Source organism: Pongo abelii, chromosome 3 (genome assembly GCF_028885655.2).
Source record: "Pongo abelii isolate AG06213 chromosome 3, NHGRI_mPonAbe1-v2.0_pri, whole genome shotgun sequence".
Lineage (NCBI taxonomy): Eukaryota > Metazoa > Chordata > Mammalia > Primates > Hominidae > Pongo > Pongo abelii.
Window position 1 is genome coordinate 150,111,282 of NC_071988.2, and position 72,089 is coordinate 150,183,370.

At 41.6% G+C, this 72,089-nt stretch overlaps 1 long non-coding RNA gene across 1 annotated transcript; it reads right to left on the reverse strand.

Annotated features, from left to right (window-relative positions):
* Positions 1–52,351: 52,351 nt before the first annotated feature.
* Positions 52,352–57,855, reverse strand: LOC103890501 (uncharacterized). The gene is made up of 3 exons (XR_002914781.2): positions 57,749–57,855; positions 55,871–55,979; positions 52,352–52,495 (listed from the first exon to the last, which is right to left on the reverse strand). It is a non-coding gene; the product is annotated as an uncharacterized LOC103890501 (long non-coding RNA).
* Positions 57,856–72,089: the final 14,234 nt, after the last annotated feature.

Below are 72,089 nucleotides of genomic sequence, written 5' to 3' on the forward strand. Positions count from 1 at the left end.
TTTGTGAAAACAAATTCACCATTTCCATGTTGGTTCTGCTTCAGCACACACTACCCCGTGCCACTTTCACCTCATGTGATGATAGATGGCTTGCTCTTGAGCTGGAAACTGTGTGTAAGTGACAAGGTTTCTAGAAAAAGAAACTGGAGAAAAAGAAGTGAGAGGTGAACATCTCTGTGGCATCCCCTGTAAGGAGGGAGGGCCGTGAGCTATGAAAAAGCGGGTGCAGTAAGCCGGGGAACTGGGAACGGGAGACTCAGAGAATATGAAATGTCTGGTTACAAAATATGAGTTTCGAAGCAGCAGAGTGAATCTCCTCAGGTGATGGATCATTATGCTGAAATCAATCTTCACAATGGAAGACAATGTTAGCAAAAATGAAATATTCCCTCTGAACCAGGGGTTTAAAGTATAGTAGGCTACTCCATGGTAGTGACAATCAATATCAACTCAGTTTAAGACCATGCAATCTTCTCTTAGCCTGACCTCATTAAACCTGATACTAATGAGGGACTAAAGTCCAACGGCCATGCATGGGAGTTTAATATTGCTACAATCACAGCGATTCAAAAGTCCTTTATCAGCAAAGGCATGGGGAAAAATATGTTGGCTTCTCAGCAATGCAACCAGCTGTAAAGTATCTCTCAACGAATCCACCAAGGTGTGAACATCAAAAGCCCAGCAGGAGCTATTTGTATTCGAAGATTATTAGGCATTAGCTGCACAGAGGAATTGCCTCAGAAAATGCTGCGCCTGTCTAGATACTTCCATGGTAAAACCCAGAAAACACTGAGCTCTCCAGAATAATTTTCATTCTTACAGGAACGTGCACCTCTGCTTGGAGTGTCATCTCTCCTGCCATGTGTGCCTGGACAGGCTGGGGAGGGAAAGTGGACTCCAAGGACATGGGGGAGTTGAATATCAGTTAGTTTTGTACACATCAGCAGACCTCCTGCTACTTCCACAACAAGGACTTTTAAAACCTGAGGTAAGGCTGGTATATACAGTTCATGTGTGCTTATGAAGACATGCACAAGCATGGCCTGGAGAAGCGTGGCCCCAGGAAAAGCTAGGCATCTGCTCTGGCATCCTGGCCCTGCTGGAATAATAGCCCCAAGTTTTGGCTGGGGCGAGTCTCTTTGCCAAAAGAGAGGTTTTAAGGCCTAGAGCAGTGTTTCTGAAACAGACCTTGACTGTGTCTAAGGAGATAAAAGGATTACATGGGCAATGTCTGTGAGATACTGAGCTAAATAAGTTAAATTAAACATTAAAATGAATGCATGTAATATTAATGCATACAAAAAATTTACACACACACACACACACACACTATAAAGAACAATAAAAACCCAGCTTAACAAATACACTGCCAATCCCAGAGTCCCCTGGTTGCCCCTTTCTGATTGTAGCCTCCTCCTTTCCCCAGAGTAATCAGTATTCTGAATTTTGTGTTTGAGTTTTGTTTTTCATAATGGTTCTACTATAGGTATATAAATATATATCCTTAAATAATATATTTTAAATTTGTTTATGCTTTTGGGCTGGGCATGGTGCCTCACACGTGTAATCTCAGCAAGGTGGGATGATTGCTTGAGGCCAGGAGTTCAAGACCAGCCTGAGCAACTTAGTGAGACCATATCTCTATAAAAAATTTTTGAAAAAATATTAGCCAGGCATGGTGGCACATGCCTGTAGTCCCAGGCTACTCAGGAGGCTGAGAAAGGAGGATCACTTGAGCCCAAGAGGTCAAGCCTGCAGTGAGCCTAGATGGTGTCACTGTACTCTAGCCTGGGTGACAGAGCAAACCCTGTCTCAAAAAAATTTTTTTTGAAAAGCTTTTGAATTAGCTTTATAAAAAAGCATGCAGTGGATATTCTTCTAAGGCTTGTCCTTTATTCCATTCTGTGTTTCTGGACTTCATCTGTGTTGATAAACATAGCTGTAGTTAATTTTCATTGTCATTATTCATTTTGTTTATGAACAATTCATTTGCCATTTAATGGCTGATTAATATTATTTTGGCTTTGGTGTTTTGCCATCACAAACAATGGTGCTAGGAACTTTCTGGTAAATGTTTTTTAGAGCACATGTGCAAGAATTTCTCTAGGGTATGTATCAGTGGCTGTGAGGGTAGGTACATTTTCACCTTTGTAGGATAAACCAAATTGTGATCCAAAGGGACAGTTCTAATTTTCATTCAGTCTAACAGGCTTTAAATGTCATTGCTCCATATCCCCATCAACACTTGGTATTGTCAGACTTGAATTTTTTGCCCATCTCATTGTGATTTTGGTTCTCATCTCCTTTATTGCTAGTGAATTTGAGCATCTTTTCATATATTTATTGGTTGTTTGAGTTTCCTCTTCTGTAAATGCTATTATCCACGTTCTTGCCCAATTTCTAACTGGGTTGTCTTTTCCTTATTGACTTTTAGGAGTTCTTTATGCTTTCTTCATTGTAATTCTTAAGTTACATATTTGAAAAATTTCTTCTCTCAATTTGTGATTCATGTTTTCACTTTCTTAATGATGTTCTCTCATGAAGAGAAGTTTTACATTTTAATAGAGATGAATGTATCAATCTTTTATGTTATGGTTGTGCTTTTGGGGTCCAATTTAAGAAAGTTTCCCTACAAGAGATTAAAGATATTGTCCTAAATGTTTTATAATCTTGCTTTTCCCACTAAGTCTCTAATCTCTGTTTTTGTGAATAGATTTCTTTACAAACTCAGGACTTCCCTCGGTTGCCAGTATGCATTGTGGACCCCCGCCCCCTGAAGGAAGACAGAATACAGCATTTTTCTGTTGTATTTGGCTTTGGATTTCTTTTTCAGAGGCATCTCTAGGGATATCTTAGAACATACTCTGGGAACCACTGTTCTGTAGAGTAGAAAAAAATTAAAATTCACTTTCTACCTACATTCTTGACTAATTCTGGGATCCTGAATCAACTGCTGGGTCAATTCTTTGTGATTTGTTTTACTTATTTTGAAAATAAAGACCTTATTACCTAAACTAAAAAATAAAAGACAATATAATTATTAATATGCATAGAGAACAACAGCTAGAGTGAAAATATTAATGTGCAAAAAGTATTAAAATTATGTGCGTGTGTGCGTGTTTTGTTTTTTTTTTCAGACAGGTCTCACTCTGTTGCCCAGGCTGGAGTGCAATGGGACGATCTCAGCTCACTGCAACCTCTGCCTCCTGGGCTTAATCGATTCTCGTGCCTCAGCCTCCCGAGTAGCTGGGATTACAGGCATGTGCTACTACGCCTGGCAAATTTTTGTATTTTGGGTAGAGATGGGGTTTCACCATGTTGGCCAGGCTGGTCTCAAACCCTTGACCTCAGGTGATCTGCCTGCTCAGCCTCCCAAAGTGAAAAATATGAATGTATGAATATTCTCCGTCTCTTCATTCTATACCACTTGCTTGGGGATAGGAGTGTTGCATGGAAGATTTTTGCCTGCTGGATTCCCCCTAGGCTTTTCTGGTGGAGAATCTGGGGCATAGCTGTATGGAAGAAAGGCAGAAAGCCAAAATGATATATGCAATAAAGAGCTTGAGGAGAAGAGGTGGTACACAGGGGATGGGGGAGAAGACAGATATAGACAAGCTTTAAGTCCTGAGTGTTGGAGAGGGGTTGGGTGGAGAGTTGAGAGGGAGGAGTTGATAAAGAAAGAGGCTCCAAAACAACCACATGTGAGAATGTGAGAGTGTGAGAGAACTTGAGAGGTACAGTAAGAGGGGACTATCAGAAACGTGCTATGAATTGGCCAAGCGTGTGGCTCATGCCTGTAATCCCAGCACTTTGGGAGGCTGCGGCAGGCAGATCACCTGAGATCAGGAGTTCAAGACCAGCCTGGCCAACATGGTGAAGCCCCGTCTCTAGTAAAAATACAAAAATTAGCTGGGCATGGTGGTGGGCACCTATAATCCCAGCTACTCGGGAGGCTGAGGCTGGAGAATTGCTTGAACCCAGGAGGTGGAGGTTGCAGTGAGCAGAGATCACGCCATTGCACTTCAGCCTGGGCGACAAGAGTGAAACTCAGTCTCAAAAAATAAATAAATAAATAAAAAGGAAAAAAAAGTGCTGTGAATTATAAATTAGATCTCTTTTAATACTCTTTAAAGATACAAATAAATTTCAGAATAACTTTAACTTCCAGTTGCTGGGTTTCTTTTTGTTGTGTCTCTTTTAGTGCAACAACACAGGACGACTAACCAGTTAGGGTCCCAGATTTTATAATATTCTTTTATACACATGACTTTAGCTCATCATAATGATACTTCAGTGAGGTACGTAGGGGAAATGTTATTTACCTCTATTTAATATCTGAAAATACTGACTTAGAAAAGTAAAGTTACTGACTAAAGACAGTCTGAGGGTGGTTAGGATTCAAATCCAGACTAAGAAATGCAGTGTCTCTTTTCTTTCCACTGCACTGTGCAGGCTGCAGGGAAGACTCACGTATGATGCTCTTTGCAAAAACATTCACACAAAAATCAACCAACTCTAAATGAAATGGCAACTTTAAATTATTTGGACCTAATAATCACAATTTCTTAAGAAATGCTATTCAAAGATTCCTAGGGAAAAAAAAACCCTATCATATATAATTTAGTGAGAGAATTTTGTTTAACTCAGCACTTCTCGGTTTAGCTTACATAATGCTGACCATACTTTTTAAGTGTAGGGGACATTTCCATAGATAAGAAGAGTAATTTATTCACAGATTCATAGGCATATAGTTCAACCTTTTCTCTGTATTCCTAAGAAATTGATGACATGATGGCCTTGGAAGAGACAACTCAAAATTTGTATTCAAAAAAAAAAATAAAAAGTTAACCATTCCTAACAGGTCAATGAAATCGGACCAGAAGTCTTCATTTTTTGAGGAATGTACTTATTATTGTGGCTGACAGTGGGTCTCATTTTTCCATTTCACAAAATATGTATGTACGCTAATGTGAACTCCCATTTCCATCTTAAAACTGGAAATGAACGTAACTTTATTTCTTGATATCACAGGGCACTGACAAAATATTTCAAGAGCAGGAAATATTTGAAGTGATGATTATTATTTTAGTAGCATAAGGTCTCTTCTACTAACAATTAATTTTCATCACTTCCAGCTGAAGTTAAAGCTTTGCCCCCATCCCCTCTTTTTTTTTTTTGATTGCTGCAGGTTTTTTTTTTCTTCAATAATGTGCTGGGGAGTCCATTTCTTGTAGTAGCACCATCTTGGCTGCAGTGTGTGTCATTCTGCAAGCCCAGAGGGGTTCTTAAACTGAAACTTCCTTCTTGATAGCATTGCTATCATGAGTTCTGTCATTTCCTCTAATGAAGGGAGTAAACCTGTGAGCATACACACCAATGAAAAATATATAAGGTCAGATCTGTGGTCCCAATATAATAGCAAAAAAGATGATTAATCGTTTGTTTTAATGAGGTAACTGGTATTTAATAAGTTATTGACTTTTCTTAGCATCTTACTAAAATGCTTTGGAATGTGAACAAATCCTCAACTCATATAAGGCAGTATATTGATTAGGTATGAATTCATACATTGGGATTCTAGATGCTCTATTATCTCAGGGCCAGTGCATATTACCTGATTAGTATTGATTTCACTGTGGCCATCAGTGAATTCTCAAGGCATCGTTTTTAGTCAAGGAAGAATGTTTGGTGTGACCCTGAAATCACTTTGCAGCAGATCCAGAGAAAGTTAAGTTGTTGATGATTCAGTGCAAGTGGCCATGGCTTTAACTCATTGAACTGGATTTAATTTGTACTCATGGTTTCAATATTATTGTTATGCTCAGGAGATGTTCTCTGTTGATATTCTTTTACTTTGTTTTTCTTATACACTTTTCTCTGCCTAGTATAATTTTTCTCCTATTTTCTGCTTTGCAAACTCCTACTCACACTCCAGGACCCAACTCAAAATTCATTACCTCTGTGCCCTTGTTCCTGATTCCCTTGGAAGATTTTGTCTCCTGGGTCTTCTCATCATCCTCAGTTGTAATAACACTTCATATAGAGTGATAAATGCCAGTAATTCAGTAATTATGTCTTTATATCTTGTCCCTATTAAACCATGAGCTTCTTTTGGACAGGGCTGTAGATCATCTCTTACCATTGCTTATTCCTGTTGGATCCCGCTATCCAAGAAGAAGGTTCACAGCTAGCCATGTGTAAATGCTTGCTGCTGTTACACATTTGGTGGATATTTCTTTTCAACACTCAGATTCTGAAACTTCTGGCCCCATGGGATGTAAATGGGCTCTCAAATCCTACATGACCAGAAGTTTCAGAATCTGAGAAGTACAGGCACCAAGCACTTTGTGACTTCACCACCACCACGATTTCTGTGGCTTGTGTGGGTCATACTCTGCTAAACACTTGAAATACAAAATCTCATTAATTTCTCACTATGGAGCAAGATCATTGTTATGTTCTCCATTTTACAGATAAACAAAGTGAGACAATAAATAATTTTTTTCAAGGTGACATCACTAGTAAATGGTGGGTCAGGGAGTCAAACCCTGATCTGTCTGACTCCAAAGCTGTATCTACACAGTGTACATGAGACACTCTGGAAAAGGCCCACCCCAACCAGGAGCCTGAAATTTCACCTGTAGAGATTAACTTTGAGGGGTCTTGAAGGCTTTACAGAAGCAGCAGGGACAAGAGGGTAGAAGTCATTAATGAAACACACCCAAATGAAATACAGTATTCTAATACACCAGAAATAGTTGATGAACCGTCATACTTTAAGTTCTTTCCAACTAATTTCTTAACACAGAGCTGACAATTAGAAAAAATCTTTCCTTTAGGAATCATTCATATGGGAAAGAGACACAGAGCAGAGAGCTAACAAGGTGCCACAAGAGAGAGTGTCGTAAAGGAAAATTAAAAAATTTAAAAAATAAAACAAACAAAAACAAAATCCAAAAAGGAAAGTAGAAGACACTAAAGACCAATGGTGGAGGTTAATGGTGGGTGTGGGCAGTGGGAGCAGATCATGCTGGAACAGGCAATAAGAGGTGCACTGCCTATGAGAATTTAAAAACAACAAAACCCACTAAAAATCTGCTGTGGTGACCCTTAACAACGTCAGTGATAAAACACTCCTTCCCAAAAGGGTGGACCACTCCTGCCAAGCCCCACCTTGGTACACGCTGGTCCAACTCAAGGTTATGGGTCTCGGGATTACACCTGCTCTCCCTACCAGAGAGAACTGCAGAAGCATCTGAATTCTGTTGTTTTTGCTTATAAAAGCAAAAGCAAAAAGTCTTTATAAAAAGACTCTGACCAGCATTGAGGTAATGGACTACTTTGAGTAGATCAAAATGAGGTGGGGAAATGTAATCCCCAGCTAGAACACTGTAGTGATTTCCTCTTGGTACTGTAATAAATCATCACAAACTTAGTGGCTTAAAACAACGCAATGTATTCTCTTACAGTTCTAGAAATCAGAAGTCTGAAAGGGTCTCATGAGGCTGAAATCAAGGCATTGGCAGGATTGCATTTTTATGGAGGCTGTAAGACCGATTTCCTTACCTTTTCCTGCATTTAGAGGCTGCCTGCATTCCTTGGCTTGTGGACCCTTCCTTCATCTTCAAAGCTAGTGGTATAGCATCTTCCAGTATCTCTCTGACTCTGACCCTCACTCTCCTGCTCCCTCTCATACATATCAGGCCCCTTGTGATTCCGTTGGGCCACCTGGTAATCTCCCTATCTCAAAACACTTAATCATATCTGCAAAGTCGCTTTTGCCATGTAAGGTGCTGTATGTACAGGTTCTGGGGATTAAGAAGTAGGCATCTTTGGGATGCATTTTTCTACCTACAATAAGTGTGTTAGAGTAGAAATTAGAGATAAGGAGACTGAGTTCCAATCTCCACGCTGCCATTGAGGAGGAACGTGCCTTGAGGGAAATCTCAACTCCCAGGCCATTGTTTCCTCCTGGTCCCTATGTAGACCCCGTTAGGATATTCTCTTTGAGAAGTAATGCCTTTTCCTAAACACAGGGAGAGATGGCTCCTGCTAATTAAAAGGCAGACCTGTTTTACACACTTACAAACGACACCCTAGCATTTGTTTAAGGCCACTTCTGAACCATGCCATTAGTCCTTCTAATGGCATTTCTGCAGGTTCTCAGCTGATTTCTGCTTACCATCCTACATTTACTTACACCTTGCCTACAGAGTGTGTAAGTTTTCAATTTCTCATTTTAAATAGAGGACTCCAATTCTATAGCATGGCTGATGCATTAAATATCCACAGCCAAATTGCTTAACGCCCAGGTTTTTTATCCCCTTCAAATTAAAGCTTTTAAAACACCCAGACTCCATGCTGGCTGAATGACATACACAGACTTTCTGCCGGCTCTGGGGGGCAGGCGATACTGGTTCCTGTCAAGTTCTAAATCTGGATGCTTTTTTATAGTGGAACAACTAAAAGGAATTGCTGCCTTATGATATATAACTACTACTTATTATAGATTGATCCATTTTGCAGCAGGGAGGTGGAAGGCAGGGAGCTGTAGGAAGAACAAGAACCAATCTTAGACTTGAGAGAAAGTAACCTTCTAATTGCCTTTTCCATGACAGCATCATAAGCTTCTTTCTGGCAGCTTTATTTCACAGTGACCTGCCACACTGCTGTAATTTTCCTGGTGTCACTCATACAGGTTTAAAAAATGATTGGTTTTATGGCTTTTATTTGGGAATTTGTCAAGGTTTCACATTTGTAGAAGCCTTGAAGCAGTGGCCTAATAGTCCATAATTTGGTGTTTAAAGGGATATTGGTGGGTAACCTGCTTGGGCCCACAGGTGCCTACAGTGATCACATCCTTATGCCTGGCAGGGAAATCTCCATAATTTCTGTTACGCTCCTGTAATCCTTTGCTGTCAGAAAACTCCATTCCAGGTTCCAGAGGACTCCAGTCATCCTGAGATGGGAGAAAACCTTTCAAGCTTTGTGATCAGGTTGATATTTAAAGCTAATTCTCATGAAATGTACTTCAGGTGTTCATAAACCCAGACTTGGGTCAGCGTATTCTGGCGATAAGGATTTACGTACTCCTTTTATGACTCACAGTCTGGAAATGAAAGTGCTGGACTCTGAGCTCTCTCTCTCTCTCTCTCTCTTCTAGGATCTCAACGCTCCCAACAGATGTTTTTAAAAGCCTCAGTTTCGAGGACTGTTTTGGCCTCCTGCCCCTGTGTGTACTCTTAGGTTTAATGAAAATTGGTGCCTCCAGAGCTCTCCTCCCAGTGGGGAGAGCAGCTCCTCTCGCGGTGCGGTTGCTTGTTCTCGCAGCCAGAACACACTGGGCCAGGGCTGTTGTGTGTAAACACACACATGCACACACACCTGCTTCATCCCGGCTCTCTTCTCTCCGAGTTGCCTGGGTTGGCCTCCGTTTGGAGCCTACCTGCTGGTGTTTATCACAGTCGGTGTTTTTCGCCTTCCATGTGCCTCAGCAGAGCCGGTGCTTATTTGAGCAGCGGGCGATTTTTCTGAAGTGACCTCCGCCGAGCGGGAGATTTATGGTGGCGTTTGCTTTCATTATGTGTGGAGGCTGCCTCGTGAGCTCGCTGCGTGGCTGTCGGAGGAAGAGCAGAACGCTTCCCAGAATAAGCCTCCGGTATTATCTTTGAACATATGTTCTTGATTAAATGAGAAGAGGAAAGTCTCTTCGTTTTTTCCCATTTGGAGGTTAAAGTGGAGGGTTTGTCTAAAAACAGATTGCAGTAAATTGTGGGTTTATTTGAGCAGTATGTCAACATTATTTACTCATGGAAAAAAAATCTCAAATTGATAGGTTTCTTTTAATTACCTCATCCTGAAAGCTGCTCTCAACAAACAGCAAATATTTCAGAAGCCATTTGGATAAGTCTGGAAATGTTGAATTATTGGAAACCTGCCGAGAATAATACCTTTGAAAATGTTTCCATAGTTCTGAGTATAAGAAAACTTGATTAGCAAACAGCTTGTCTCTGAGCAAACTGGATATTGCCTTCTGTGATCTTGCTGGCCTCGTAAAAGATGGCTTGCAAGATTCTTGTGTAATACTCATCACACCACCCTGAAAAACAGGTACCTTTCTGGGGCTCGTTATTATTGTCTGTCACTCAGACTAGAGTGACCTTGTTTAACCCCACTACAATAATATCTTCCTCTTGAGTTCTGTCCAGGAAACACAAAAGCTAAATGAAAGAAGATTCAGTAATTGAGTGAGTTCTCAGCAAGTCCAAAGAGCTCTTCTAGCAAATCCAGGCCAAAGCATATTTGACCAAAGAATGTTCTTTGACTTCATTGCTCGGTCTCAACTAGATGGAAAGATGGGCTGCTGGGCAGAACCATTCCTAGAGCCCAAACCTGTTTGAGGATGGGGTAATTTTCCCGGTGTCACTCATGCAGGTTTAAAAAATCTCAAAGCTCCTAACAGATGTTTAGGTGAGGGAGGTAGCAGAGAGAAAGACAGAGACTCATATGTAAGCCAAGGACCCTTATACACATACACCCTTAGGCTCATGTTCTTCTGTAATTTTCTTTTCAGAATTGCTTGTGATGTTTGCCTTGTGTATGCATGCGTGTGTGTGTGTGTGTTGAAGGGATGGATGAGTTGGCAGGGGTGGGGGTATGGGGCCTATAAATGAGAGATTGGGGTGGGTGGATTGGGGGCCTACACACTATGATTCACTGTGTGCCCCAGGTTCCCAGGGCACATCCCATACTTTGGGTAACATTTCTTGCACCAGCATATAAAACTGAGTTTACTCCTTGGGATACTTCTAAACTGAGTATCTCATTAAGAGTATTTCATCTGAAATGGGCATATGCAGGTTTCATTTCAGGACTACTGTATAAGCTAGTAAAAATGTACTAGTTGTTAATTATTGAAATATCTATTAGTTGGTAAATCACTGCATGAGACCCACTGAATACTCTACACCACCCCAAATGTACCCTGGCCTTCACTTCTAGGACCTCCTCCCTGGCTTCCTCTAAATCCAGGAACTAAAGACTTAATGGCTAGCACTTTGGGGACCTCCAGGGCCTGATTTGGCACTACAGCTGGCCCTTGAACCTCATCGGCAGACAAGAATTCTGAATGTAGGCCCCGGGTGTATGTGCAATTGTCAGGAGCCTGAGCCTCAGAGCAATTCTCCTGGTGCCTGCCCAGATGTGGACCCTCAAGGCAGCCAGAGCTCCTAGCTCCCTTGGCCATGGCTTGGGTTTATATAGAAGAGGTCAGACAACAGAGACTTGCCAGGGCAGTGTTCCCAGTCATGCCAACAAAAATCACTTTTTAAAAGAAGTTCTGAGCCATTGGGAGATCAAAGCTTCTTTCTTTCTACCCTTGCAAGTCATTTCCTCCACATACCAGTGTGGAATCCAGCAGCCTTCACCGTGGAGACCAGTGCAGAAACAGAAGATGTAATTCTAGTCCCAGCTCCAGCACTTAATACCTCCATGACCTTGGGCAAGGGACTTAACCTCCTCACACTGCAGTTTTCTCATCTGTAGAGTATTGATGTTTGACTCGATTCCTTCCAGCTGTAATAACAAATAATTTTGAGTCCTTAAATTTATGTTTACTAGCCCATTCACCCACCCTGTCAATGGATATGCCAGTAATGCTTCTGAAAGAAAGGTATCATCTGCTAACAAATAATGTTTTGAACACAAGTTAAGGTTAGAATGATGCCAACTGTCCAGTGCAGTCTGAACAAGGGCACTGACATGCACAAGATGAGGCTGGCTTGCCCCCCTCCTGTTACCACATCAGTAAACACATGTGAGCTCTCCAGCTGCACTCGGTTGATGGAGCATCACACTAATGGGGCCATGACCATTGATTCAATTCCTGCTCACTTAAAGATAATTTTAACCACCTTTAAAAAACATATTGTGGCTTATAAAGGGCCCCTAAAAAGTAGGTTATTTTCACTATTAATAATAACAGGTCAATGCAAATCCATTATTATTAGGGGAAATAATCTCAACATATAAGGATCAATTACATAAACTTCAAAATTAAGGTGACATTACATTATTAATGGTATGTATTTGGAATGTTTTTCATTTCTTGACTCATTTTGAGTATTGGTAGCTATAATTTATACATTATAACATTTCTTTAAGATTTTCTTTGGTTTCTCAAATTGTAAATTTTTTATATCTTCAGGGTAGAGGAGGGGAAGGAAAGATTCCATCTCTTACTTTAGAATAAATATCAGTTATAACTTAGGAGCTAGTATACAGAAATGCATTTTGTAGATTTTTATTATCAAGCTCTTCACTACATGGAGATTATACTTCTTGATGTTACACTATAGGCATCAATGAAGATGATTAGGATTAAAATATGGTGATACTGTTGTTTGCAATTGGGAGGATTATTGTTTTAGACTTGTTAAGGACAAAAGAATCAGTGCTTTTCAGAGAAGTTTGAGTTCTGGCCTGGCCTATGTGTCTGCATGATTCAATGACGCAGTCTTGATAGACAAAACAGTTGTGATGGCTTGGGAGTCACTCTTGCTGGTTTTTAAGAAAGTGAATTCTGAATGTGGATTCTCTTCTCATTCACCTCTTTCATTTTGGCTTCCCTTCTTGTCCCCGTAAACAAAAATCCTACTGGACTCAAACTCCCAGCTCAGTTTTAGGAATTGTGGCCACTTTTTTTTTCACAAGCAACACTGCAGACACTTATTTAATAAAATAATTTAAGCTGTGGAATGTAATACTCTTGATTTAGGAAATTGAGGATTTGTCCCTATTAAACATCCTATTTAAGCACTAAAAAAATGATAAATGGTATATCCAGATGATGTACTACTTCAAGATCTACAAATAATTGCCAAAGTGCAAGATGAATAAATTACTATTCCTTTAGCAATTTAACCTCTATCAGGGTCTCATGAGAGTTTGTTAATTGTTGTGATAACATTTTAGGTTTGGTTCAAACTTTCTTATGATGCCAAATTTACTGACTCATACCCTATTCTTCCTTACATGTGTGTAAAGGAGCTTTCAAGACCCGCTGGTAAAATTGAAGACTAATCCATTAAGGCTTAGCAACGAAGAAAGAATCTGCACCTTGGGAGGAACAGCTAAGTATCATGGCCAACACTTGTTCCTGGGGTTCCTTTTTCCCTTGAGGGTTTCTTGCTTATGGTCCTGTTGTCCCCACACTAATCTCTGCAGAACACTCCTCCAATAATGTTTAGCCCAAAGGTAAACTCAACTGTCTCCGTAATTTTCCAAAACACACAGCATGGCTGTGACCAAACTGGAACTATTTTTTTTTTTTTTTTTTTTTTTGAGGCAGGGTCTCGCTCTGTTCCCCAGGCTGGAGTACAATGGCACTATTATAACTCACTACAGCTTTGAACTCCTAGACTCAAGTAATCCTCCCACCCCAGCCTCCCAAGTGGCTGGAACTACAGGCATGTGCCACCACACTCAGCTAATTTTTTCTGGAGAAGGGTTCTCACTCAGTTGCCCAGGCTGGCCTCGAACTTCAGGCCTGAAGCAATCCCCCCAACTTGGCCTCCCAAAGCCTGGGATTCCAGGCATGAGCCACTGTGCCTTGCAAACTAGAACTTTTAAACAAAATTTTTAGGCACCAAAAAGTTTGAGATAACAAAAGAAAACTACATACTAAGGAGAACATAAAAACAGACTATCTAGTTTGCAAGACTCAGCTCTTAACCGTGTTTCTGCCTCCATTGGAGGAAATTGTCAACCTCTACCACTTGGCCATAGGCCAGGTCCCAGAGAGTGATGAGTCTTCCATTTCTATCTATCTCAGGCTCCCTTTTTCCATCCAGCGACACCTTTTCCCTGGGTAAGAGATAGGGGGAATGTCTGCCCCTTCAGCAGACATTCAAACCCTCCTTGGCAGAGCCTTATGCTATGACCTCTGCAAGCTCAGGAGGCACCTGGATTGCTCAGCAGCCCCAGGAGACACACCAGAGGATAAGGGGTGTTGATGTTTGGGACACTGTAGGAAAGTCAGGACCAAACCCAAAATGGTTTCTTATAATGATGCTTCTTACCCTTATTTGTGTTTATAACATATTTGCAAATGTTAGGACTCTTATCAGTATATTTGAAGAAATTAAAAATGAACAAGTCAACAACAGTTATAAAACAATCGTTTTGGTTGGGCACCAGGGCTCAGGCCTGTAATCCCAGCACTTTGGGAGGCTGAGGTGGGCGGATCACTTGAGGCCAGGAGTTTAAGACCAGCTTGGGCAACATGGCACAATCCCATCTCTACTAAAAATACAAAAATTAGCCAGGTGTGGTGATGCACAACTGTAGTCCCAGCTACTTGGGAGGCTGAGGCACGAGAATTGATTGAGCCCGGGAGGCGGAGGTTGCAGTGAGCCGAGATCGCGCCACTGCACTCTAGACTGGGTGATAGAGCAAGACTCTGTCTAAAAAAAACAAATTTAAAATAAAACAATCATTTCTATAATATAAAAGCTTTATCACTTTTATCAATAAATTTTATCAATTTTAAAGTGATAAGCCAAGTGATAAGCTTTGCTACTGTTGAATAGAACAATGTATTGATCTGACTTATTTTCTCCAGGCCTCTAAAGGCAACATTCCCCCTTGTTCCAGTAAACACCTTTTTGTTCAGGTTTGATGTGGTCACCACCTATGTCCTATTCCCAGAAGTTGCTCCTTTGTTCTACATCATGTTGCCTCTGCTCATTGAGCTCTGTGGTCCATCTGATGGACATCATAAAAACAGGCTTCCTACTCAGATGTCACCAAAATAAATGTTGCATGTTGTTCAAAATTTGTTAGCACACTTACAGAGCTTTCTCAGACATACCAAAGTGCCCATGGCCTTAGTTGACAATCACAATACTACATTCTTAGGGTAACTTGAACAAGGTCAGAATTTTTATATTACATAATTGTGACTAATCTTGTTATATACACTTGCTTTTTGTACACATATATAGGTATATGAAAAAATATTTGCATTTAAATTTCCTCCATGTGTGAATTTAGATGTATGAGTTTAGAGGTGTGTGTGTGTTTTATATAAACAATATGGCAAGGAATGCCGGCTAAAATACAAAGATCTACAGATGACTCTCTCAGGATGGGCCATTGGGTGTTGTGATGTGGTGACTACTTCAAAACAAAGGGAAATGTTTTGCTATGAATTTCCTGTCCATGGAAAACTATATGGTTAAAAAAAAAATCTTCTTTCCTCTTGAGAACTATCCATGTGCCAAAGTAAGAAGCTCCTGAAAGGATTACTCAAGCTTCCCCTCCCCCGCATCTTCTCCTCATCCCCAAAGCCTAATAATTCTGAAAAAGACAAAATGGAAGGGCACTTGTCACTAAACTTCTTAGCACTTTAAAATAGCCAGACGCATTGCCTGAGACTATGGCAAGTTTGGACTCACACCAGCCGTGAAAATACTCTGTCTTTTTTTAGGAAGTAAATTGCATACACATCACAAAGAGTATTCTGAAAGTGGTTTTCTTTCTGCTTTGTCTGAACGACTCGCACGTCAGCCTTAACCATGCTCTGAGCTCATAAACATGTTCTTCAGCTTGCCAAACTCCCCAACCTCTGCTCGGTTGCCAGAGTGGCGGCATTGTATTACTCCGTTGCTAGGAGGGCAAGACAGCTGAACCCTAGGCCTAGAAAAGATGTTGAGATGGTATACGTAATGTCCTTGTTTTATAAATGAGGCGCTTAAAGCTCAGAGAGACTGCATGGCTTGCTGGAGGCCACAAGCTTGTCTGTAATAGTCTCGGAGCCTGTTGATTCTGCCTCCTCAGTTGATTCAAGGCTGTAACTCCTGCACCATTACTGAAGCCCTTTGAACACTGCCAGATACTATGTAAATGTAAGGTATCTGTGGAAGGCTGAAGCTGCCAGAAGTTTGTCTGTCGTAATGAAGGTTTCAGGGTAAGAGGAACTCTTTCCTTCAGCCAGCTCCCTCTGTCTCTTCTAAAATGACTGAGAATATACAAGAACCTTTTAGCCTCATTATGTGAAGCCTTAAGAATATAAAGTTTGTGAGCTGGACACAGTGGCTCATGACTGTAATCCAATCTGAGCTACTCTGGAGGCCGAGGAAGGAGGATCGCTTAAGCCCCCGTTCAAGACCAGCCTGAGCAACATAGCAAGACCCTATCTCTAAAAAATTAAAAAATAAATTAGCCATATCTGGCAGCACATGCTTATAGTTCCAGCCACTTGGGAGGCTGAGGCAGGAGGATTGCTTGAGCCCAGGAGCTCTAGACTGCAGTGAGCCATGATCATGCCACTGCACTCCAGCCTGGGCAACAGAGTGAGACCCCATCTCTTTTTAAAAAAAATGTAAAGTTTGTGGTAATTTAGATATGAGGACATATTCTTACAGAATAACTTCAAACTAAGCATTTATTTTCATAATGGTAAGTACTTATAAGAGGAGTTGTGTCTAAAATCAGTAGTTCAGAAATGATTTTATGAAAATAACTTCATCTTCTAGGTTTAGCATCTAATTCTACAAAGAAAAGAAAATATTATACTTATGACATATTACTATGTAACATCCTGAGGCCCACTGACTTGTGATTGGTTTTATTCATTTCATTCACATTAATCTTAGTTTTTATCCTTCCTTTAAATGTGGGCTGGATTGTTTGACATTGTGATTCACACAGAAGTAACAACATACATGATTCGCTCCCCTAATTCTATAACTAGCTCTCACACAATTGCACTGTTCCATTAAACCCATCACTTGCCCTTCACCCCTTCTTTCAGTGCTTCCAAATTTTTGAGGTTCAAATATGCATTATCTTATCAATAAAGACAAAAGTCTACCAGAAATGGAGGAAATATAGCAGAGCCATTTTCTTTATGACAAAAAAAAAAAAAAAGGAATCATTTTTTGCTTTAAATGGGTTACATCAGGCAACTTTTAAAGCATGTTTCCTGTGGGTCTGATTTGGGTTGTGATATCTACAAGTATATGTAAACACAGACCGTGAGATTTGCTTTCTTTGTTTGGAGAAAAGATTTCCTGAGTTCCTTGTCCCAGGCTCATTTTTAGGGCATCTTCATGGAATCTCATCAAAGTTTACACACGATCATGTGAAACAATTATATCTGAAGTAACTTATTTACTGATTGGCCAGAACTCAGTGAAGTTTATTCTCCTGTCATTGCCTGCAATCATGCTCTTGGATTTCTCTTTCTCAGTCATGGCTTTGCAGTTGCTTTTAAGTGTAGTATTAAGGTCTGCTGGAGTCAAATCTCCCTGCTCCCATATCAGGCCTCACCCTGATATGGGAGCTTCAGTAATCTCGGTAGGGAAGGGCAGTGTAGTCTTTCCTTTCTTGTTTTTGTGTTTTCTTTCCTTGTTCCTCATTTGTTGCCCCTGGTTCTCTCTTCCTTCTCTATGTGGCACCAGGGAGGAGGGATTAGGAAATGCCTCTTATCTGTCAGTGTTGTTCTAATCTCCATCTCTGTATCCTTGGAGTTCTCCCAGGGCCCTAGGCTGTGGCTATTTACTGTGACCCTTGGTAGTACACCTACAGCCTGGGCTCCTTTTACCCTGCTGTATCTTGGAATCTAATCTACTCTCCAGCCCCAAATCAATGCCTGGACCATCTTTCGCTTCAGAGACATTCTATCTTTCACCTGTGCACATTCACTTGCTGTGGTTTCAAATCGAGAGATTTATTTTAGTTAGGCATCGTTTTTCACCCTGGGTGCTTTCTCCTATTTCATTTGAGTCTAGCCATGTAATTTAAATTTTATTTTATTCAGGATCTAAATGTTTCATAGTAGTAGGGTCCCCTGGAGTACCAAGTCTGTTCTGGAAAGTAGAGGTTAGACCCATGAGTTTGGGAAGCTTTGCAAAAACCCAGATAAGGAGTAAGACGACCAGCTCTTTTTATTGCATGCTTGCCTGTCCCTATGAATGTGTCTCTTGAGATAAAGTATCAGACTTCTCTATACCTACATAGTTTCTTCAAATAATCTTATTTTTAAATTTCTAATCTTATATAGTCTAGACAGAATGATAATGGTTGGACTGCTATTGCCATGTGTTTTTAAGTCTTTTAGATTTTGTGTGAGTCCTTAGTACTTATTGTCCCCAGCTTTGGGGCTTTTAGTCAAAATTCTAAGATAGTAGGGAACATCCCATCTTGTTCTGTGCATGTTTGAGACCTTGCGTTTTTAGATCATAGTTCTTAGCCTCGCTGAGGAATCTAAACATCACTTAAGCCAGTCAATCCCAGCCCTACTGAGGACCTGAATTCTACCGTTATAGGGTTGTCTGGTGAGAATTGTAGTTGGGTAAAACTGGTTATATGTTTGACTTGAGATTTCCGGTGCCCTCTTTACAAGATCTAAGGATTTAGAATATACCACTATGGTATGTTTGGGATCTTCATTAAAATTTTGGAAAAGGAAAATCAGAGCAATACATCTTACAGTGTCTTCACCTTGGGCTTGGACTTCCTCCTAGGCAAGCTGTGTGTCACATGGACTTGGTAGTAAACTATTAAAGAAGGTGGCGTGAATGAGACAAGCTCCCGGGAAGTCGGGATAATGGCCACCATAGCCATTAAGGGCAAAGCCGCTGGTCTCTAGAGGTTTCACAAAATTCCCCATCCAGAGGTTTCCCAAAAGTGTTAGGGAAGCCTTGGGGAGGCTTCAGCAGCTCAAAGTACATTGAGCTATGTTGTAACTACCTGATTACCACTCAAGCATTATTAAACTCTAGAAGTGTTTGAGTTCTAGTAAGATGTCTAAACACAGATATCTAAGGGGTAACAGTTTGGAGTGTCTGTCATCTTATTCTAATTTTCTGAGTGCTCACCACTACTCCACAGCCATATTTTTGAGCGAAGCAGTTCTCTGTTTTCTTTCTTTTTTTTTTTTTTTTTTTTTGTGACGGAGTCTTGCTCTGTTGCCCAGGCTAGAGTGCAGTGGCGTGATCTCAGCTCACTGCAACCTCCACCTCTAGGGTTCAAGCGATTGTCCTGCCTCAGCCTCCCAAGTAGCTGGGATTACAGGCGCCTGCCACTGTGTCCAGCTAATTTTTGTATTTTTAGTAGCGATGGGGTTTCACCGTGTTAGCCAAGGTGGTCTCAAACTCCTGACCTCATGATCCGCCCGCCTTGGCCTCCCAAAGTACTGGGATACAGACGTGAGCCACCACGCCCAGCTGTGCGATGCAGTTCTCTAGCCATAATTGATTAGCTTGGAGTGGACAACTTGACTTCTAGACTCGATCTTTATTTCAAGAATTTGGAATTGGCACTGAGAATAATTTGCCCTTGTGGTTGAAACTTGATACAAACTTGGAACTTTGCATGGAGGAAAAAAAAAAGAGAGAGAAGAAAAGACAGATGCTTTCTTGTCCCCTGAGGGTTTTCCAGTCTCCAGAGCACTACATAGCTCTTGGCATCTTTCTAATGAATTTCCCTTTTAGGTAAATATAGCTCAAGTTGATGTCTCTTATTTAAGACCAAGATAGCTTTGACTAAGATAAATAACCCTCCAGTTTTTTTTTTTTTTTGAGACAGAGTCTCACTCTCGCCAGGCTGGAGTGCAGTGACACGATCTTGGCTCGCTGCAACCTCTGCCTCCTGGGTTCAAGTGATCCTCCTGCCTCAGCCTCCCGAGTAGCTGGGACTACAGGCGCATGCCAACACACCCAGCTAATTTTTGTATTTTTAGTATTTTGTATTTTTAGTAGAGACGGGGTTTCACCATTTTGGCCAGGATGGTCTTGATCTCTTGACCTTGTGATCCGCCCACCTCAACCTCCCAAAGTGCTAGGATTATAGGCGTGAGCCACTGCTCCCGGCTCGGTTTTTTTTTTTTTTTTTAATTATTATTTCCATGCTTACACTTTTGTTTATGTCGTGAGAGGAGGGGGAACAGGGATAATGGAGAGGGAGTTGCTGCTTTGGTCAGACTTCGGAGTTGTAGACAGCAGGCTCCACTAGAGTCAGTCTAAACAGAAAAGGGTATGTTAAAGAGTATTAGATAGTTCATAGAATCTCTGAACAGAAACATTCTTAGAAGCTCCATGACCAAGAACAGAGCAGCCAAGTACAACATACCCAGAAGACTGCCCGACTAAACCATGGGATTGTTCTTAGTGGCCCGTGTGATGTTAGGGACTGGATGGCAGACATGTTTCCACAGCTACCCCAGGAAAACCCAAATCCTTCTTTCACTACTGTTATTGGAAAAGCCTGTCTCACTGAGAATTCAGCCATTTCCTCAAGTTACTCACTTCCACCTCCAAGTGTCTCATTGGAGTGGGCTGGGAGTGGGTGTAGAGCTTAGGTCACATGCAGATTCCTAACCACAAGAAAGTATGGAAAATACAATTCTTTTACCTTCCAGCCCGTAGTAGATAGAAAGGCAAATTAGGAGAGGGTTGGAATGAATGTTGAGTGAACAAATGTACAGTATCTTCCTCAATGTCCATCACTGTGCTGTGGAGAAAGAAAAGTGAATTCTTCAAATGTCTTTCAAACTATCAGAAAAATATGCATCATCATAGCTTTGCAGGGAGAATGGGGAGGGAAGGCACAGAGTGTGGGCTTAGGAAGCGCCTATAGATTTGCCAAGGGAATAAAGTAGTTTTGAAATATATTAATATATGTTTCTTTTTTGAACTTCCTTTTGTGTGACCATCCTCATCCAGTTAGAGGTGTTTATTGTGTCAGGAATGATCAATATTGTTGAAATATAAAGGAAAACAAAGTGTCAGGTTTAGTTTTTGTCTTCCCAAGTAGCATTTAATCCAAAGAAAGATAGTAATATTGTCTCAGCTAGCGTTTGCTGAGAGAAAAAAGGAGTTCTTTTTTATTCTCAGACCTCTCTTTCACATACCAAAACCCAACTTGGATTAGAGTTTTACTATGAGCACAGCATAGAGAGGATAGAAGATACAAGAAAGGAAGAATCAGTAGAAAGGCTTCCTCTGTGAGAGAAAGCAGAGAGATTGGAGGGAATTCACTCAGAGTAGGGATGCTGTTAGGTCCCTGGAAAGGCCCTTCCAACTCTCCAGACTTAAATCAAAGGGTGAAGAAGAGGAGGGTGATAGAAACCAGATAGTGCGGGTGTGAGAGAGTCTGAGAATGTCCAGGCTGATGGATGTTCAGATAGATTGGCCTGAGATGCTGTCTGGTAATAAAGATTTTCTGTTTGACCAAACTTTGGTCAGGCTCTTCTGAGTCCTTTTCTTGACTAGACCTTGACCTTGGTCTCATCCTGACTTTGGGCTGCATAGCCCAGTCTTAACGAAGGATCTTGCTAAATCATTCCCCACCCTAGATATCTGATCAAGTTCCTCATCCCTCACTTTGATGTGTAAGTCCTTATCCTGTGTTTAGCAAGAATGCTGTAAGGCCAGTTTAGCAAGAGTCCCCCCTACTCTTAATATCTCTTCTTAGTAGTTTTTCATCCACCGACTCCTTCACTCTGCTCATTGACTATAAATCCTCAGCTATCTCTACTGTATTCAGAGTTGAACCCAATGTCTTTCTCCTATTGCAATAGATATCATCTTTACTACAGCAGTCTTGAATAAAGTCTTCCTTACCATTTTTACAAGTGTCTGGATAATTTTTCTTTAATGCTGGTCCCCAGCATCTCCAAATGGTATGTTGGAGAACCTAGGGTTCCACATGAACCTGGAAGGGGTTCACAGAAGTTTTGATAAAACAGTGATTGTGCAGAGGCCTAGGGACAAGACAAGGTGATCACAAAGGGTAGAGGCTTCACATCTTGAGGCAACGGCAGGGACCCCAGAGTCCAGCAGTGGGCCAGGCACGACTAGCCACACCTTGGCGGATACCAGCAGAGGGCATCAGAGACCAGACCAGCCTGATGAAGACCTGCTCTCTGGAGAACTAATGTGCCCACTCTCAACCTCCCTCACTCCTGAGAGGCTGTCTTGGAAAGGAAGAGGGAAAAAAGGGCCCCCTTGATAAATTTGAAAAAATCAGCACTGAGAAGGAATTTAACTTTGAATTGATTGAATATTTACCCCCAAAAGAATGAGTTAAATTGAAAGAGACTTTCCTAAAAGCAGAAGAGACTGAGGTTTAAGTTTTTTTTAATTGTCTCTGCTACTGACGGAACGGGGCCCCATAGCAAGTTGGGATAGATAATAGAAAATAAGAAAGAGCTACATATTTTTTCTTTTTTTTTGCACATCTGAGTTGTAATGTTTACATTTCAACCTCCCTGAGTGTAGACTGAGAAAACTGTACAGCCCTTTGGAGCAGCGTCTGATGGTGGTTTGGAAAAGGCTTGGTAACCTAATGAGAGTCCAGAGAGGATGATATGAGTTGGAAAGGATAAAGGTAGTCCTTTTCTTTTCCTGGGAGCCAAGGTTGGCTTTGCAAGGACTCCTAGGTCTCTGGTGGGCCTAGAGAGAAGACCAAAAGCCTGCTCAGCCAGCTAAAGGTACTGAGTGCCAAAGCTGGGGCAGTGGATGGCTGGGGTGAGGGTCCACAGGACGCTCAATGCCAGCAGAAGGGGACCTGTGGGGGTATGTCCAATGCCTGTGGAAGAGGGGCCCTGATGGACACTCGTGACCACCCTCTCGTGGCATGAGGCAGCCAGAGGCAGGATGCTGCCAAGGCCAGAGACCAGCCAGGGAAAGAGACCAACTGAGAACAGACTACAGGGCTTCCCAGCAGTAGATGTCCACCCACTGCTCAGGGACCAGTATGGCCACCAGAAGCCCCTCTCCCATAAGTGTGAGGACCTGACTGAGCATTTACTCAAAAGAAATTGATTTCCTTTGAAAGTGTAAACCTGAGATGGGCAGATCATTTTAATTGGCAAGTGTAATTCTATTTCTCACAGTTTAGTATAGTGACACAGAACATAAAGTTTTGAGTCAGATGACCTGCTCTTGAATTGGCGCTGTTTGCTAGCTATGTGGCCTTGGGCAAATAACTTAAATCTCTGTCACTGGCTGCTCATCTTCTAAATGGGGATCCTGATAGTACTTTCTCCTAGGAAGTGTGAGGGTTAAATGGTTAATATATCTCAAGCACTGAAAAGAGTGCCAGGACACACAGCAATCACTGTATAAAGGTTCGCTATAACAATTGCCCTACAGGATGTGGATTCACAAGGAAGCTGGAATCTGTTAGAGAAACATTAAAAAAAAAAAAAGCTCCACATGTTTGCTCCATCTCATCCGTGGTGTGTAAATTTTGGACCCCATCACAGACAGATCCTTGGCTCCAATAGCATCACACCTAAGGCAGCGGCCCCAGGGGGTAGTATATCAAAAGTCCTGCTTCATTCAGGAGGCTAAACTCAGAAACCTCAGCTTCTGAAGTCTGTCAGTATGCACCCACACACCCCTCTTTAGAGTGATTTCTTTTAGCATTCAGGATGGTTTTCAACCCAGAGACAACAGGCTGCCCCCTGCCTTGGTCTGACTGCCTGTTTTAGTTGCTATTCTTTTATCTCTCACAACTGGGTGAAGTTGCTCCCTGAATTTTTATAGCACTTCAGGAAGAGGCGGGCTATTGTTACAAGAAGAACATTTAAGTATATTGTTCACTTTTTTTGAACAGAGATTGTTGATGTTATTTTTAAATTCTAAACCTTTGGGGGCAGTAAGAGTTTTAGGGGAACAAACTCTTTAATGCATAATGAGACTGGATCGGTGCTATTATAAAATGGGAGCGCCCTGGTGTCAATTGCCTGTGGTAGAGTGTGGCGTTAACCAAACTAAGGTCAGGCTTCTATTTTAGCATGGGCTGAGGCTAACTGTACCCCCTGCTCCCTGGAGTCAGACTCTCAGGTGGCTGCCTATGGATTTGTTCAGGCATTTACTCATTGAGGAGGTAGTGGGGACAGGTGGAGAACCCACTATGCAACTACCATTTGCTGAGTGCTTGTCACATGCCAACATTGTACCAGTCACTCTGTATTAAATACTGCATTGGTTTCCTAGGGCTGCTAGAACAAATCACCACAAACATAGTGGCTTAAAACAATAGAAATTTATTATGTGATAGTTCTAGAATCTAGAAGTCTGAAAATAAGTTGTCAGGAGGGCCATCCTCCCTCCCAAGGCTCTAGAAGAAAAAGAAATCCCTTCTTTCCTCTTCCAGCTTCTGGTGGGTCCAGGTGTTCCTTGGCTTGTGGCTGCATTGCTCCAGTCTCTGCCTCTGTGATCACATTCCCGTCTCTTCTTCTTTGTGTCTTCTTCTGTCTTAGACACTCATTATTGGCTTTAGGCCCTATCTAGAAAATCCAGGATGATCTCATCTCAGGATCCTTAACTTAATTATATCTGCAAAACCCCCTTTTCCCAAATAATGTCACATTCACAGATTCTGGGTTTGGAACATAGATATATCTTTTGGAGGGTTCACCGTTCAACCTACTGCTGATACCTCTGAAATTCTCACAAATTCTGAAATCATCCATCATTATCTCAAAATTGAACTTCAAAAAGTTTTCTTCAGTTATTCAGGGTTACACGTTTTGTAAGTGACAGAGCTGATTTAAATGCGGGATTGTCTGGTTTCAAAGATGTTGTTCTTTCTACTGTATGATACTGAAAACGACAACAATAATCAATGATCTTAGCTGGCATGTCCTGGATGCCAATGGATCAGGCACTATGCTAGTATCAAAAGTATTATTTCTAAAGTTTCTAATAATCCTACAGTAACGTCTTCTTATTCACAATTTATAGATGAGGAAACAGAGAGGCTCAGATGAGTTAAAAAGGCTCAGGGTCATACATATAATAAGCAGGAATTTGAAATCAAAAGGAAACCAAGTCAGATGACTTTAGAAAAATCTTCAAAGCACTGAGGAAACTGACAGTAGGTTAGCAGCATTACTTTGGGCAGATGAAGAATTGGAAATGTCTCTTCGAAGGTCATTAAAAATTCCTGAAACATTTGGGATCAATTTAACCCTACCTGGTGCAGTGTGTGTTATGGGGCAATTTCCACGCTGTAAGGGAAGCAGAGATTTGGGGCATTTTCTTCTTTTTCCAGCCCTCAAGCCAGTCTCTGTTGTCAGATCCAGTCCATGCCTTGACTTTGCCCAGTTATAGAGGACTGTCTTTGATGCTACAGAAAGCACAATCACTCTACTTTGAAAAGCATTTAAGCATTTTCAGAGCTCAGTCTCATTTCATTTCGTTCTTAGAACAGTCCCTGAGGTTGGTAGGGTGAGTATCATTATCCTCATTTACAGTCCAGGAGCCTGAGTTTTGAAGTGAGTTGTTACTATTTGCTTCACACAGAGGCAGAAGCAACTTGAAGCCTGACTATTTGAATGCAATTCTAATTCTTTTTCCAGAGGACCAAGCCTGTTTTAGATTAAGAAAAAAATTCCAAGAAAAAAAGGAAAAAATTGGCTACCATTAGCTTTAGGTAGGTAAAACACACACATATTCTCTCTCTGTCTCTCTCTCTCTGTCTCTCTCTCCCGCTCTTTCTTTCTGTCTCTCTCTCTCACACACACACACATGTACACACACACACACACACACAAAGTGGTAAAAAGGTCTCCTTTCTCTTTTCGGTCTTGAGAATAAATGAGTGCATTTCCCCACTGGTACTCAGAAGTGATTTGCAACTGAGAATTCTTTCTTAAGGGCAGAGGGCTCTTTTGTATGACCTTATTTTCCTTGTAGTTCCAAACAAGTGGGCTAAGCATGCTCTATTATGTCCAGACTGGTGTTTATAGTCCCATCTTCAGATGATAGATGTTACTTTATAATGCTAAACCTGATATTACACAATTCTCAACCCCTCTTCCAAAGACTGGGCTGCATATGCCAAAACTTTATGATGACAAATCATAGAATTGGAAGGAAAGAAATGTGATACTCAAACTCTACTAACTCAGATAATATACAGAAATATCTGTAAGCCAGTGGTACTCAGTCTTCATTGTTGAGAGGGAGGCAATTTTCTAAATAATGTTACAGAGAAAAGAATTTAACCCCAAGTGCATGATAGCCCACCAAAAGAATTCTTCTCTAACTGAAGTATGAAGGGTCCTTCTTTTCTCTTGAATCATTATCTCAACACAAATCTTCTGTGCCTCCTTAGACACTATGGCCACTGTCCACTTCTAGGACCTTCAACTACTCAACCAGCATACCTGCCCAACACAGTTCAACTGGCTGGGACTAACCAGGGACTTACCTTAGAAGTCCCCTTAACTCTCCACCCCTCAACCACACATACACACACACACACACACACACACACACTGCCAAGCCACCTAGTACTCACCAATAGGTTCTGGCTCTTCCCCTCATTTCCAGGCTTGGATGAAACAAGAACACCATACATACATCAGGTTTGGGGTTTGGTGTCCCATGTAGTTGGAGCAGTCATATGACATAAACTTGGAAATGTGAAGGAGTTAATTCCTAGTGGGACAAGTTTTGACCAATGAAAAACAGGCAATGGGAGGTAGGTGGGAAGATAAACTTCTTCTCCTTTATTCTTCCCAGAGAATGCTAGAGGCATGGTCCCTCCCTGCATCCACTGCAAGATGTCCCACATGCCAAGGGAACAGACCTGCTGAGCCTCCCATGCCTCATCAGCCAATGGCTCATCCCGAAGCAGAAGCCAGTTGTGCAAGGCATGACTTTGCATTGTTTCCTACACTCACTTCCCTTTTTCCCTTTTTCTGCAGCTTCCCTGGCCTGGGCTTGTGCTTCCCAAATAAAATGTCAGCACTTTAATCCTTGCTTCAGGCTCCCCCCCCCCCCCCCCAGAAAACTAAAGCCATACCTTATTAGACTGTTAGAGAGCATGCCTGATGGGCTGGTGTCCTCACTTCCAGTCACCGCCCCCTTTCCAATGGAATCCAACACTGAAGCAGAAGTTGAATGTGGCATTTCCCTTCAGCGGGTTCCCACTGTCCGTAAAATAGAGTCCATACTCTATCATCTGGTGTTAATAGCCCTCTAGATTTGGTCTCAAAGTAATTTTCTGATTTTAGTTCAGTGATTTTTTAAATTCATATACCGTGTTCTCTAACTCAACTGAACTACTTGAACCTTTTTTTATTACCCCATATTTTCTGACCTCCATGCCCTTAATTATGCTCTTTCCTCAATCTGAAATGTCTGCACTTACATCTCCTCTCTACATTTTAAATTCTGTCCATCAAGGGCAAGCTCAAATGTCATCTTCTCAGATTAATTACCAATTCCTTCCTCTCTGCTGCCAGCCCACAAAATTTAATAATCTATTTTTTTGGAACCCCCAAATCATCTTGTCTGTGCTTCTCTTGTGGTACTTCTTACTTTTTACCCTATGTTATAGTATTTTGCTGTATTTCTTCTCCCCAGTTAGACCATAAGCTCCTTGCGGGTACATCTGACTGATTCATCTTTGTTTCCCAGAGGCCTGGCATGGTAACTTGCACATAATTGTTGTTTAAGAAAATTTTATGAAACAAATAAACAGTGGCCGGGCATGGTACCTCATGTCTGTAATCCCAGCACTTTGGGAGGCTAAGGCGGGCAGATCATTTGAGTCCATGAGTTTGAGACCAGCCTGGGCAACATGGAGAAACCCTGTCTTTACACAAAATACAACCATTAGCCAGGCATGGTGGCGCATGCCTGTAGTCCCTGCTGCTTGGGAAGTTGAGGCAGGAGGATCATTTGAGCCCAGGCTGCGGAGGTTGCAGTAAGCCCAGATCGCACCATTGTACACCAGCCTGAGTGACAGAGTGAGACCCTGTCTCAAAAGGAAAAAAGAAATAAACAGTGTACTTTTATGTAAAAGCCCAGGATTGTGGTTAAAAACAAATTAAATTAAATTAAATATTTCTTATCTTAAACCCTAGATCCTTAGTTTTTCAGGGAAATACAGGAAAAAAAAAATGGCCACAAGGATGCTTCTATTTGTAAGTTGAAAAGTCAGGAGATATTAATAGTTTGAATGCTGTGGCTTTCTGCCTGGGGCCATCAAACAGAACATGCCGTAGCATTTTGCTGACCTTGGACAGTTGGCTAAGATGCAGTACTGAATGATCTAACTTCTTAAGAAGTGACTAATCTACAAGCCTTCTGATTCATTGTTCCTTCCTGAAAATGGAGGAAAAGTTTGATAAAGAAAAATTCCAGGCTGAGAGGATTGTTACAGTTTTTTTACAACATTGTAAAGCCTAACAAACAACATAGCAAAAAAAAAAAGTATATTCTATTTAAATTTATATTATTTATAGTTATTCTATATTAATCACTTCTAAGATAAATGAAATCTTCATGGAAACAGTAGGCAAAAACATTGGCTGATTATTTCTCTCGTATGAAATGCTAAACTATGAAATTCAAATATATTTGGAAAATTCAATCATATATTTATTTCTTAATAACAACTAATGAACTTATAGAGAAACTCATGTAAAAATTCAATAGCATTTGAAAGGTAAATAAACAACACTAATGAGCTTTATTATAATACTTTCCCATTTATGATGTATGTTTGTGACTAACATCTGTTGGATAGAATTTGAGATTAGGAAAGCTTATTTTATTAAAAAACAGGAAAATTTTACTTAATAAGTTAATATGGATGGGAAATCTATTTGTAAGAAGTTCCATTTGTGAAAAGGTATATATATGTGGTCACACATAGTTATATTTTGTTGATAGAAATAGATTTTATTAGATCAGTAGAATCAGGCAACAATGACGTGGTCAGCAAGACATTCTGAGAAGTAGCCATGATGAAGAGAAGGAAGTCATCAAGTTTTTCACCCTTACAACCACAAAAGAGAGAGAAGAATGGGGTTCAGTTGGGACAACAACAGAGGTCATATAAAAATGGCTGGGCTGGGGATCAAAGGACACGGTGAGCCTATGAACTCAGGAATTCCTTGGGCAGATCTCTATCTGTGGTTTGTCCTGAGGGCACCATCATGGCCAACATAAGTAAACCAGGTGTTTGTGGATCCATGTTGCCTCACCCGTCCTGTGTGTAAGTATCACTCACTGGCATGCAATACAGGAGGGCTATTCTTTACAGGGCTTTCGTGGGTTGGTTTCCATTGGGAATCACTGTGATAGCCACTACCCATTGGTTCTCCTTGCTCCTTATTTCTGCTAAAAGGGGATGTGTTCTCTCAGAGAAGTCAGCAACTGACTAAACCAAGTGACCACAGTCTGGGTTAGGCTCACAAAGGCCCAGTTCTGATGAATGCCCCCATAAATAAAAGGCTTACACTTTTTGCTGGCATAATTCCAAGAACTTGTGCTTTATGGCTTCCTCTTAAACTAGTCAAAAGAAGCTGTTCCATGCTTTATACCTATGTACTAAGCTAGTTTCCCAGCCACCGTTTTGCTTTTGTTTTTTCCCAGAAAACTCGGAGGCCCCAGAGTATATGCAACAGATTCAGTGCATCCTTGGAAGACCTTTTCTACCTTCCCAGTTGTGACTTTTTTTCATAGCTTCTCTGCAGTGCTTACCATACAACCAAATTAGTTCACTGAATTAAGTATGCTCTGTGTGAGATGTGAGCAAAACAAAAGCTGCTGGGAACAGAGTAAGTACAAAATAAGATGTAAAATCCTTTCACCCTTACAAACAAGACCCAAAACTAGGATCTTGGGTTTGATATTTTGTGGCTCTTTTAAAATTCCAAAATATTCCTTTTGCTTTAAATAGGGACAGTGTAATGCTCAAAATTGGGTTAAAGATCAAGGTTTCCAAGTAAATCCAAAATAAAGATGATTGAAAAGAGCTAAAGAATTGTTCGGCTGCAGCAGCCAGGCAATTTTGGTGAATTTCCAGGAATTCCAACTTTTCAGTTGGGTTTGTTTTGTTAATAATATACCCCTTATAGCAGAAAAACTTAGGTCCAAAAGCACAACTCACAAACAAAACCTTTAGTGTAATGTTTTTATTATTCCCAGAGGAGCGAGATTGCTGAGAGTCTATCCACTTGACCAATTGAAAACTAGTCGCCATGCAGAAAGTGCATTCTTAGAATGCCTCATGGAGTGACTCTTCTGTCTATGAGGTGTTTTTATCTTGTATGGACTTTAGTTTGGGATTCAAGTAGTCAGGAATGTCTAAGTCTACATTCTCCACAGAGTCCATCTGGTCCCCTAGAGAACAGTGAGAATTAAATATTAAACCATGGTAATAACGCTGATCTCAATGACGAATATCTACAGTTTAATGTTTAATCCTTACTGTGCTCTAGGGCGTTTGACTCCAAATACCTGTCTGCTAATGGTTAAATGGGCAACCCCACAGTTACCTACTCCTTTAGTTGTAATACCTTCCAATTTTATAGCTCTTAGAGTAACACTTTCTTTGTAATAATCTCATTTAATCCCCATAACAACCCTGTGTGTTATGTATTATTATCATTATATTTTCACAAATGAGGTCTATGAGATTAGGTGACTTTCCTAAATCTTACAGGTAAGTGTCAGAACTGATACTGGAACGATAACATACAACTCCAAGTCCCAGCACTTGCTACAGCCACAGTTAGTTACCTTCCAGGTAATTATTAATACTTTCGAGATACATTCTCAAAGGAACACTTTAAGAAAAGTTTTATCTATCATCACAAATTAAAGGGACTTTGGTACCTAAGACAGGTCAACCATTGTTTGGTGCAGAATGCTCTAGAATTTAATGTTGTATGATCTACCAGATTGTAAAGGAAACTGAAAAGATGGAGGAGGAGTGGTATAATTAAAGAAAAACCAAGCAGTAGATTTTTACTGCTCAGTTTTATTTTTAAAAAGCTAAATATTTAAGGTTATTTAAAATCATTTTGAAGCTGATACCATGGTTTCAATGCAATGTTTAAATGAGGCCTTTTAGGGCTATGCAAGTTGTTGGAACTATGGACCCTTTTTCACCAGCAGGGGGCAGTAGGCATTTCCCCATCGGTGTCCTCCTGTTGTATTAAGAGCCCCACGCCTGGCTCCCCACCACCACCCTGGGTGAGGAGTCTGAGGATAGCAGAATAGAGTGTGCTGACTTGGTTTAATTCCTGAAAGTCTCGAGCTCTAACACTCTCTAGTAGAATGCATCATGGTATTGGGTTTCTCTACAAATTTTATATAAATTCCAGGAATTGGGAAGAAAAAGTTCAAGGGTGTGCAATTAACTTTTGTTATTCAAGATCAGAATAAGCTGCTAAAATAGTTTTGTTAATTGTTGGAAGTCCAATTTGTACTTATCTTTAATGAACAAGGAATGCCAGAGCCTGCCAGGGACATTGATGGTAATAGTCAGCTCACTTTCTATCTTTCATTTTTTTTTGAGACTGAGTGTCACTCTTGTTGCCCAGGCTGGAGTGCAATGGTGCGATCTCGGCTCACCACAACCTCTGCCTCCTGGGTTCAAGCGATTCTCCTGCCTCAGCCTCCTGAGTAGCTGGGATTGCAGGCATGTGCCACCACCCCTGACTAATTTTGTATTTCTAGTAGAGACAGGGTTTCTCCATGTTGGTCAGGTTGGTCTCGAACTCCCGACCTCAGGTGATCTGTCCGCCTCGGCCTCCCAAAGTGCTGAGATTACAGGCTTGAGCTACAGCACCCGGCCTAGTCTGCTCACTTTCTAGAGAGAATCCTTTTCCCTCTACTCTACGAAAAGGGCTGAATAAAGAATATCCAAATTTATATCATCCTGGGCAGTTGAGTTGCAAGTCAGTTATGTCCAGGCCAGGAAAATGGCTGAATGCCTGGATAGTATGATTATTATGAATAGTGGTAAAGCCTGAGGAATGTAAGAAACAGAGATACCCCTAAAAGAGAAGCAAGGTGCACATAAAGTCCCCATAGCACCTGTGAGAATGACCTCTAGGGAATCTTGACCCTTCCTCTTCATCTCCAATGCCCAACCCTTTCCATTTTCTCTCTCCCCAGACACAATCAGACAGGCTGTAAAACCAAATCTGTCAGAAAGCACTGATGTATTTTAAGCTTGTAGAGGAATTTCAAAGAGAAAGAGACTCATACCTCAGGGCCCCTGGGTCTCAGGCTATGAGCTGATCCTGAAGCCAGAACCTGATAACCCACCTAGGTAAAATAAACCTTGTTACCTTCCTAGGTTCGGTAATTGGGTCTACAAAATAAACTGATAGGCCGGGCGCGGTGGCTCACGCCTGTAATCCCAGCACTTTGGAAGGCGGAGGCGGGCGGATCACGAGGTCAGGAGATGGAGACCACCCTGTCTAACAGCGTGAAACCCCGTCTCTACTAAAAATACAAAAAATTAGCCGGGCGTGGTGGTGGACGCCTGTAGTCCCAGCTACTCGGGAGGCTGAGGCAGGAGAACGGCGTGAACCCGAGAGGCGGAGCTTGCAGTGAGCCGAGATCACGCCACTGCGCTCCAGCCTGGGTGACAGAGCGAGACTCTGTCTCAAAAAAATATATAAAAATAAAATAAATAAATAAACTGATAACAGGGATATTAACAACACAAAAAAAATACAAATTTTTCACTGAATTTTTAATATTTTAAAATATGATCTAAAGTTTTAAATAATAAATTATTTTTAACGTATTTTGTAATATTACATGCACAGAGGCATCACAGGAAAAATGTGAATACACAAACAAGTGGGGATGTTTGAGAGCTTATATACACTGTCATAAGAAGAGAAGCGGAGAGAGGATGTAGACCACTTAGGGAAGAGTCGATGAACTTTAGGAAAGATGAATGGACCCTTAGAAGAAGAGATGAGAGATATAACAGTTTGTGACAAAGTGTGTCTGGGTGTGGTGTCAACTTCTGGTCTCCTCTCTTGTGATTAAGAATCAATCTTTCCTGGTTGATGAAACTCCTGGGGAAGGAATTTATGACAATTGAGTTCCTCTTGGAGGATCTGTCTTTAGGCAGGTAATAAGAGCTTAGAGAAAGCTTCTTGCATTTGCTGTTTTTCAAGTGCCTTGAGCTCAAAATAATCAATATACCAAAGTGGCATATTTTGGGGTGCCATGTCCTGAACTCCTTCAACCTAATTCAAAAAGAAGTCTCAGCTACTGCCACAGTGGGATTTTAAATTGAAATGTGAATGTGCCTGAAGGTATGTCCCTGTGTTAGTCAGCATGGGCTGCCATAACAAAATAGCACAGACTGCATGGCTTAAACAGCAGAAATTTATTTCTCACAGTGCTGGAGGCTAGGAAGTTCAAGATCAAGGTGCTAGAAAGATAGGTTTCATTCTCAGGCCTCTTCTTTTGGCTTGTAGGTGGCCACCTTCTCACTTTGTGCTCACATGTCCTTTTTGTGCAAGGAGAGAGCAAGATTTCTGGCGTCTCTTTTCGTAAGGATGCTAATCCTGTCATATCAGAGCCCCACCCTTGTCACCTCACATAGCCTTTGTTACCTCCTTATAGATCTTACCTTCAAATCACCTTAAGGCAGGGGTGCCCAATCTTTTGGCTTCCCTGGGCCACATTGAAAGAAGAATTGTCTTGGCCCACTCATAAAATATACTAACACTAACGATAGCTGATGAGCTAAAACTTAAAAAATCGCCAAAGAAAATCTCATACTTTTTTTTTGTTTGCTTTTTTTTTTTTTTTTTTTTTGAGACAGGGTCTTGCTCTGTAGCCCAGGCTGTAGTGCAGTGTCACCATCTTGGCTCACTGCAATCTCAGCCTTCCAGGTTCAAGCAATTCTCCTGCCTCAGCCACCCAAGTAGCTGGGATCATAGGCATGTGCAGCAACACCCGGCTAATTTTTGTGTTTTTAGTAGAGACAGGGTTTCACCATGTTGGCCAGGCTGGTCTTGAACCCCTGACCTCAAGTGATCCACCCACCTCAGCCTCCCACAGTGTTAGGATTACAAGCATGAGACACCATGCCGGCCTCATAGTGTTTTACAAATTTGTGTTGGGCCCCATTCAAAGCCATCCTGGGCCTCATGCAGCCTACGGGCCATGGGTTGGACAAGCTTGCCTTAAGGGTTAAGGTTCAACATATGAATTTGGAAGATGGAGGCATGGGGGGACACAACTCAGTCCTTAGTAGCATAGAAGTCCCCTTTCCCCATTCTTTGGGGTCAATATGCCCCAATCTCAGATGTGACCCAACCTTTTAGCAGACTTATCTAAAAGCATGAGAAAAATAAAAAGTAGTGCTTCCTCATCTGAAAGGTTACAGGCCCTCTCAAGTGAATGCTGATGAGGAGGATGAGTGGCCTTGGACTTCTGGACTCTATAAAAGGCCAGAATTATTATAGAGTGGCAGTTTAAAAATGCATCTTAAAGAACAGCAAATGTGTTCCATTTGGGGGGTAATTTTAATATTTGGATAGGGATTAGTACTATGTATTGGGCATAATTTCGAACAAAAACAGTTTCTTTAATGTGCCACATTTGACATTTAATATTATTCTGTCTCTGGGAACTGGATTCTCAGTTTTACAGATCCCTCTGCAAAGTCCATGCCCCCTAGCTACCCACAGCGTGACACTAGCTCTCTACTGTCTAGCTATGTCAGCATCACAGTGAGAATGCCCTAGCATCCAAACCATTATGGGTAAAGGAGACTTTGGAAATCAGCTAGCCCCAGCAAGGGAAGCAATTGAAGTCATTAACTTGTTTTCTTCCAGCACAGAAAAGGGCATTTTCTTTGTCCTCAATTGACCAAAAAAATGCTTTTAAACACTCAAGGGGAAGTAGTTTGCAAATGGCCAGCATGCTAATCGTAGTTATCAATTTGACTCCCATTTCCCAGGCTGGAGAAGCCTGTGTGCGCAGTCCCTCAACACTGCCTTCTGAAGGCGCACCTCCTGCAGAGGAAGGTGCAGACGAGGAAGAGGGGGTAATGTGACCTGCTTTCACCAGGAAGCTTCAGATCATTTCCCTTTGTCTCTGTGCCCCTTTGGGAGATTTTGATCCAATTTGCTGTGGTGAGAAGAAGCTCTCAACATTACAAGGGGGGAAAAAAACCCAAAACTTTCATTTTCCTCCTAAGAAATGAAATTTTATTTCTGGATGACAAGGGCTTTGGAAGGCCATGGTGTGGTAAATGAGTGATCCTTTCATAGCTGTTGAACATCAGTAGACTACACATCCAAAGTATAGAGGCAGCCCTTAAAATACCAGCCAAAGGAAGAAATTTAGAGAGCAGAATGTCTTTAAGGAACTATGTGAATGTTATTGATTCTTTCAAATAATGGTGTAACCTCTGTGATAGAGCAACAATCTTCATGAGCTGTATTTATAAGGAACTGAGTTCACGAAGACAGCACAGGGGGTTCTGGCGATGCAGGGCCCTTTGTTAACCATTGTTCTATTATTAGTATTGTTAGCATTGCCCTGCACAAGTTATCCACTTTTTCTCCAGTCCCCTGGATACTCAGCAGAAATGCTTTAAGAATGCCTGTAACTTACTCTCCTGCCTGGCATCACCCAGGAGTTCAGGAGTGCAGTGACAGGAGGTTAACTGAGCTCTTGAAGAAAGATGCTGTGGACAGAGAGGTATAAGTCAGAGGAGTGACACTTTCCTTGATGATAGGAAAGAAGAAAGCTGAAATCCCAAGGTGCTCTCTGACATTTGCCATCCACATAAATTGATGAGAGAGTTCGTTATTAAGGGCCTTTTTGTTTAATTAGAAATCAAACCAAAAGACCCTGCTGTCGTAATTTATTCTCTTGCGAAATTATGTGATCAGAGGTTCCAGCCATAACCACAGAGGAATTGGAGGTTGGTAAATGACGCTCTGAATCAAAGCTTCAAAGACATAGGAGGGGCAGAGGGAAGGAAATGTATCATTAATAAACAGGGTGAGCAAGTGGGCAAACATTCACCTATGATGTCACCTGCTTCTATATGATGAAATATTATGCAGCCAGTTTCAGAACACTATGCATCCCATTTTTCATTACTTCAACAGTGTGAGATACTAAATTAATGTCAATTTTTTTTAAATACTTAAACTAAACAAAAGCCCAATTCAATCTATCACAAGCCATAGATGAATGAACTACATGGTATGGATGTACCACGGTTTCCTCAACTACTCCCTTATCATTGGGCACCAACACAGGTCCCTCTTCTAGAAACAATGCTGCAACAAACATCCTTGTTCATGGAATCTTACATATTATAACTTTTATTTCTTTTTTAAAAAAGTGTCAATATTTCAAACATAGAGAAAAGAACAGATGATAACTGAAAAACACAGAAGTGTGAAACTTTTTTTTTTTTTTTGAGACAGAGTTTCACTCTTGTTGCCCAGGCTGGAGTGCAATGGCGCGATCTCGGCTCACCGCAACCTCCGCCTCCTGGGTTCAAGCAATTCTCCTGCCTCAGCCTCATGAGTAGCTGGGATTATAAGCATGCACCACCACACCTGGCTAATTTTGTATTTTTAGTAGAGACGGGGTTTCTCCGTGTTGGTCAGGCTGGTCTCGAACTCCCAACCTCAGGTGATCCACCTGCCTCAGCCTCCCAAAATGCTGGGATTACAGGCATGAGCCACTGCGCCCAGCCTGAAACATTATTTTTTAAAACAATTGTTAACATTTTGCCATATTCAGGTTTTTTTTTTAAAAAAAAAAAACAAGGTTGGAATTGTAGTTAAAGATCTCCTTATTTCTCTTCCATTTCATCTCTTTCTCTCTCTAATCATTATCTTAAATCAGCTATATATTGTCTCCATTCACATTTTACTATGTGTATAAAGTCCTGTGTAATTTTAAACTGCACATAACTGAGCTCATACTCTAGGTATTTTCCTGCAATTTGTTTTTTATTCAACATTATATTTTTGAAAGACTTATCACATTGACATATGTAGAGTTAGATCTTTAATTTTGACAGATATAAATCTATCTCATATCAATATTTACCTATAAAATACAATGTCATTCATATCGTGCCAATTGCTATATAAATGATGCTTCATAAATCCTTCCTGTACATGTCTCCTTGAGGTTCTCTTTGGTACATATACCCAGCAGTGAAGTAGGTGGGTGTGTTTATCATCAGCTTCACATGGTATTGCCAAATTTATACCTATATTGTACTTCTACAATATATAAGAATTCCCATTTCCCCACATTATTACCAATGCTCTTTAATCTTTGCCAACTTTATGATATGAAATGCTATCTCATTATAGTTTTTATTTTATTTCCCAGATTTCTAGTGAATTAAGCATAGTTATGAAAGGTTTTTTGGCCATTTGGTTTTCTCATCTGTGAATTCATGTGCTTTGTCCATTTCTTTCTCTTGGGTTGTCTTTTTCTTATTGAATATGGAAAAATTCTTGTGTATTAGGTTGAGTCAGATGTCTTTTTGGTTGGTCAAAAATTGTTGAATATTGGCAATTTCATATAGATAAAAACAAGTATTTCTGGATATTAATATTTTGATCATTTTATGAGTAGCAGCTATCTTCTGCCAGTTTATGACTTTCCTTTTAAATGTGTTTATGACATATTTCAGCATATAGAAATAAATACTAATATAGCCAATTTATCAACATTTTCCTTTATGGTTCATGTTTTCTCCGTTTTCTTGAGGAAACTTTTCCTACCCCTATACCATGAAGAGATGGCTCTCATATTTCTATAGTATTGATTTCTCAGAAGTAGGATTTCTAGATTATAAGATATATGTGTGTGCATTTCAATCTTGCTTAAATTTCCAACACCAATGTGTGAGAGTATCCTTTTCAAAAAAATTGTCTATCTGATAAATGAGAATAAATATCATTAATTTACATTCCCTTGGTCACTAGTGAAATAGAGCATCTTTTTATGAGTTTAATCACCATTTGGATTTGCTCATCTGTGAATTTTCTATTCATATTATTTGCTATTATGTTTGTTGCACTGTTTATCTATTTCTTACTAATTTGTGGGAGTTATTTGCATTTTACTGATAGTAACGTCTTATCTGACATATCCATGGCAATTTCCCCCTAATCTAGCATTTGTGTATTACCTTGAACAATTGTATGTCTTTCCATACTAAAAAATTTACATTTTTATATATCAAATATGTCCACATTTTCTTCTATCGCTTTTAAGTTTCTTTTGTTTGTTTGTTTGCTTGGGGTTTTTGGCAGGGACAGGGTCTCACTCTTTTGCCCAGGCTGGAGTGCAACGGCACAGTCACGGCTCACTGCAGCCTCGACCTCCCAGACTCAAGTGATCCTCCCACCTAAGTCCCCCAAGAAACTGGGACTACAGGCGTGTGGCACCATGCCCGGCTAAATTTTTTATTTTTTGTAGAGACAGGGGACTTGCTATGTTGCCCAGGCTGGTCTTGAACTCCTGGACTCAAGTGATCCTCCCGCCTTAGCTTCTCAAAGCGTTGAGATTACAGGTGTGAGCCACTGTGCCTGGACTAAGTTTTTTGCTTTGATACAATGTATATAAAAGTCTCTGATCTATAACTTATACATATATTCTTCTAAACTTTCTTCTGAGATTCTGTTTGCTTGCTTTGTTTACTTTTGAATATTTAATCTCTCTTAAATTTTTATATCTATTGTGAGACAGATGTGCAAATAGAAACAATTTTTGTATCATTGGATACCCTGATATGTAAATAAAATCCCATCACGTCCTATTGCGTCACATATGTTGCATGTTTGATTTGTTCCACAGCTCATAGGTAAAAGAGTCATCACATGCTTTTATTTTTCTAAATTCATTTCAGTAAGACTCTGTCCCCTCCATCAGGGTTGCTGGGAAATCTAATCTGTCATTTTCTCAGGGAGCTCCTCTTACCCATTTGGCATTATACAAGAACTCTAGGACCCAGTGGTCAGAGATAATGGGGATGAAGTCCCTGGTTATCAGTTAGTTGGGTTTATCTCTGAGAACTTGGACTTCCTGACCATGTAATCCATTTGTCGTGGGCAACTCCTCTGGCAGTGTTTATATTCTCCATGGCCAGGTTTTAGCAGTGTTATCTTCACTGAGAATCCCACTCAGGATGCTGAGTTCCTGGCCTGCCTGGGTTCAGGCAGAACCATGGCTATTGGCGCTCCTACCAGCTCCTGAGCTTTAAGTAAGTGCATCAATCCCATCCTACTGTCTTCTGGAAACCAACTCTCCTCCTCCCTGTCCCAAAGGTTGGGTCCTTCTCTCTCTCTCTTTCTTTCTTTCTTTTTTTTTTTTTTTGAGACAGAGTCTCACCCTGTCACCCAGGCTGGAGTGTAGTGGTGCAATCTTGGCTCACTGCAACTTCTGCCTCCCGGGTTCAAGTGATTCTCCTGCCTCAGACTCCTCAGTAGGTGGGATTACAGGTGTGCACCCCCATGCCAGGCTAATTTTTGTATTTTTAGTAGAGACAGCGTTTCGCCATGTTGGCCAGGCTGGTCTGGGGCTCGTGACCTCAGGTGATCCACCCGCCTCGGCCTCCCAAAGTGCTGGGATTACAGGTGTGAGCCACCACACCCAGCTGGGTCCTTCTCTTGTATTCTCCAAGTACATAGCCTTGATCCCAACTCCTCTAGGAGATCCAGCTTAAATTCTCATCTTTGGGGCTGAAAAACAAAAGAATATGTTAACAGTGGGGTAGTGAGGAATGAGGGTGCAACAGGGTGGTTAATGAAGGGTAGACTTCATTAACAAAGACTTCCTGGGTAAGAAATCTCACGCCTAATAGATATTCAGTAGCTCATCTCCCATCCACCAAGAATGAACAGCATGCTTCTTCTGAAATAGTGAAAGCTTAATAAATTGTTAACAACTCATATATCATATCATATGGGGGGTGTGTGTGTGTAAAATCTTTATATACATAAACATCTGGAAGAATGTACACTTAATCTTTAATGTAGCTATCTCCAAAGTTTGAAAATTATGAGAACTTCTATTTTTTATTTCTATATCGTGAGTTATTTTTTAAATCTTAAAAATTAGAAAAATTAATATATTCAGGAAAATATCACAAAATGATGGAGGGATATTGGCAGCAAACAAAGACCTTCTAAACAAAATTTGCAGAGGCCCTCCAGATATTTATCCACCAAACACCCTTTTCAGACACTAGGGGAAGAGGGATATAAAGACTGATCAGTTTGCAAGGGAGAGCTGTTCTGTATGTTCTCAAACAGCTGTTAGGTGTGATGAAAAGATCCCTGGATTAGCAATTAGGCCATTTGGGTTTTTGTCTGGTTTTGCCATGAAACAGTTGTGTAATTTTCAACAAGTTTCTTAATCTCTGGGCTCCTGATTCTTTCCTAAAACTAGACAATCTCCAAAGTCTCTTTCGGCTCTAGAATTTTATGACAAATATGATTTAGAGACTGTTAGTTGTTAGCTATGACTCTGGTTGCAAGTATCATAGTGTCTCTAGCCATAAAACATCCAACTTTCTTCCTTGAAAGGGTGGGTGTATCTTCCTTGAAAGGCTGGATGTATCTACCTGCCATTTTCTCAGCCCTTCCTGATATGCAAATAACCACTGAACCAAATGCATACAAGACCTTTTGCCTGGAAAATGCCTCACTAACAGGAGAGCTGGGATTTTGCTCCCAGTATGGTCAGGTTAAATAGACTGCCACCAGACCTAACAGCTGGGCTGGCTACTTCCAGGCAGCCTGCCAGCATGTGAGGACAGGGGCACATTGGCTGGCACCACGATCTCTACGGAACATGATCTCACCTCAGCTCACTTTGTTTCCTTAGGCCCGCGAGGCCCGAGCAGCTGTGAGACTGTGGCCTGGTGACTGAGAGAAGTGGCCTCCTCTCCATGGAGATGGCTCTGAGACACTGCCCCCTAAAGCTAATTGAGGTTCCGTAATGGATTTGTTTTCTGTTTCTACCTTTAACAGCCTTACTGAGCTCGGCCCTGGACAGCACAAATGGTTTTTATCTCCTATTCTACCGAATTGAGTAGTTCTCAACAAGGAAAGATCTATTTCCACCTTTCCAACACCAAATCTAACCCACTGTGCTGTTTGCCTTTTAGCTGGGGCTTCTTAAAAATAGCATTTTGGAGAATTAGACTGAGGATGGTGAAAGGGAATGCTGCTTCTCCACTAGAGAATCAATAGTCTTTTATCCCTAAAGATGAAACTACTGTTATGCTAGGTAGTTTGAACTAGAAATCATAGGATTTCAGGGTTGGGTAGGATGTCAATATCACATCATCCAAATAAATTTCCATATCTTAGTTCACATTAAAATATTAATATATAACCTGCCCCAGTTCCTGCCGACCAATCCAGTTTATAAACATAGTCCTTTATTAATCAATAAAAATGTACTGAACATCTGTGCCCCATTTAATATTGGATAACAAGATAGAATGTAATATGATTCTAGAGTAGTTTTTAGAATTAGAAATGCCGGCTGGGCATGGTGGCTCACGCCTGTAATTCCAGCACTTTGGGAGGCCGAGGCGGGCAGATCACCTGAGGTCAGGAGTTCGAGACCAGCCTGACCAACATGGAAAAACCACGTCTCTACTAAAAATACAAAAAATTAGCCGGGAGTGGTGGTGTAATCCCTGTAATTACCCCTGTGTAATGCCTGTAATCCCAGCTACTCGGGAGGCTGAGGCAGGAGAATCGCTTGAACCCAGGAAGTGGAGGTTGTGGTGAGCCGAGAACACCATTGCACTCCAGCCTGGGCAACAAGAGCAAAACTCCATCTCAAAAAAAAAAAAGAAAGAAAGAAAGAAAGAAAGAAACCTAATGACAAAATAATATTCAGTCTCATTAAAACCCAGTCAAGCCTGTAATCCCAGGACTTTGAGAGGCCAAGGTGGGAAGATTGCTTGCTCGAGCCTAGGAGTTTGACATTAGCCTGGGCAACACAGCGAAACCCTGTCTCTATTAAAAAACTAAAATTAGCCACCAGGCATGGTGGCCCACGCCTGTAGTCCCAGCTACTGGGTGGGGTGGGTGCTAAGGTGGAAAGATTACCTGAGCCCAGGAGGCAGAGGTTGCAGTGAGCTGAGATTATGCCACTGTACTCCAGCCTGGGCGACGAGTGAGACCTTGTCTCAAAACAAACAAAACAAACAAACAAACAAAAAAACCACAAAGGGTGTTAAGCACAAAGTTAAGAAACAAAACTTCTCATTTCTCTTGTGCTTTTGGTGAGTTTGGATGGGTGTGAGTATTAGTGGATACACGCTATGTATTTTGCGTATCCAAGCAAACTATTGTGTTCTCTGAGCTTAGTGTTATACGTGGCATAGGAATGTAGGATCAAAGAGGATGAGGAGATGATGTCCTATATGCATTTAGATATGCAAATTCAATATATATTTCTCTCAGTACATAAGGAGAACTCATTTAATTGTGCTGGTGATTCTGCCATTTCAGTCACTGAGGTTATGTTTGGGATATGTAGCAGTTTACCACATACAGCACTATTCATGAGTAGAAATGTGGCTTTGTTTTTCTATAACTGAATACAACTTAGCTCTGAAGCCCCCATTTCTGGTAGGCAATGTAAAAATATTGTTATTTCAAAATAAGCCAGGTACTTCTAGTTTAATATTTAGTCTCTTTGGGTACACATTTGGGCACTACAGGTTTCTTCCCAGCCTCCTGCATTTCTTCACAGGGGAGACTCAACATATCTGTTGAGCTCTGCTTGCTCTCCTCTGGTCTGTGCTGACCTCAGTTGAGGTGGGACTTCTCCTCTCTAGTTTGTGGGCACTGTGACACCATCCCACTGCTGATGGTTGGCCATTCAGGCTCCAAGTCCACACTCTACACATTGCCCTTGACCCAACCCAGGCCTCTTCTGGTCTAGTGGTCCCTTCAGGATGTCTGAATCCTCCTTGGAAAGCTCAGGAACCCTCAGCTACCTTTCTTCACTACAAGGAGGGAGTAGAAGGGCAGGTGGTGGCTTAAAGGCCCATCCTCATATGATGCAATGGATGCCTTTGACTCAGTGGTTCAGAGCTGCAGGGCCATTAGAATTACCAGATGCAAACGTAATTCATCAGTTACTATTTCAGAATATTCTACACATCAGTCTGTTGTACTGTCATTCTGACCCAGTTTATTAGACACTGAATGCAATCCTAGCATTTTAAAGGCATGTTTTTATCAACAATATTGCCTCTAATTGCAAGTCAACCATTTAACTCAGTGCCTAACCAAAGCTAGAAGAAATGATGGCTGAGTTTGATTTACCTAGACATGGTGTGTGTTGGTTTCCAGCAGGGTACCTGCATAAGTGAATTTCAAAGCTACTTGTGCTTATTCATGATTTTCACCTTATATTCTGATTTTATAATCTAGGCCTTTCAAAGAATGACTCCATATAATTTTTTTCTGCTCTTTTTTTTTCCTGCTCTGTGCTCAATGATATCATTATTAAAATAAGGTACCGTGCCTAAAAGAGAACTAATAAAAACAAAATTCTTACAGCATTGCCAGAATCAGAGTTTTTCTGTGGGAGTTTTAAAAACCCCATTTAAGAAGACCAAGAAGATGTAGTATATACCTGTGGGTGGACAAGGACCTTATCTTCCTTTGAACCTCTAGGACATAGCATTGTACTTAGCACATATTATGTGTTCAACATATTTGTTGAAAAAAATGAATAAGCAAATTAACAAACCTCCAAACAGCAATTTCTATCAATGAGACATAGAATGTACTGGTTATTGAAATGAAGTAGTTCAATTTGAGCAAAGCTAGTGGGCTTCCATGGGAGCTGCTTATTGTAGAGTCTGAGTTTCAGAGATACTGACTCGTAGGCTAACTTGATTACAAAAGAAAAAAAAATGGAAATAGCATATCTTGTAGATTCTGTGGATTGGACTGCCTCTGTGAGTTTGCAAGGTGGGCAAACTCACGTGATGTTCAGCCATTCTATTTCGCATTAAGGAATTACACTTACTTCATACAGAGGATGTTGTGGTGCCCATTAGAATTTCAGCCAACTCGGCCGGGTGCGGTGGCTCATGCCTGTAATCACAGCACTTTGGGAGGCAGGCGGATCATGAGGTCAGGAGATCGAGACCATCCTGGCTAACATGGTGAAACCTCGTCTCTACTAAAAATACAAAAAAATTAGCCGGGTGTAGTGGCGGGCGCCTGTAGTCACAGCTACTCGGGAGGCTGAGGCAGGAGAATGGCGTGAACCCGGGAGGCGGAGCTTGCAGTGAGCCCAGATAGCGCCACTGCAGTCCGGCCTGGGCGACAGAGCGAGACTCTGTCTCAAAAAAAAAAGAAAAAAAAAAAAGAATTTCAGCCAACTCTACCCACAGAAACACAGACACAATTCTTAGAAATGGTCTCTCAAAAGCCCAAGGTGTGAGTGGCCCTCTTTAAGCTCTCATTCTGTGCTTATATGCCGGGTGTTTTTTAAAGGCCTATGTGTTTGGTCTCCTGATCACAAAGACTTGAGGCAGCAAACCCCAGAGGGATGGGGAAGGCTGCTGAGGCGAGCACTCAGGCCACAGGAGAGGTGACGGCTTCTGGACGCTGCTGAAGGAAGAGGCAGCAAAAGTCACGCACACATTGAACCACACCCCACGTGTGGTGGACAGTTGCCCTAGCCCAGCTTCCTTTCCTCTGGAGGCCACCCTGCTCTTTCTCCATGTGGCTCTGGTGTCATCACTCCAAGCATAATGTCCTCAAACCCAGCCACCATGAGAGTGAGCGGAGAAGTGATGTGCAGCCTTCCTTGAAATGGGGGAGCACGAGCTGGGAGGGGCTCCCAAATGAGACCAGGCTGGAAGGGGGAATGTGTGGCTGCGGAAGGCTCTTCTCTAGCACATGGAGAGAGGCACATTTGGAGGTTCTTTTTTTTCTTAAAATAAAAATGGTATACATGTAAGGTGTGCTATGTGATGTTTTGATACACATACACATTGTGTAATGATTACCACGGTCAACTAACATCTCCGTCACCTCAAAGTTACCATATTTGTGTGTGTGTGGATGAGAATACTTAGAATCTACTCTCTCAGCAAATTTCAAGTATACAATGCAGAATTATTAACTGCAGTCACCATGCTGTACATTAGATCTGCAGACCGTTTTCATCCTGCATAGATGAGATGTTTTATCTCTTGACTAACAACTCCCCATTTCTCCCAGCCCCGGACAAACACTGTTCTATGCTCTGCTTCTATAAGTTCAGCTTGTTTAGATTGCACCTGTGAGAGCAGGCAGTATCGGAAGTTCTTTATGACAAGTGACAATGAGAGTTAGAAAAAGTGTCTGGTGTTACCAGGCTGGTGCCGTCCTTTGGCCCTGGTTCCTGTTCACCAGCTGAAATAAAAACTGGGACTGCTTATGTTTTTTCCCCAGGCAGTTTGCAGTAGCTCTTGAGAGTTACACCTAATGACCTGTATGGCTCTGGCTTCAGGCCCCTAGTTAACTTGGTCCCCAGAGGTGCTGTGCCCACGCTGGGGGTACCTGCCTCTCCTCTGGCCCTTCTCGTATCTCTGGCCGTTCTCTGCTCTCTCTAAATCCCATGCCTAGAACAACCTGCTCCCCACTCCTTCTACCACGGCCTTCCTGCCCACCCAGGTTCCAGAATTTTCTCATGATGCTCTTAGTCCTCATCTGTTTCTCTCTTTCTCTAACTTCCTTTACCCCATGATTAGCAGCTTGTCATATAACCCCTCCTTTCCCTGCCACTCCCTAACCTGTTACCCCTTCTGTGTTTTTCTTTGTAACACTTAGCACACCTTGACGTACTATCCATGTGCATATGTGTGTGTATACACATACTCTTGGGCTTTTCTATTTATTGTTCTTTTACCCACTAGAATGTCAGCTCCACAAGGGCGGGGACTTTTGTTCACTGCTATATCCCAGCACCTAGAATAGCAACCTGGTAAATGATGATGCCCAGTAGGTATTTGTGAAATGAATCTGTGCTGTGCTGCTCTCTAAAGTGTGTCTTGTTTGGTGTTTCATCTTTGGAGCCTCCGTAATAATGGGTTTGTGTTGTTTGGATCGCACAAAAGTCAATCCACCTACGTCTTAACTGTGCCCCTCAGCTAATTGTTGACTTGAAAGCAGAGGTCAGTTCTTACTCATCTTTGCATCCTAGCAGCTCCTCATACATACAGTTCCTTCTTATATTAGACCCTATAATGAGTTTGCTGAATCTCCTGGGTTTTTGAAATCTCTCCAACTGGCCTTCATGTAGGCTACAAACAGAGGATTGCCTTGTAATTCTTGTGTGTATTTAAAGGCATCATGCAAACAGAGAGTTGCTCAGAAAAGCATCCTGACTTGCTGGAATGATGTAAATACACAAACCAAGGCATTACACACCATGCAAGGCTCAGTGCATGGCAATGGATTCAGATACACAGAAGACCGTCAGAGAAGGTGACTGGTTCCTCTTCCTCTGCATGCAGCATGAGGCCTGAGATGTCGTGAAGACCAGACACCTCAGCAGGTTTGAACTCAGCCACCAGAGTGCACAGCCATTTCAGATTCATTTCTCTCACGTCTCCAACAACATAATACTAACAACCACCAACTGCTGTTGAGCACACACTATAGTGCCAGGAACTGATTTAGTGCTTTGCATACATTTTCTCAATTAATCCTTACTGGAGGCACGGACTATTATTATCTCCGCTTTTCAAAAGTGGAAACACCGGCACAGAGAGATTAAGCAACTTGCCCAAGGTCACACAGTGAGTAATTGGTAGGGCTTGGCTTCATACCCTGGCCAACTGCTCTAGAGCCTGAACTCTTAATCTCTTTGCTCTGCTGCTGCCGTGTTATGTGGTTAACGCTTCCAGTGACAAAGGCTGTAGTAGCTAGGTTAGCATCTGTTTAATGTCTAACCCATAATGGTGATTGTATAATGTGACTAAAAATTTTTTTAAAATCAAGCCTGTAATTGAGGGCCTCTTTAGCTGCAGTGTGCAGAAAACACAGGCTGCAATGCTCTACCTGAGTCCCGTGCTCTCATGATCCAAATTTCCAAAACAAGGCTAGGCCTATCGATGTTTGAAATCTGCTTCTCAGTTCTGCATTTGTGATTTTACGATGACTTCCGCATTCATTAGCATCCCATTAATGGGCCAGTATATGGGAACAGTTGTACTATGAAGGGAGGGGATTTTTTTTTCTTTTCTTTTCCGTTAAAACCACAGGTCTACAGAATGAAAATGCTAAATCTAATGAGTGTAACCTGGAAAGTAATTTCATGGGCTGTAGTACTTTCATGGCAATAATTCTTGGATGTCAAAAGGATAAGGACACAGTTTTCTGTTTCTAATTTTATTCTTAAAAAATGATGGTATTGAGCTATCCGTGGAGTGTTCCTGTAGATTAATTCCAGTTTTTCTTTTATAGAGGAGATTTAAGGGAAGTCTTAATCTGCTTTATATTTAACTCTTATCTCCACACTGTGAATTAAAAATAGAATGCTGGACTGTAGCCTCACCTCCTGGACTCTCTGAGGGCTCAGGTTACTCCAGTGTAAGGCTGGGCTGCGAGCTGCTCCAGGTCTCTGGCTTGGTGCCCCTCCCGGACTTTCCAAACAGCTGCCTCTTTCTAAATTTTTATCCAAGAGCCACACATTAACCTGTCTAAAGTGAGCAGTCCTTATTCTGTGATTCTTGAATAACATTTAGCATTTTCCTCAGGTAATTTTCATTTTTCATGAAACTTAGTGAATTCTGAATCCTTCCAGAAGCTAGTTTCAAAAACTGAGTCCTGTAGTCGAGTTCTCCTAAATCCATGCGTGAGGTGGAGTGAAAGCTAAAGAGCCTTTCCCCTTTTTTTTCTCTTCATCTGGTAAAAATTTGCTCTGGAGTACGTCCCCTGATTTCCCTTCTCCTCTCTCCCACTCTTCTTCCTTCCTTTTCCCATCTCTGCACCTTTTCCTAATCCTCTTTCCCATTCTCTGTGTGCATCTCTTCCTTCCCCAAGCCTGTGTCTGAGACAGCTGGGAAGGGCCGGAAGAATTTGGGTGTGGGGAGGAGCCGGAGCCAGGGCGGCTCCTTCTCGCCCACTCACCCTGTTTCCAACCTGGAGCTTCAGAAATACAATCGAGGCTCAAATTCAATAACTAATCATTGAGTCAGTCCAGACCAAAAGAGGTAAGAAATCCCTATGGAAATGTCTACTATGGCTTTGGGTTTCTGGTTTTTCCAGCCGGGCAAAGGTTGCACATCTGGTGAATCTTGCCTGTCTGTTCCAAGTGCAGGGAGAAAGGGAACCACGTGGTAAGCACAGCAGCAGAGGCACTCTGTAGATTCCGTCCTGCCTTCAGTGTAGACACACGTCCTCCAGCTCTTCTTCCTCCTTCGTCTTGCCCCACTAGCAAGTTTCAGTTCTAAAGTCTTAAACAACCAAAAGGAGGCTATTTTACGTGCTGTTAATTACAAAAATTGCCATTTCTGGGGAAGCCTTTGTATTTTTCACCACCGCAATCATGAGAGCAATGATAGGGACCACTTACTGAGTGGGCCGGACTGTGGGGGTGCTGAATATATATTCAAAGAAAACAGAGTCCCTCAAAAATGTGGGGCCACCCACCCCGTTGGCCAAATGGCAACATCCTCTAGGATGATGCTTTTGAAACTGTGGCTTGTTGAGTTTCACTGAACATGAGATCAATTTAGTTGTGAAGACTGACGTTTTGAAAAATAAAGTAGAAAAGAATGGGATGGAACAAAACAGGAAACTATCAGAGGATTTGGATGTGATAGGAGTGTTATTTTATGAGACTTTGGTCTTGGTTAAATACACACATCTCAGTCTATCTACAGTGGAGAGTCTGATGGTGCTTACCAGGACCTGTGGGCTCCTCTACCTCTCCCAGCCCCGACAACCAGCCATGTGACTGAGACCCTGTTGATAGAGTGTGTCTGGAGGGATATATGTCGCTTTCAGATATGGCCCTTAAAACCCTCCCACACGGGCTCCTCCACGCTTTCTTCTTTCCATATGCCACTAGATGACACCAGGGCAATCTTGAAGCCACATGATCTCAGAGGCACGTGGGGAAGCAACCTGGATCCTGAGCCATTATTTGGAGGAATGTCACCCAAATGGAGTCACCTGGCCAGGGACATCAGCTTTGGATTTTGTGTAAATGAAAAATAAATGTCTATTTGGTTAAGCCAGATTGTTTTAGCTGCCTTGTGCACACATTTGTGCTTGTAGGTGTGTGCATGCATATGTGTGGGTGTGTGCATGTGGCTTATGCCACATGTATTTCTTAATGCAGATTTTAGTCAAAAACATGTGAAAGCAAGTGTTTTGGATAGTGTGTTTCAAAATGTGGTCCTAAATCAATTGCAATAGAATCGCTTGGGATACTCATTAGAAATGCAGATTTCTGGACCCTACTGAGATCTACTGAGTCAGGCTATTGGTCCTGGGGCCTAGGAATGTTTAAGATTTTTAACAAACTCCATGAACCTTATGAACATTAAAGTTTAAAAACCACTTTGGTCCTGGCCTTGGTAGAAATGTTTTCTTGGCAACCCTGGGGCTGGTTAAATCTAACAAGCATTGTATCTATTTTCCCTTTTTTTTTTGGTAATTGTCCAAAGTGTGAGTCTCTCCTTATTCCCCACCCCACCTATACTCTATATAATTTCATCATAACAATACGGTGTCGTGATTCACATAATCCTTTTCTCAGAATACCTGCCAATTATCTTCCTCTTCCTAAGCTTTTACTGCCTTTGAAAAGGCCAGTTGCATAATTAACAAATGCCCCTATCCCTACAATCTTTTCCCTAACCATTTTCTTAACCTTCTGACTCTCTCCAAGTTACCTGTTCTGCTCCTCTCTCAAATGGGAGCTGCTCATTTTTCATTTTATGCACTCTTCTCAGAGTTGGCAAGTGGGTCAAATTTCTTCCTTAGTACCCACTGCTGCTTCCCAACCAGGACTCTTCCACCCTTTTGGATAGGCCTGTATCAATTAGAATGCTTGTGGCTGCAGGTAACAGAATATCCCACCAGAAGAGCCATAAACAATAAAGACATTTATTATCTTACATGATAAGAAGTCAAAAGGTTGAGTGATACGTGGCTAATTCAACAGGTCTTTCCATTTTTCCACTCTGTCTTCTCCAGGATATTGAATTTAATTTTATCCTCAGGTTTGTGTCCTCATGGTTTCAAGATAGCTGCTGCCACTCCAGTCATCACATCCCTCACTGCTACATCTGAATTAGTTTCCTATGGCTTCTGTAACAAATATTACAAACTTGGTTCTTAAAACAACAAAAATTTATTCTCTCACTGGTCTAGAAGCCAGAGGTCTGATGTGTCACTGGGCTGACATCAAAGTGTTAGCAGGGCTATCCTCCCTCTGAAGGCTTTAGTGGAGAATCTGTTTCTTGCCTCTTCCAGATTCTGATAGCTGCCTTTGGCTTGTGGCCACATTCTTTGGCTTGTGGCCACATCACTCCAATCTCTGACTCCACCTTCACATTACCTTCTCGTGTGTGTGTGTGTGTGTGGGCGTGTGTCTTCTCTCTGTCTATATCAAATCTCCCTCTACCCCTTTCTTAAAAGGTCACTTTGTGCCTGCATTTAGGGCCCACCTGGACAATTCAGGATATTCTCCCCATCTCAGGATCCTAAACTTAATCATATCTGCAAAGACCCTTTTCCCATACAAGGTAACATTTACAGGTTCCAGGGATTAGCACCTGATATCTCTCAGGGGAATTATTCAACCTACTATAATGTCAAAAGTGGAAAGTGCAATTTCTCCTTACCTACAGTTTCCTAACAAGGAGGAAAATCTTTCCCCGAAGCCCCCATCTTATTGCCCCCTAGTCCTGTTGGCTAAGGTTGTGTCATGAGCTCATACATGTGATCTCCATGGGGAAGGAAGGCTCTATCAGCAAGAAAAATGATGAAAGGATGAGGTTAAAAATCACCAACATCTGCCTCAGGATTCCTGCTCCTTGAAGGCCCAGGTCATCAGGCCAAGCCCCCGCTGCCCTTCCATGATGTTGTTCTCTTTTGGTTTTCTGCTCACTCCTCCTCAGTCGTTGAAGCCTGGCATTTGTTTCATATTCTTTCTATCTGACCCATCTAACCACTGAGCACTCAGTTCTCTGACCTCCTCATCTTCCAGTGATCTTCCATACCCCATCTCCGCCTTCCATTCTCACAGCTTCACCCTAGACCTGGACATCCCCCCTGAGATAACAAGTACAGATGACTGCCCTCCAGCTACATCCCCCTCCCTCCAGCTTACTCTGTTGCTCCCATCACTCCTCCTCTCTCCTTTCTGCCCATCCACCAGCCACTCTTGTCTTCAGTTTCCTCCTATCCAGAACATATTACTTATATTCTAAATTCCCTTGACCCTTGATCCTTCCACTGAAGTTATCTAGCAAAACTCCAATTCTGGACGAACCCCACTATTTGCTCAAACTTTTTCATTGTCTGAATTCCCACCTCTCCCCTCAGGGCAGATAACTTTACTTCATATTTCACAATTAAAGCAGAAGACATCTGATAGAAACTCCTCAACTTTCCACCACTAAATATATTTGCCTATGTACTGGGACTTTTAACCTTTCATCCTTGTTACAACGAAGTGGAACTCTGTGTACTTCTACCTCTAATGGACGTCTGCTTCTACTGAGGACTCCAGAAGATTCCATGTTCCACTTTCCTTTCCCAATTCCTGGCTTTTCTCTCCCAGGCAGAGGTGGCAGGAGTTTGGGGGCAGGTTGGTATGAAAAGGAGAAAAGGTACTCCCATTACCCAGACCTAATTCTACTTCATTTTTGGTACCTTTTTTTTTTTTTTGAGACGGAGTCTCGCTCTGTCACCCAGGCTGGAGTGCAGTGGAACAATCTCGGCTCACTGCAAGCTCCGCCTCCCGGGTTCACGCCATTCTCCTGCCTCAGCCTCCCAAGTAGCTGGGACTACAGGCGACCACCACCACACCCGGCTAATTTTTTGTATTTTTGTAGTAGAGACGGTGTTTCACCATGTTAGCCAGGATGGTCTCGATCTCCTGACCTCGTGATTCACCTGCCTGAGCCTCCCAAAGTGCTGGGATTACAGGTGTGAGCCACCACGCCCAGCCGGTACTTTTTTTTTTTGAGACGGAGTTTCGCTCTTGTCACCCAGGCTGTAAGTGCAATGGCACGATCTCTGCTCACTGCAACCTCCGCCTCCCAGGTTCAGGCAATTCTCCTGCCTCAGCCTTCCAAGTAGCTGAGATTACATGTGTGCACCACCACGCCGAGCTAATTTAATTTTTGTATTTTTGATAGAGATGGGGTTTCACCATGTTGGGCGGGCTGGTCTCAAACTCCTGACCTCAGGCAATCCCACCTGCCTCAGCCTCCCAAAGTGCTGGGATTACAGGCGTGAGCCCCTGCGCCCAGCCTGGTACTATTCTTATCATCCTCTCTCCCCTTATTTTTCTCGCCTTTTCTTCTCTTGTGCTTTTGTTTCCATGCTTCTTTCATCTTGGTTCGAAGTTGATCCAGATTAGAAAAGACACTCAAACTGTATATCTACGTCATCAAGCTTTTTTTCCCTCTCTCTCATATTTTCTTTCTGGAAAGAAAATGTTAAAAATAAAGAGTACTTTGTTGTTTCATAGCCTTCCATAGGGGCACGGGAAACATCTTGAGGGGAAATATAACCTGATCATTTGTCTCAGGGTCTGAGTTGAACACAGAAGTGGTTCCTATGAGTGGGTGATTTACTTGCCCCCACCCACTCACCTTTCACCCTTGTTCCACTTTGCTGCCCAAGAGGCACGTCTGATTGTTTATTCTCCTGCTGAAAACCCCTCAGTGGCTCCTTTCCAACTTTACCTTTCACCTCGGCTCTGCTGCACACCCTGTGCTTCCAGGGACCTTGGATCGCTTACAGTCACCTGGGCTGTTGCATACTTCTGTGGTTTCTTCAGGTTGTTCTTTTCTGGACTGACCTCCCACCCTGTTCCAGCTAATACTTATCCACCTTCAAGGTTCAGCTCAAGAATCTCCTTATCTTTTAAGAAGTTTTTCTCCCCATCACCTTCCTTCTCCAAACTGACCTTTGCCTTTATTTTGTCCTCCTCTAAAAATACCTCATGTGTCACATTTTGTTTTACATGCTTGTATCCTTTTAAAATTATTTTACATATTCGTATCCTTTTACTTGACCATAAGCTCACTGAAGGCAGGCATTGTGCTTATTCATTCTTTCACTGCCCGAGTAATTCACAGACACTTTCTTTTTGTAAAAGAATCAATTAGTATAGAAATAAAATATGAACGTCTGTCTCTCCTTCCCTATATTATTCATATTTGAAGCTTCAGTGTCTAATTTAGTGTCTGGAACACAGAAGCCCCCACGACTGTTTCTTGAATGAGTGAATGAATGAATGAATGAATATCCCTCTAAGGTGATTGTCTTCCACCAGTGACACAGCTGATCATAAGTCTGAGTTTAAATACCCATTCACCGCTTGTGTTTCCTCAGTGCAAGGTTACACCACATACACGCTCTCTTGTGATTTATTTTTGCTAACTCACTGTCTGGGTCTTCAGTCTCCTCTAGGTCCTGTTTACTTTGAGTATTCAAAGCTCTGCTCCTCTGTTGGAGCAGTTTACATTTGGAGGAAGTTTTCCCACTGCCTGTGCAGTGTAAATTGGTTTCTAAACAATCTTGCCCACGGTCTCCATTAATATTGTACTGGAGAGCAAGGCAGGATACAATATTCAAAGTAGCAGGAGTTACTTTTTAGGATGATTGAATATGATGAAGGAGCCAAGGACAAAGGGTAATTTATTCTAAAGAAAGTCAACACCTTTGCTTTGCACTAGCTCTTGCAGTTAAAAAATAGGGCTGGTAATTGGACTTGCTTTATGAAAATCTCATTAGCATTAGCATATAACTAAAATGCACAGCTCCATAGTTAATTGCAATCCTGCACTGCGGTTAACAACTACAGTGATGACATTTGCATATTGCACATAAAATTAAAAATGCATGTCAGATAGGTGCTCTTTCAGGAAAAAAAAAATCCTTGAATAACATTGCATTCACTACAATAATTGGAAAGATTTTGAATTTGAATGGAAATTATATGTATAGTATGAGCTTTAGAAAGACAGAGGAGCCTGATCAAAGAGGAGGGGAAACTAAATCTGAAACACTGCATAGTCAAAACTCTAGCAGCTGGGATCTTCTTCAAGGGCAGGGACATGTAATACTGAACTGTGCGTGCTTTGTGTAAATGTAACCCTTTCATCCGAAAGTCTCATTTCACTGTACAGGCGTCAGTCTCATGTTGGTGCTCTTCCTCTAGACTGTAAGCTCCTTGAGATCATGGACTTGATCTTTTTAAACCTTTGTATCCCACAATGCTCAGCATGTAACAGACATTCAATTATTTGTAGACGTGAACCAACTCAAGCCCCCTGTAAGTGAATCCAATAGACACAAGAGGCTGTGTGGTGAAGGGTTAAGAGTGGGATGTTTTCATGTCTCCCTGAACCCTGGCTCTGCCACTTACCTTGAACCAGTTACTTCAACTTCCCTAAGCCTCGGTTTCCTTCTCTGGAAATGGTTTCTGCCTCATAAGGTTTTTGAAAAGATTCGGAAAGATAACACATATGAAGCACTTAGCCCAGCACAGTGCCTGGCATATTGCAAGTGCTATTAGTCCAGCTGTTACTGTTGCTTTGGGGTTACAGATCGTGGGAAAGGGCATGTTGAAGTTGGGGTATAAATCAGTTCATATGTCAGTCCTAATGTCAGTCACTTACAAGACAAAACAATGTTACCATGAATAATATGACTTCTCAGAAGGGCTGATCACTTTTGTTCTATTTCACCAAGAAAGAAAATGAGACGCTGAAAAGAGAATGGAGGGGTGAAAGACAATAATACCCATCTTTAGATGGATAATACAAAGCCCCATTTCCAGGCTTTGGGGATGCGACTCCTCTAGGAAGATAATAATAAATTGTCTGTCTCTTGGAAGATAACAGGCTGGAAACCATGGTCAGGAAAGAAAGGCAGAAGTGACAAAGTGGGATTTTCTGCAGGAGACTGGGATATTTTATCCGTTCATTCGTTCACTCATCATTCAGTTTAATATTATTGTATCCATATCTATGCAATGCACTGTGCTAGGAACCCTGAGAGACACAGATGACCAAGAATGTGAACCTGACCAGTACGTGATTAGAAATTCTGGACTGGAAACAAAGTGAAGGATCAGACCTGGAGATAAAGACTTGGGTGTCATCAGCATGGAGAATAGCTGGAACTCTGGATGCAGGTGCACTCCCTGTGGCTGTTCACTGGGGGACACTCCCACTTATGAGATGGCAAAGGGAATTGGTGCTAATGAGGGAAGCACAGGAGAACTGCAGGAAGAACAAGGGCAGACAGGCCTGGGAAGCTGAAAGAGGGGAGAGTTTTAGCTTGCAGTGTGGTAGTTGCCAGTCAGCTCTCTGTATAATAACATCAATGAGGATCACTGGATTTAGTGATGAGGAAATCACTGGTGGTTCTTCTTCAAGAGGGAGATTATGATAAAGTGGTACAGAGAGGAACTTGACATCAAGGGGTGGGTGAAAAATGAGAGAGTAGGGAGGAAATGCAGGAAAATGTATGCTATGCTTTAGCAGTAAAAGAAAAAGGCTCAGCCAGTAGCCTGAAGGCATAACAGAGCTGGAAACGATGTGTATAGGATTGGAGAGACCTAGACTAGAAGGAGCCAGTGAGAAAATAGAGACGATTTAGGAGACAGCTGGAGATGACCGTACCCTCCGAACCAGCTGCACCTGAGGAGGAGTTTTGTAAGCTGTTCTGTGGGACTGAGGATAGGACCTTTGCCTTTGGGGGAGATGCCCCCTTTCCCTGGCCCTGCAGCTCTGTTTCCTACCTGTATCCCAAAACATGCTGAATCAAAATGTTTAGTTTACTCACCTATCTCCTCCTTTGAGGAGATGCACTCCTAACTTCCTTTGATGGTGCACTCCTAAGGGCGGGAATCATGCCTTCTTGAGCTCCACATCTCCAGTATTTAGGTCAGGGTCTGGCACAGGCAATAGGGATTGTGAAACCTAACTACATAGGCCCACATAACCATGTGTTACATTGGCTGGAGTTCCCAGTAGTTATACAGCCCCTTATCAATCCTCCCGCCTCTCTCCCCACCTCGCAGATACCTGATATTGAGGTGACAGCTGCAAGAAGTCTGGGTGTAGTTCACTTACCTCCCCACCCCCATAATTGGGGAGAACAGGCCAGAATGTGTGGGAGCCTCACATTGTGAATTGTATGAGGCACTAACTGAAAATAAAGCCAAGAGGCCGCAATCCTTTTCCTTCACAGCTTTCCTTAGAGAGTCTCTCCCTGTCTTTCTACTTCTCTCTCTACTCTTTTCATTCCAGCTCATCTGTTTTGTTTTGTTTTCCAACTCTCCGATTCCTGTGTCCTATTTCCACTTTTGGAAGCCTGTTTTTAGACCCAAGCCTTTCATTTGCCTTTACTCAAAGGTTTTCTGAAGACTCACTATCTCTAAGAAAATAACCTTGAACCATAATCTGACAATTGAGGTTGAGCCAACGTTTGTCACCACTCCCCATCTTACATGGGTCCAGTTCATACAAGACCTCAATACATAAGAGCTTCTGTAAAACAGTCAATCCTGGGGCCCTCAATTTGGAGTGATAGGCTTTCGAGGAAAGTGTCAGAAATCACCAGAAGTCAAAGCTGTGTACCCAATTGTCCTGATTTTCCTCAATAAGTCAATAGCTTGCAAAGCTTTCTAATTAGAAACAAAGAAACTTTCTTCCCCCCACTCCTCCCCACCCCTGCTCATGCTTAAAAAATAGTTATTTTTCTTTTTCTGGAAAATCTTACTAGTAATCTCTTTAGGTTGCATCCCCTACTATTCCATCTGAACACACTGGCTTTCCACATGTTGCAGGATTGGGACAGCCTGGCAGTGACCCAGGAACACAAAGGGGCAAGTAAAGTGGGGTGCAATTTCATTACTGACCACTTTTCTCTAGGGGCCACTGCACACTTACCCTCCTCTGTGCTGCAGTTTGCAGAGCCTGAGGTCCAAGCAAAAGAAGCATTGTCTCACAGCTGTAAAGCATGAATTGTGTTTGTGGATTGCATTGCCCTGCTTCTCACTCATGCTTGTTCTTGTTTTCCTGGCACAAGGGCCTTTGCTCCTAGAATGGCCGCTTATCTCGGCTGACTGCTATTTGCGAACACTGGGCTCATTGGGTTGTTTTGAAAAGTCACATGAAGTTTATAATTCTTTCTGATGCTACCTTGGACTTATGTGTGCTAAATAAGCCTCAAACACCAAAACTGCCTTCAAACCTAAACCAAGCTCAACGAATGACTTCTTCTCAGGCACGCAGGCACCGGAAGGAACCCACACACCCTGCCCAGCTAATTCTACACCTCTTGTCTGTGTTGCTCTTCCACAGCACTGCTAGTTAGACCTTCCGCTCTTCTCCATCTTGAGGCATTTGGTTCCCTCTACTTGCCCAGTGGCGCTCAGAATTTCTTGTGGAGCGGCTCGGGTGGTGAGGGAGGGAGGCACAGACACTGCCCCCCATGTCTCTGCAGGACGGTGGGGAACTGAGGGGTCCCTAACCAGCTGTCTCTCACGGCTTGATGTGTCCCCTGATGGCTTCTGCCCTGGCTCGCACTGTGGGCCCACACTGTTTGCCAATCTGCCTTCCTTCCTGCCGGTGCCTTTGCTGGGGGAGACCACAACCATCTCCAATGCTGTTTTACAGCTTCCCTCCCACCACTCCACAGAGCCTCTGAAGAGCATACCTGAAACCTTGATTCTGTCCACCTGATTCCTCTGAAGCTCACTAAAAAGGGAGCTGCTTGTTTATCCTGCTGTCAGCCATTTCCCATCAACGTCTGGCCCAGCGAGCTGTGTTGGGGCCAGCACTGCTTTAGTACCAATAGGCTGGCCCTCTTCCAGGCTCTCATTGCTGGCGAATTCATCTTGCTCTTGAATGCGAAGTATGAGTCAGAGGTGATGCTGATGAAACCTCCAGCAGGTCAGGACAACAAGGGCAGACCCAAGCCACGGGGGGTGAGGTGGGGGGAGAGTGGGCCAGACCTCTGCTCTGCAGAGCTGTGGTTTGTCCTGAAGTCTGGTACTGTGTTAGTGCAAACAACGTCAAATGCAATTCAATTACAACTGTGTACTCATCACTGGGCCGGGCTGTCAGAGGCACAGAAGTATATGTTAGTTTCTGTAGGAGTTATGGCCAGCAGCCCAGCTTCTTAACTGGATTTAGTTTGAAAATAAATGCCTCACTGGACAGTGACACTTCTCAACTCTTTCAGGGAAGAAAATTTTTGCTTCGGGTAGGCTGATGTGTGACTTTAATAATCTTATCATTAGTCCTGAGTCGGGGGCTAGTCATTCAAAGTTGTCTTTCATCTTTTGTGTATATTGTTTTCAGACAGTGGCAGCTGGAGAATGACTGTATCAGGGACATTCAATGATGCCCATATTTTGAGAGGTTAAATTTCCTAGAAACCAGCTTCTAGTCTTTGTGTGTCCTGGCTTGTGCTCTTTAAAGAGACTGAAAAAAGAATGTTCTACAAAATCCTGTCTTGCTCCATGGTAATGAGGTCAGACAGACCTCCCCAGGAGCCTGACTGGAGCTACTATACAACTGTGGGGTGGCCTTGGAAACTTGGAGACATTTGGGGCGTGCTCAGTCACTGCTGCAGCTCAGACCCAGGGCTCCTGTCACCACTTTGGGGAGCTGGTGGTACAATAGAGATATCACTGTGGTGGGGCCTGGAATGAGGGCCTGTCATGGGACTGGGCACTGCAAAGAGAACAATAAGTAGTATCTAGTTATTTCTTATTAGAAGGAATTTCCTAATGGAAAATGCTTCTCCATTAAATAAGATTTTCTCTGTACAGAAATTTATTGCTTATGACTATTGGGTCAATTCCCATTGGCATCTGAGAGCTGGAAAATGACAGCTGTCATCACAAGTTTTCTGAGAAAAAAGTATGTTTTTTTCCTATGTTGGTCAGAAGCCAAGTCATTCATTGCCAACCAATAAAGGTACAGCCAAAGGGAAAAAGAATTATTAAGAGTTTTAATTGCCCCTGAAATTCCAGATAGAAAATTTTACATTCAGTTACACCTGATGTAGCAGAAAACGCCAAGGGACTATCTAAGTTCTTTGGCCAAACCAGATTTGGTTTATTTAACATTCCCTAGAATGGATCATTGGCTGGGACTTGTACATATGTTTGTTATATGGGGATTTTCTAACTCAGATGGATTATAGTAAGACGAAACATATATATATATATATGTGTATTTATGTCTATTTATATTTATATGAGTCTGGTGTATTAATCATAGGGTACTAAATTATTTTCAAAGACACAAACTATGTGAGGGTATATTTTAACTAGCATGTGAAATGCAAAAATATTTTCTAGGTATGCTGGCACTTTATACCAAAGGGATGCAAAATTTAGCGTAAGAAAATCATAAATTAGTAAAGTAAGTGAGGTGAAAAATGTTGGTCAGCTACAGAAAAAGGTCAGCAGTTCAAATTGTGGAATCTGGGTTATTTCTTTTTCACTGCCCAAGACTGTTATATACTCAGGGTTTTCCCCACATTATAAAGCATTGATAACGTTTTCAATTTGTTACTACCCACTGGAGTATAATGTAAATTCTTGCGTGTGTTTTAATAATTCCTTGGAGACCATCCCTTGAATTGCTGTTCATAGGATAAGAAGGAATTACTTGCTATGCTCCACATGTTTTTCATTAGGACTAAGATCAAGAAAATACATACATATCTATATATGTGTGTGTGTGTGTGTGTGTGTGTATGTATGTGCACACACACACCAAGGGCTGGAAGATTTCTGGATCAGTTCAGATTTTGATAAGAGGAGACAGAGGAAGAGTAGAGAAATGTAGGATGAAGGCCGGGCATGGTGGCTCACGCCTGTAATTCCAGCACTTTGGGAGGCCAAGGTGGGCAGATCACTTGAGGCCAGGAGTTTGAGACCAGCCTGACCAACATGGTAAAACCCCATCAGTACTAAAAATACAAAAATTAGCCAGGTGTGGTGGCGTGGGCGTGGTGGCATAGTCCCAGCTACTTGGGAAGCTGAGGCAGGAGAGTTGCTTGAACCCAGGAGGCGGAGGCTGCAGTGAGCCAAAATCATACCGCTGCACTCCATTCTGGGTGACAGAGTGTAAAAAAAAAATGTAGGATGACAGTGGCAGTGGTGGTGGAAGCCACACCTGATATCGCAATAGCAGACTGCTTCATGGAATGGCATGCAGAGGTTGTCTTTGATTGTAGTTTATATCTGAAAGAAGAATTTTACACAATTTCAAATAGAAGGCAGCATTCACCAATCCAGTGCTGGGGTTAGTGAAAAGAGATCTGATCCTTTGGCTTTTCCATCTAAGACTATAAGTTGATTCATTCATTCTTTCGACAAATATTTATTGAGTACCCATTATGCCATAATAGTCTTAGAAATAGCCTGAGCATGGTGGCTCACACTTGTAATCCCAACATTTTAGGAGATCAGGCAGGAGGATGGCTTGAGCCCAGGAGTTTGAGGCCAGACCAGGCAACATGGCAGTGAACACCTGTAGTCCCAACTACTCAGGAAGCAGAGGCAGGAGGATTGCTTGAGCCCAGGACTTCAAGGCAGAGGTGCGCTATGATTGTACCACTGCATTCCAGCCTGGGCAACAGAACAAGACCCTGTCTGAAAAAAAAAAGTTGGAAATAGTATTTTATAAGTTGTAATATGTAACAGATTAGTCTTAATTGTTGAATTAACAAGGGAATCTAAAGTCAAGTGTAGCTTAGAGCTCTCCCTGAGGCATACCATGTAAGCTGACTGTACAGAAATTAAAGTGGACATGCATTTTGCTATCTGGGCAGGTTGCTACTAATCAAATTACCACTATGTGTCTTGGAGGATGAATAGGTAAAGAAGTTGATCAGCAAAGTACAAGTCTTCAAAACTAGAGTGCTTTTCTTTTGGGACATACGGGAAAAAAAGACTTGTTTGTAGAGGGCTAGGCACAGAAAGGAACTTGGGGAAGAGACCAGAGGGTCATGGGTTTACATAATTAAGAAGGAGGTGCACGTAGGATTCAGAAGTTCAGAATCAGGACAATCTAAGTAAACCTGGTCCTAGAGCAGCAGCTATTATTCTATGATTCCTTTAAAATGCCTTACAAAATCTGAAGCTCTAGAACTAAAGCTCAAAGATATAGGAAACTTAACTACAGAGGAGGAAAATGTAACAGCAAAGTCCTCATAGGGAAGTTTACCTAGAAAGAAGTTTGCTTTTTGGTTTTGTCTAGATTATATTTCTATTAAAATATGAACATAGTCTTTGTATAAAATACTTTGCAAAACTAAGGCAGTTCCTAAAATGGGGAAGTTTTCAGGATTACATTCTCATGATTCACTGATGTTGTGCTCATCATAACTAGGTAAAGTGGGGGAGGAAGTTCTAAGAATGACGGCATTTACATGCAAAAACCAAACTGACATAAACCAGCATCATAAAAGAAACATGCCATAAGAGAATGCCCCAGGGCTAAAGTATGACTTGAATCAGTGAAACGCAGGTACTTCTAACTGGGAAATGATCTGATAGGCTGTTCTGTTGCAGAACAGACATGGACTAGATTTTTGCACTACTCCACACGCCTATAGTTAGTAGAGTGAAAACCAAAAACCTTGGAGGTTTTAATGGTAATAATCATAATTATAGGAAAAATACTTTTTCTCCTATGTTAAAGCCACTGTAAAATAATAACATTCTTTCATTGCTGAATGCGCCCAAATCATTCAGCTATTTCTGTTATGAATGATCTAGATACTATTCTATTGCGTTATAGGAAATAGCCCAGATAAACTTTGGAATATCTCCAAGTTCTATGATTCCCTTGTCAAGAGTACATATAATATGCAACATATATATAATAAATACACCCAGCAAACACATATATGTATATATGTTTGCATTTTGCCTAAGACTGTCCCCGTTCGGTAAGTCCATTTTCTCCTCTAAATTTTGGATCAGTTTCTGAGTTACCGAACAACCAAATATATAACAGAAACAAACTGGAGAGCATGGTGGGGAAGTTGGGATAGTGGAGCAAATGTGTGTTTCCACTACAAACATTGTTTATATTGCAAATATATTTGTACTCTTATTCTTAAGAATGTGTAAGTACATGCTGATTAATGGCTATAAGTTTCAGAACATTATTGGGTTTATAGAAGCTTTTATCATGATGTGTTTTCTCATTTAACTGAATACTGAAAGTACAATTACTATAAATGGAAAGTCCTTAAAAACTGTTGATATTAGAAAGGAATTCTCAAACTCGTTACTGAAAAAATGGAAGTATTATATTTGGAAGGACCTTTTTGAATTTTATCTATTTTTTTCTGAGCAGGAATATTTTACAGTGCTCTAGATCATATTTTATCTGTTTCCACAAAAATTACATGCCTATATTTAATTATGTAACCCTTAAATGGGGGAAATTATAATTCTATCAATTTGAGAATATATAATCTTTTAAAAACACATTTAAGATATAAGCCATATGTTAAATTGAGTAAATCAGGTGTTGAAATAATGTGCTTTACTTTCAAATATAGTATCCCAGTATTTTTTAAGTTACAAAAAATTGGTAGCAGCCAAAGTATATCAGAATAAATTATCAGGCTCATAGCTCTGCTGGAGGAGGATATTGTTTTGACAGTTGAAATCTGACTAATGGTAACCTGATAGAACGTGAATAATGAGATGATGCTTATAGTTTGAGGACAAGGAGCTTGCCTTTGGCCTGTGAGTCAGTATTAACAGTCATTGCACCCACTGGCACCAATGCTGGCCAAGTGGCCCTGGAAATAGATTGCTCAGCTGACTCATTAGTGACACCCCTAACTCCAGTAGTGCAGTCATTTTTCTTTGGGTCATGAGGATTGTCCACCGAAGATTCTTTGCAGCAATTTTAATCTGCACCACCTCCCGTTCCTCTCACAATGTCCATCCATTCATTCATTTATTGAAAAATATTTACAGTATGTCAGGAACTGTGCTGGATGCTGGGGATCCAATGGTAAGCAATCAGACACAGTCAAACAATCACACAACGAGTATATAATCACAAACTAAGATAGGTGCTGTGAAGGCAAGGATAAAGCCATGACAATATAACAGAGGACCCTGAAATCACATGGGGAGTTAGGGAAAGCTGTCCTAAGGAAGGTCAGTTTGAGTGAGAGCTAAAGCCGCACTGACAAAAATAGCAACCACTGTATGTAGTTATTTAGATTAATTAAAAGTAAATAAAACTAAAATTCAGGCCGGGTGTGGTGGCTCACGCCTATAATCCCAGCACTTTGGGAGGCCGATGCGGGTGGATCACAAGGTCAGGAGATCGAGACCATCCTGGCCAACATGGTGAAACCCCATCTCTACTAAAAATACAAAAAGTAGCCAGGCATGGTGGCATGCCTATAATCCCAGCTACTCGGGAGGCTGAGGCAGGAGAATCGCTTGAACCCGGGAAGAGGTTGCAGATCGCACCACTTCACTCCAGCCTGGGCAACAGAGCAAGACTCTGTCTCAAAAAAAAAAAAAAAAAAGAAAAAAACACACACACACACACAACAACAACAAAAAAACAACTTAAAATTCAGTTTCTAATTCAGTTTCTCAGTCACACTAGCCACATCAACTGCTCAATAGTCACATATGGCTAGTGCCTACAGAATTGGACAGCACAGGTATATAACATTTGCATCACCGCAGAAGTTCTACTGACCAGCATTGGTCTAAATGATGAATAGGAATTAACCAGGAAAGTGATGAGCAAAACCATTGTAGGTTGAGAGGCTACCGTGGGCAAAGGCTCTGTGGTGGGGGAGACAATGTACAAACTGTTACGGAAACTACAGTCCATGGGATTTTAGCTGGATAAGGGACAAAGGGATAAAAGAAGAGACCTGATGAATTGGTAGAAAGTAGAAGGGGTTACTGGGCTGAAAATCTAAATTTGGACACAAAATAGTCATGGTGGGTGGAATGGCAAAGGAGAAGCAGGTGTGGTCAAAAAGCAGGATGCGCCGGGCAAGGTGGCTCATGCCTGTAATCCCAGCACTTTGGGAGGCCGAGGCCGGTGGATCACAAGGTCAGGAGTTCAAGACCAGCCTGGCCAACATAGTGAAACCCCGTCTCTACTAAAAATACAAAAAATTAGCCGGCCCTGGTGGCAGGCACCTGTAATCCCAGCTACTCAGGAGGCTGAGGCAGGAGAATTGCTTAAACCTGGGAGGCAGTGGTTGCAGTGAGCAGAGATTGTGCCACTGCACCCCAGCCTGGGTGACAGTGTGAGACTCCACCTCAAAAAAAAAAAAAAAAAAAAGCAGGATGCTTGAATCAGCGGTTTTGGCAATAGATCTGTTGTAGATGATGACAAGGTCCAAATGTGACCCTGAGAGTGGGTAGCTAGGATGGAGAGAAGCTAAAGGTCATTGGAGATAAGGAAGTTGGGACTCAGAGGCCAGATTATCATGTATGTCAACTTTGCATTTTGAAATTACTGCAGCAATTGGCAGAGTTTGAATTTGAGGGGAACAGTCCCAAAGAGTAAATGGGAGGCCCAGAGATGATAGCTACCAGCAGGGGGAAAGGAGGCCTTATCAGATAGCTGCACACTGACTCAGATGAGAGAGTGCAAGGACAAGGGACCTGGAAATGACAATGGGGAACAATGGGACAGCAAAACCCTTCTCCACCTGATGTGAGAAAGCAGACGGTCACCACTTTAGAGGACTATAGGAGAAGCAATGTCCTCAGGGAAAACTCAGGTTTTTGTTGGAGCAAAAAGGTGAAGGCATGGTTGAGAGAACAGAATGATGACATAAGGGAGTTTGCTGAATACAAAGCAATGGTTCCAGAAGGCATGTGGAAGCCTTGGGCAAGAGAGGAGGAACAGAGGACTCATCCAGGAGCAGTGGGGAAAATCAGGCAAAGAGATTGATGACTGAGGTGGACTTATATTTAAGCACCGACTGATTTAAAAAAAAAAATAAGTCAATGGAAATGGGAGTGATTACTGGCCCTACTGCTGCAAGGACTTGGCTCACTAGACCTGAGGAAAGGGTGTTCCTGCAGGAGTTTCTGCACAGGCCACTGCTTGGGATGTTCTTGAGCCAGAGGTTGTAGTTTCAGCTCCTCTACAGCTTAGCATAACATTGGCTTCAGAGGCTTAGACTTCAACACCTGACACAATGTTGACTGTCTCAGAGGTGAGGTGTTAAGAATACCACAGATTGAATACATGAGGTGTTAAGAACCTCCGAGGTTGGGTATTAGTTAGTTCAGTCCCAGAGAGTAGGGCAATTGGCACTCCTAGAAGATGTGTCTCTATACCTGAGCAGCCTGCGGTACGCTGGTCCTAGGAGTCTGCAAGTGATACATGCGATTTTCCAATCTTTTTGAATCAACAGCTTGTTCTCATCAGTCTGTAATTGTAGATCAGAGGATACTTTATCAAATATAATTATTGAGCTCTATAATTCATGAGCTCTGCTTGCAACACATCTTCAATTTTTAAATTGTGAGAATTTGCAAGAGCTGCAAGTTATGTGCTGTTTTTAATTTAGTTCTAACAAAATATAGCTGGAGGTTCTGTCATAAGATTAATAAACATACATTATTTGGGAAGTTATTTATTATTTTAATTATGTGACATTATTTTTCCCCTCTGACAAAAGCAATCAAGATGACTAAAATTGAATTGGTGAATATGAACTGATCCCCAAAGATTATAAATGTTGTTGAAAAATGTCAGGCATTTATTAAATTTCCCACATGTTAACCAAAAAAGGTTAGTAAGGTAGATACACAGTGGTGACTTCATGTCAGTGAAGAATCTGGCTAGAAGTAGACAGAATTCTAGAGATAAATTCATCAAACCCTCTACTCTATAGATCAGGAAACTGACACTTAGGTTAGGTGCAGTGACCATTTCCAGTGACTTTGACCTTTACTGACAAAATGTCAGGGAAGACTTAGTACCACAGGCCAGGCGCAGTGGCTCATGCCTATAATCCCAGCACTTTGGGAGGCCAAGGTGGGTGGATTGCCTGAGCTCAGAAGTTCGCGACCAGCCTGGGCAACATGGTGAAACCCCGTCTCTACAAAAAATACAAAAATTAGACAGGCATGGTGGCATATGGATGTAGTCCCAGCTACTTGGGGGGCTGATGTGGGAGGATTGCTTGAGCCTGGGAGGTTGAGGCTGCAGTGAGCCAAGATCATGCCACTGCACTCCAGCCTGGGTGACAGAGTGAGACCCTGTTTCCAAAAGAAAAACAAACAAACAAAACAAAAAACAAAGACTTAGTACCAGGAACCAGATGGAATGACAATAATATTGTAAACATTAAATCTCCAATATCACATAATTATAGGGTCTTAGACTTCAACTTACTATAGGACTGTCTGGTCCAGTGTTGAAATCCTCTTTCAGATGGTTATCTACTCTTTCTTGACTACTTGCCTTGACTGGATATTGTATTCTTCCATGGCAGTTCATTCTGTTATGCGGTAGCTGTTTATGTTGGAAATTCTTTACATTGAGCTGGTGTTATCCCTGTAATTTCACCTATGGGTTCTGACTTCTTGAGCTGGGATCTGCAAGAGTTAGCCCATGACAATTATATTTGCTCTAATTCTCTTCTTTTCCAGGTAAGACACCTCTAATTCTCAGAGTTGTATGTCATATATGAGGAAAAGTGAAGTAAAAAAAGAGGAGAAAAAATAATGTGTTGTGGGCAATTACTAGAACTCAGGGAGTTAGGTTTTACTCAGCATCATCAAATGCAAGCTTCTCAACCTTTTGAGTCAGCAGCATGTCCTTATCAGTCCCTAAGTGAGCTCTGCAAATCAAGAATTTTGGTTGCAGTGTACACTTGATTTTTAAATTGTAAAAAGAACTAGCTAGCCTGGGCATGGTGGCCTATGCTTATAATTTCAGCACTTCGGGAGACTTAGGTGGAAGGATTGCTTGAGCTCAGGAGTCTAAGACAAGCCTGGGCAGCATAGCAAGACACCATCTCTACAAAAAATATAAAAAATTAGGCAGGCATGGTGGCACATGCCTGTAGTCCCAGCTACTCAGGAAGCTGAAGCAGGAAGATGGCTTGAGCCTGGGAGATCAAGGCTGTAGTGAGCTGTGATTGTGCTACTGCACTCCAGCCTGAGCAACAGAACAATACCCTGTCTTACATACACACAAAAAAGAACTAGCTCTACTGAAAAAATAGAACAATTGGCCAAGCGCGGTGGCTCACCCCTGTAATCCCAGCACTTTGAGAGGCCGAGGCAGGTGGATCGCCTGAGGTCAGGAGTTCGAGACCAGCCTGACCAACATGGAGAAACCCCGTCTCTACTAAAAATACAAAATTAGACGGGCATGGTGGTGGGCGCCTGTAATCCCATCTACTCGGGAGGCTGAGGCAGGAGAATCACTTGAACCCAGGAGGCAGAGGTTTCGATGAGCCAAGATCGCACCACTACACTCCAGCCTGGGCAACAAGAGAGAAACTCTGTCTCAAAAAAAAGAAAAAAAAAAAAGAACAATTATAACACAAAGGGGAGTATTAGAATCCAATGGAATAAAAATTTACACTTTTTATTTGTAAAAAGTCTGAGATCACTAAGTTAATATAAGAATCTCTAGACTTCATATTGTGCTAAAACATAATAGTACTCAAAACATTGCAGCTTTGTTATAAAAAATAAAATTCTTAATTGTTATTTAACTCTATCCTTAAATAAAGAAAAAAACCATTTCTTTCCACCTCTTCAAATATTAAAATTCCAGGAAACAACTGATATGCTAGGATATTCTTAGCTAAGATTTAAATTAGATTTGGGAAAGTTGTGCATGTGTCATTTTCAATGGTTCGTAGAGCATAAAAGCACAAATTTACTTTGATTTTTGATTCTAATTTAAATCCTAGAAGGAACTGTTTTATTTCCTAGAAAATCTAGTACATGGATAGCGTTTATTTAAATATGTACAAATATAAATGTCCTCATGAGTTCAAAGTATAAAATTACTTATTTTTTAAACCAAAAGGCAGATGAACATACACACTGTGATGGTTAGTACTCACTGTCAACTTGATTGGATTGAAGGATACGAAATATTGATCCTGGCTTTGTCTCTGAGGGTGTTGCCAAAGGAGATTAACATTTGAGTCAGTGGGCTGGGAAAGGCAGACCCACCCTTAATCTGGGTGAGCACAATTGAATCAGCTGCCAGTGCAGCTCAAATAAAAAGCAGGCAGAAAAGATGTGAAGAGAGACTGGCCTACCCTTGAAGCCAACATCTTTCTCCTGTGCTGGATGATTCCATGCCTCAAACTCCAAATTCTTCAGTTTTGGAACTCAGACTGGCTCTCCTTGCTCCTCAGCCTGTAGACAGCCTATTGTGGGACCTTGTGATCATGTGAGTTAATACTTAAAAAACCTCCCTTTATATAGATATATCTATTCCATTAGTTCTGTTCCTCTAGAGAACTTGAATATACACGTTCATCTGACAAACCTAGCCATAACAAAGCTACAGAGATTCTGTTTGTTCAGAGACTGATTTACCTATAGACAAAAGTATTTTTAAAACACAGTCTAAAAATCAGAGATAAATCAATTTGAATGGAATTTTGTTACTTACAAATTGCTTTGAGTCTGGTGGGATTTTCAAATTCTGACCCTAACTAGATTTGGCTCTATGTAAATTTGTAGTTAAAAGGTTTCACTCTGTATGGGTCTATAATCATTTATTTACCCATATATTACATGTCTTTTTGCCTGAGGAGGACTGGAAAAAAATGGACTTTATTTATTAGACTGCCCACGAGAAGAATAAGTCCAGTGAAAACATTTTTGTTAAGCATTTCCCATTTGTTTGCTAGGATAATAGTGATGTTAAACTTGAGAGTTGTATGTACATGCATGTTTAAATCAAATTTGGTAATTAGGTTGTTTCATACAATGATCATTGAATTTGCTTAATGCCCACTACATGCTAGGCATTTGCAAAGTGTTGGAAGAGATTTAAAGACAAATAAGATAGTTCTTATTCCACATTGTGATTGCTGAAACTGACACCTGAAGAAATAATTATGATACAGCATGGTATCTTGTAAGATATACAAATTGTCGTTGTAATGTAAAATAACTTATTAGGCTGGGCATGGTGGCTCATACCTGTAATCCTAGCATTTTGGGAGGCCAAGGTGGGCAGATCACAAGGTCAAGAGATCAAGACCATCCTGGCCAATATGGTGAAACCCTGTCTCTACTAAAAATACAAAAATTAGCTGGGCAGGGTGGTGCACGTCTGTAGTCCCAGCTACTTGGGAGGCTGAGGCAGGAGAATCGCTTGAACCCGGGAGGTGGAGGTTGCAGTGAGCCGAGATTGCACCACTGCACTCCAGTCTGGCAACAGAGTGAGACCCCGTCTCAAATAATAATAATAACTTATTGTAGGTTGGTTACAGTGGTTCATGCCCATAATCCCAGCACTGTGGGAGGCTGAGGTGGGTGAATCACCTGAGGTCAGGTGTTCGAAACCAGCCTGGCCAACGTGGCAAAACCCCATCTCTACTGAAAATACAAAAATTAGCGGGGCATGGTGGCAGGTGCCTGTAATCCCAGCTACTCCGGAGGCTGAGGCAGGAGAATTGCTTGAACCCAGGAGGTGGAGGTTGCAGTGAGCCAAGATCGAACCACTGCACTCCAGCCTGGGCAACAGAGTGGGACTCTGTCTCAAAATAAATAAATTAATTAAATTAAATAACTTACTATAATATAGTAGAAAGATTCAGAAAGAAGTTCCATGTAGAGTGAAGACTTTAAAACTGTACTGAATGATTCAAGAATTTTTAAAAGTGAAAAGAAAGTTATAAGATGAAATTACCCAACTCTTTCCAGACCTTTTATTTTGCACATTTCTGATTAAACAAAGCATATTGTGTCTCTCTCTCGTTTTCTGAGCACCTCAACTTTGCTTAAAACTTTCTAAAAGATTTTTCAGAGAACTTCATGGAAGAGATCATTTTGAGCTGAGCCTTGAGGACATGAGGATTTTCTGAGCAGGAAGGAAACTGAACACCATTCCAAATATAAGAAACTAGAGGTGCAAAGGCAGAGAGGTGTACTCTGGGGAATGGGAAGCGTTGGGCTGCTTATTGGGGTGTGAGAAAGGAAATAGTAGCAGGTGCAGCCAGAAAGGAGCCAGAGCCAGGCTATGAAGGGTCTAATAAACATCCTCAGACAACAGAGAAAGGATGGAACATTTTTTGTTTTGTTTTATTTTTTACTTTTATTTGTAATTTCCAGTTTACCGAAAAGTTGAAAGTATGAATAGTATATGGAATGCCTGTATATCCTTTATCCAGATTCACCTATTGTTAATACTTTATCCTACTTGCTTTTTTGTTTGATCTCTCTCTCCTTTTTATTATAAATACATATATGTATGTGTGTGCACATATATATGTACATATACACACACACAGAATTGTTTCTATACCATTTGAAAATAAAGTGGATGAATCATTATGACCTTCTTCTAAATATCTGTTCTTTTTTCCTAAAAATAGGGCTATTCTCTTCTTAACCACAGAATAGTTATCAACTTTAGTAAATTTAACCCTAATAAAATACTTTTTATCTACCCTGGAATTCATATGCCAATTTTGTCAATTAAAGCAATATCTGTTATGGTATTTTTCCCCCATCAAGAACAGGATCAAGTCTAACCTAAAGTATTGTACTTAGTTGTCATGTCCATTTACTATTTTAATGTAGAACAGTCCTGCAGCCTGTCTGTGACTTTTATGATATTGACATTTTTAAAATAACATAGTCCCCCCCACCTTTTTTTTTTTTTTAAATAGAACAATTCTTCAGAAAGGCCCTGGGGAAGAGGAAAAGCTTTTCTAGCAGTTGATGTCAGCAACCCACCAAGGAACCAGTGGAAGAAATCTAAGATGGCTGACTAAATGCAGCTAGTACACACCTCTTCTGTGGAGAGGGAAAAAAATGGCAAGTAGATATTCACACTTCAAATAGATCATCTAAGAAAAAACAGTAGAATTCAACGGGAAAGTGGTAGGAAGCATCAAAAGCAAAGGAGAGGGAGGCAGGGCAACCTACTGGGTCAAGATCAGCTGGAAGCTGAGAAAACCTCCCTTAAATAGGGAAAGGGTAAGTGAATGACCCCCAGGGCTCCACATTCCCACCATGGACTTCTACATTCCTAGCCACAGGAAAGTGCCTTGACCTTCTTGGGCCTCCAAACTAACATACAGAGCTACTTAGAGATTGTGTAGAGGCACTACTTTATTTTTTTATTTTATTTTATTTTTTAAATTATTGTTATACTTTAAGTTTTAGGGTACATGTGCACCATGTTCAGGTTAGTTACATATGTATACATGTGCCATGCTGGTGTGCTGCACCCATTAACTCGTCATTTAGCATTAGGTATATCTCCTAATGCTATCCCTTCCCCCTCCCCCCACCCCACAACAGTCCCCAGAGTGTGATGTTCCCCTTCCTGTGTCCATGTGTTCTCATTGTTCAGTTCCCATCTATGAGTGAGAACATGCGGTGTTTGGTTTTTTGTCCTTGCGATAGTTTACTGAGAATGATGATTTCCAGTTTCATCCATGTCCCTACAAAGGACATGAACTCATCATTTTTTATGGCTGCATAGTATTCCATGGTATATATGTGCCACATTTTCTTAATCCAGTCTATCATTGTTGGACATTTGGGTTGGTTCCAAGTCTTTGCTATTGTGAATAGAGAGGCACTACTTTAGAAAGGACACTCACACTGAGTCCCACAGGCTTCTGAGCCCCAAGCAACGGCCACATGGCACCATTCTGAGCACTCAGCCCCCAGAAGACTGTCAAAGAAGAGAGGAGGATGGCACTTTTACACACACCAACGACAAATCTTACTTCCTCCTCTGCCACAGTCTGTTGTTGGACCAAAAGGTGAGAGAACTGCACGTCCCATAGCTGCCTT